Raw genomic sequence first — 69,278 nt, 5'->3', positions numbered from 1 at the left:
TCTGGGAATGGGGGTGATTCAAACAGAATCTAGCATTTTCATTCATCAAAAGAAGTATGCTTCTGCTTTGTTGGATAAGTTTGGATTGAAAGAATGCAAATCTGTTTCTATTCCTCTTGTGGCTACTGAAAAGTTAAGTAAAGAAGATGGAAGTGGGGCTGCAGATGAAGAGCAGTACAGAAAACTTGTAGGCAGTTTACTGTATCTTACTGCTACAAGGCCAGATGTGATGTATGCAGCTAGTCTATTAGCTAGATATATGCATGGACCTTCAAACAAGCACTATGGGGTAGCTAAGAGAGTGCTCAGGTACGTCAAAGGAACATTGGACTATGGTTTGCATTATATGAAAGGCAAGAAGGCTGTTTTAGTTGGTTTTTGTGATAGTGACTGGGGGGATCAGTAGATGACAGCAAGAGTACCTCAGGCTATGCGTTTTCCTTTGGTAGTGGAGTGTTCTCATGGGCTTCTGTGAAACAGAATTGTGTTGCACTTTCCACTGCAGAGGCTGAGTATATAAGTGCTGCTGAAGCAACAACTCAAGCAATATGGCTCAGGTTTGTTCTTGAAGATTTTGGAGAGTTACAAGCTGAAGCAACTCCTTTGCAGTGTGACAATACATCTGCAATCTCAATATCTAAAAATCCAGTGTTTCACCAGAGGACTAAACACATTGACAGAAGATATCACTTCATAAAGGATGCCTTGCAGCAAGGAATTGTTGATTTGGTATACTGCCCAACCAAAGAACAAGTAGCAAACATTTTTACAAAGGCCTTACCAAAAGATAGATTCAACTATCTTAGAGATAAGCTTGGAGTTGTGTCAGCTCAAAGCTTAAAGGGAGCTGTGAGCTAAGTAAATAAGCCTTGTTCTAAATTGTGTATTCACTTAGTCTAGATTATGACAGGTGTTAAGCGTTAGACATGCTAAGTGGTAGTTGCCACATGTAAAAATCCTAGAGAGCAATTTTGGATGTAAGGCTGTGATTCTCTGTGATGTCAGAGAATCCAGCTATTCTTTCATACAGTTATAGCTCACACTGAGCTTGCTTAATTGTAGCACAGAATATGCAATAGCAATACACTGTTCCATTGAGCCTTGCTCTCTACTCTTACTCTCTGCTATCTCTTCCTCACTCAATATACACAAAACTCTAACAAAGCCAACCTTGTTCATTACCTAGAGTCTGCGGCAAAGCACCAGTAATCAGTATTCAGTACCATTCCATTCAGATTAATTGAAGGTGGAAGGAACATATCTTCTCATATTTTGTTTTCCTCTGCAAGTGTGACTCCAAGGCAAACAAACAAATGTTTACATAATCACACTCGTTAGAACAGAAAATTCTACAGTGCAGATATTTGTATGGCATGCAGCCAGATCCTTTATAGGTTTAGATTTGTGAACCACTTCATTATTAGATCTGTATGAAGACATACAATTACGAATCCACACTAAAGACGAACTCGAGAACACAACTTGCCCAGTGCTTCTGTCATCCTTTACGAAAATTGTCCACAAGCTCAAGGTAATGGACATGCGCATCTACGGTTGTCTTGAGTTCAACTCTATGCATATTCCAGCTCCTGCTGACGGACGAACCATGATTTCAAAATGGGGTTGACTTAATTTACCTTACATGAAGGGGTTACACGTGAAGGGGTGCTATATGAGTAGGCTCGGGTGAGCTCTATTAGAGATTTTGGGCTGAAAAAAAAAAGGCCCCACATGGGCTATAATTCAGGTCATAATACTGAGGGACCGTCCCTCCAGCAGCGAAGTCTTAGCAATCATCTAGTTGATATCTGTGGAAAACTTTTTGTAAAGGACGAAAAAGAACCACCAGCAAGCTAGGTGGTTCCTCTCCTAGTAATTACTGTAAGCTTGACTCATCAACCCCCAAGCCTTTAACTCTCTCTAAACTCTCAAATTCGCCATACTCACTTCTTGTACAAAGAAATTTAAGTTGACGACGTACGACCAACTCAATACCCAAATTAACTCATCACATGTTAGTTATGTTTGATTTTAGCTATATATGCATAAACAAGGAAATTGTTCAAGAACAGCAATATGCATGCATAATTGGAAAATTTTGGAATCTATCTAGTGTTGTTGCAACTTTGCAAGTAAATTCCATGCATATTCACAGAGAAAGAAGAAAGAGGGTTTCAAAATATCTTCCGCAACTCATTTGCAAGTCTATAATTAATAGACTAACCCCGTAGCCATACTGTCATCTGTAGGTACCACCAAAGATTAATCGAACACAAATATTATTCTTAATTACAACAACTATGATTGCCATGTCCTCCAAGTTTTGTTCTCAAGCTCTCATTGTCTTCCTGCTGATTCTCCCTTTGTTGGTCCACGATCATGTGCCGGGCGCATTGTGGTTTATTGGGAATCAACCTTCAGAACATCCTACGCCTGAATAGTTAGTCCCACTATCAAAAAAACGTCATTAATTAATGATTTCAAAAAAGAAAGAAAGATCAACATGTACCCTAGGCGAGAACTCAAGAAACCATGTCCACAAAATTCATGCTCAAAGTCAATTTTGTACTTTTCTTATTTAACAATAGGATAACTTTTTTAGTTTGGCATATTGGGGATCAACCTCCAAAACCCTTTTATGTCTAACTAGTGTTATCACAACTAAGGAGAAATACAAAATTCACGATGAGCATCAATTTTGTTAAGAGCATCCGCAATAGTTGTTCAATAGTTCAATGCGATAGTTCAATGTATTGAACTATTTTGGTCTCTATTGAATTGAACTGCAGTTTACTTGCAATGGTACAGTTCAATAGCTTCATATCAATAGTTATCTTCTTACATATTTTTTTACATTGTCCAATAAAATAAAATGGATAAATTTAATAACACTAAAAATTATATCATTGAAATATTCTCAAAGAGATCTTTAAAAAGAGACCAATTTTGAATATATTTGAATAAATAAATAAATAAATTTCATGCCAAACTTGTATATTTGGATTTTTTTTTCAAAAATATAGGCAAAGAAAGGTTCAATTATGCATGCTACACATGCATTAATTGTTGTATTATGCATTAACGACATAATGCATTAATTGCTGTATTTTTTCTATTTTTTTATTTGCATGTCAGTCTCATATTTAGTCTATTGCAATTCAGTAGAGGGTTCATCACATAGCACATTCTATTGCAATTGCATTTATTGTAATGAACTAAATCACACCATTGTAAATGAAATTTTACTATTTTAGTTTAATTCATACAATAAAATTGCATTGTCCTTAACCATTGCAGAGGCTTTAAAAGAAGAATTGTCGACATAAAACTTTTCTCCGTAGTGATTATTACATGTTTGGCAACAACCCACTAAACCCGTATCGACAAAATTGACTAAGAAACAAAGCTCCAAATATCTTCCTAAACTCAGATCCTGCAAAGTCTATAAATAGAATAATCCCACAGGAACATTTGGCATCAAACTCATAAGACAACAACTATGGCTGCCTTGTTCACTAAGTTTTTTTCTCAAGCTTTCACTATCTTCCTAATGATTCTCCCAGCCCTGTTTTCCAAAACCAATGCCGGAGTCATTGTGGTTTATTGGGGTCAAAATGCTGGTGAGGGCTCACTCACAAACACATGTAACACCGGAAAATATCGAGTCGTAAACATAGGATTTCTCTCAAAATTTGGCAATGGCCGAAGACCTCAAATCAACTTATCTGGCCACTGTAACCCAGCATCAAATGGCTGCCAAGGAGTGAGGGCTGGCATCAAAAACTGCCAAAGAAAAGGCATTAAGGTCCTGCTTTCGATCGGCGGTGGCGCAGGGAACTATGGACTGTCATCTGATGCTGATGCTAACAGTGTAGCAGTCTACCTATGGAACAACTTCTTAGGGGGCCAATCAAACTCAAGGCCTCTAGGCAGCGCCGTTTTGGACGGCATAGATTTCAACATCGAGAAAGGTGGACCTCACTATGCTGCACTTGCTAGGAGGTTGTCTGACTACAGCAAAAGAGGCAAAAAAGTCTACTTAAGTGCAGCACCACAATGCCCATTTCCTGACCAGTATCTCAATGGTGCTCTGTCCACTGGCCTATTCGACTATGTTTGGGTCCAATTCTACAACCACCCTCAGTGTCAATTTACCACCAGCAACCCCAATGCCTTCAGGGACTCATGGAACAAATGGACCTCCATAAAAGCCGGCCAGTTCTTCGTTGGGCTTCCGGCTTCCCGTCAAGCTGCTGACAGTGGCTTTGTGAATCCAAATGATCTGAAAAACCAAGTGTTTCCTTTTGTTAAGGGATCTCCCAAGTATGGAGGTGTCATGCTTTATGATAAGTTCAACGATGACAAGAGTGGCTATAGTTCTCAAATTCGAGGCAGTGTGTAACTTCAGCCCTGACTATCAGAAGGCTTAAAATACGTAAAATAAAGCAGTCATGCTCTTTCATCGTTTTCTTATAATAGAAGTTGATGGTGTGAAAATCTTAGATTTAGTACCTGAATTCTTATCCTTAAGTCACGTTTGCCTCTGCACTCTTAATTTTAACGATTACATACTTTAAAATTTTCAATTTTTTGCAATCTGGTTATGGCGTTAACTTCGACATCAAAATTTTGGTTAATTGCTTGCATGGCAGGCATGAGTCTCACCTGTTCGTTTATTTCGATGTCAATTGAAGTGTATTTTCAAGTAATTGGTGTCTTTCAGCCTATGAAAAACACATTACATGCATTAATACCAATTGATTTTTTAACCAAATAACCTTCAACTGACATTAAAAGAAGTGAATAAGTGGGACTCAGGCTTGTCACATAAGCAATTAACAGAAATTTTGATGATGAAGTTAACGTCGTAACCAAATTGCACAAAATTGAAAAGCTTAGAGCATCTCCAACCGATGTGTCAAATTGCCACATGGACATGAAATGGCAAAAATTGAAGGTTAAAGTTGCTCCAATCGAGTAGTCAAATCCTACATGGATTTGAAGGCTAGAAGAGATATGTCAAAAATAACATATGAAAAATCTTGATGTCAAATATTATTTTAATATTATTTAGTCATAGACCCCATTATCATTTAAAACTTTATGCATCATATAAGCCCCATTTACTTTTTAAAATATAATAAAATAATATGATATTTGGCATTTCGAGTGGAATTAAAATTTTTCCAAAGTGTTAAATTACCACATAAGTCATTAAATTCAAATTTAACATTTTGCATTTGATATCTCCCTTGGAGATATTCTTAGGGTATGTATTAAAATTGAGAGAATAGGGACAAATGTACTTTAAAGGTAAGAGTTCAGAGTACTAATCTGAAATTGAACCTAAAGTATTACTGGTACAATGTTACACTGTATGATTTTATTTTATTCTTATTTTAGAGTTTTAATAGGAGTGGACTGTGAAGCACAAGTCTTGTTGGCTCAAAATGACTATTGGAATTCCCATACTTATATTATCGCTCAACCGCAAAAAAAATTCCAACCATGTGAATTCCCATACTTATATTATCGGTAAATTAAAAAAAAATATCGCTCAACTGCAAAAAATTCGGCCATTATATTATATTTTTATTTAAATGCTTTAATTTTTGTTTGATAATATAAGAATAAAATGTGTGCTTATATTATTTGGCAAATTTTATTTTATATAAATAAAAAATACAGCCAAAATTTCAGCCATTATATTATTATTATTATTTAATTGCTTTAATTTTTACTATTTTATTCTATAATATATGAAATATACGTTAATTTTACATGTATTATTAAAATATATGTTTTAAACGTGAGTATATTTGATTTCAAGAAACATGTATTTTTACTTTATTCTTGAGATGTATACATGAGACAAAAGTATTCTTGAACGCGTATAATATGAGTATTGTTTGCAAATATACTAACAATGCTACCAAAATATAACTTATCCTTTGCACTCGTTCGCGTTGTTCAGTCTCACACTCAGTTGCAAATCTATTATGAATGGTGGTGTGTGTCGGCTTCATCATGTGTGTCGTCTATAGTGGCTTTGTACGCTCGAATGATCTGATAAACAAAGTATTACCTTTTGTTAAGAAGTCACCCAAAATATGGTGGTGTCATGCTCTATGACAATTAAGTTCAATGATGACAAGAGTGGCTATGGTTTTAAGATAAAAAGGCAAAAGTGTAATTTAAGCCTGGATTGTGATCAAAATGGCTTATATTAAGTAAATAAAAAGCAGTTGATGCAAGTGTTGGCCTCCAACTCAAAACTAATTAACACTACATGAAAAGGCTCACAATCGAGTGCAACGCTTTGTATTATCGATGTGAGTTATACTCTCAACATGAACTATATATAGGAGTACAGATTAAGAAGCAAATCTAGATTGCTCCATAAGAATTCTTGGTGTTAAGATCATTACAATGAAACTTCAAATTGGTGTCCAAATCATCTTCACACCCATTGAGAGGCTTCTTTAGAATTGTCACCGAAGTCTAAAACTCCCCATACTCACATGCTCACACCTTTGTACATACAAATTTATAGCAATCACCCTGCTAAACACAAATTTAATTCATAACATATAAATTATGTTTTGATTTTTGTTCTATAAATAAGGAAATTGTTCTTGAGAGGCATTAATAATCATTCAATTTCTGTTATCTAGTTTGGTTTTAGTTAGGCGTTGTGAGTATGGGGGGGTTTTATAGCAATCACATGCTCGCACACGCTCCTTGAAATGGGCTAACAAGAAAGTACAACCCAAAAAACCAGATTCACTAAGCCTGCCAGTTAAGACCAAAATAACCCCAAAGCCCAAAGTTTTCCAATTTCCATGTAGGGCCCTCTAGGGATCTATGAGCTCTTTTTTTTTTTTTTTTTGGTAACAAAAGGGGCTAAGAGCCCAGAGCAAACAGACTAGGCACAAACAACACGGGACCTGGTCACCCCAATAGCATCCTCAGCCAAACAAGACGCAAGAAAGGTAGGCACCTCAGTAAAATATTGCACCCCAGTGCCAAACTCAGAACTCATAGAAGCCAAGACATCAGCTGCCACATTCTGCTCTCTGAAGATATGCTTAACAGAACAACTCCAACCATCTTGCACCTTTAACTTGCAACACCTAATAAGGCTAAACAGGGGGTGTGTGGAAATAGTAGAGCTAGAAAGAAGAGCCACAGCCACACTAGAGTCACTTTCCACCTCCACATCACGAAAGCCAGACTCCCAAGCCAAATGAAGACCCCAAAAAATGCCCCACAACTCAGCTTCAAGAACAGAACCAACACCCAGGTTCACAGAGAAGCCCTTAATCCAAGCACCATAATTATCTCTTAAAAGACCACCAGCACTAATAAGCCCAGAAACACAATTACGACTTCCATCTGTGTTAATCTTACAAACTCCATAAGTAGGGGCTATCCAATGAAGTTGAACAATAGACGGCACATAAGAAAGGGAAGGTAGATTGGTGGCATTAAACCATTCCAACGCATACTGAAGAATTAATTGATGTGGTTCACCAGGCATAACAAACCTTTGATCAAAAATTCCTTTACATCTCCATTTCCAGATAAACCACAAATAAAGAGCAAAAACCAAAGGCCAAGGCAACCCATTATAAACCTTTCTTTTAGATTGTAGATTCCTTAACAGCCACTCTTTAAAATCCACCATTTCAGGGCTAGGATTATTACCAATTTGAAGACAATTCCAAATGGTCAAAGATAAAGGGCAATCCTTAAACAAGTGAGCAATAGTTCACCACATCGATTTGGCGTTTCGCCTTCTTCTCGTCTTCTCTGTTGAACGTCCCGTGGCTCTGATTCTGCCCTAGGGCTGTGACTACAGCGGCCGTCGACGACGGTCTCTGTGATGCCGGAATTTGTTTTCTCTGCTGGGGTGGGTGGTTCCCTTAAAGATGGCCCTATTGCTGGTGAGAAAAGAGCTCGTACCCAGGAGATGTTGGATGTTGGCGGACTGGAATCGGATGAGCCGTCTCCCCCTCTTCCTCCAATCCCGATGAGTTTTAAGGATAAAGTTTCTGGGGATTTTGGTATGGCGGAGGATCAGTTGGTATTTAGCGATGATGATGTTGTGATTAAGCAAGGGGCAATTCCCTCAATACAATTCTCAGACAAAGTAAAGAGCTCTTTGTATCGGCCTTGGCGTTCTGCTGTAATTATTAAGCTCATGGGTCGTCCTTTGGCCTACACCTTTCTCAGATCTCGTCTTCTCCAGAGATGGGCTCTTAAGGGTCCTATGAGCTTAATAGATCTAGAGAATAACTACTTCATTGTGAAGTTCCTTTATGAGGAAGATATGAGATATGTGCTCACTGGTGGTCCTTGGCAAATTGCTGGCCAATACATTGTGGCACAAAAATGGAAGCCTGGATTTAATGCGAAGGAGGAGAAGATCACCCATATGACTGCTTGGGTTCGAATTAATGGGCTGAACGTTGAATATTTTCGTGCTGATGTTATGGAAAAAATTGAAAATCTTGTTGGTGCTACGGTCAAGGTGGATGATCATACTCTCAGTCAAGCTCGTGGTAAGTTTGCTCGAATTTGTGTCGAACTTGATTTGGCTAAGCCTCTTACCCCATTCATTGAGATTGAAGGCCGTACTTATGGGGTTGTGTATGAGGGAATTAATTTGGTTTGCTTTGAATGTGGTTGTTTTGGGCATGGGAGAGATTCTTGCCCTATTATTTTGCAAGCCAAACAGCAGGTTCCAGAGTCAGATAATGCTGATTGTATGGAGGATATTTCTACTGTCCAGGTTAATATGAATTTAGGTACTGCTACAAAGGAGGCTGAGGTTCCAGCAAAGATGCACGGGGAGTGGATGTTGTTGAAGCCAAGGAATTTTAGGAAGAATAGCATGAATGATGTAGGGAAGGGTGTTGAGCTTAGCAAGAGGAATACAAAGAATACTGGTACGAAAGCTATTAGTCCTGTCTTTGGTTCTCGTTTCAATGTGTTGACTGAGGAGGTTGGCAGAGAAGAGGATATGGAGGGATCTCCTCCTGTTATGACTAGTGATTCTAGGTCTAAAAAACAGGGTTCTTCTGCTAATACTTATTCTACTAAGGCAAAATGTGCTGGGGTGAAATCTGCTTCCTCTCGTGACTCTGGCACATGGGTGTTTAAAAAACCTCTCAAGGACATTTCCAATTCCGTGGTCGCTAATTCTAGTGGTGGTGGTGTTAAAAGTGGTTCTGTTTTAAGGAGGCCTTGGAAGAACAGAGCTGGGGCTAAATCTTTCTCTTGTCATGATATTGAACCTGTGGGGCTGCAAGTCAAGGGCTCTGATGTTCAAGATGATGTTCGGGGGAAGTTTTCTTTTAATTTGGGTGGCTCTATTTTTCCTAGGTTGCCTTTGGGTAAGGGAGGTTTATTTTTTGGTCATGAACCTCCTGATATCAGTGAAATGGGAATTAATGAGGTTGAGTCTTCCAATGCGTGCGATATGGATCATCAGGGTAATTTCTCTGAACATTGTGAGTCTGATTCTGGACTGGAAGCTGATAGCTCTTTTGAGCATGATGGTCTTGAAGCCGTTGAGGCTGAGCATGTGCAGATTTAGGTTTGTACCTAATATTATCCCTCATTATTATCATTTTATGATGAATATTATTGCTTGGAATGTTAGAGGTGCTGGTAAAGATAGGTGTGCTAGTAGTATTAAGGACCTAAAAAAGGCTTATGCCATTGATGTGTTTGCTATTCTCGAGCCTCGTATTAGTGGCCCTAGGGCTCTCACGGTTGCCCAGAGTTTGGGTTTTTCTCATTACCATATTGTTGATGCTTCTGGTTTTTCTGGGGGTGTTTGGTTGTTATGGAATGGGAATTCAGTTTCTCTTCAAGTTGTTGCGCACTCTAGCCAATCTATCACTGCGTTAGTAACTTTAAGGAATCATAGGTGGCTCCTCACTATTGTTTATGCAAACCCTTGCCCTGGAATTCGTGAAGCTTTGTGGAAGTACTTTGATGGTCTTATTGAAGCTTCCAATCTGCCTTGGCTTGTTCTAGGTGATTTTAATGATATTGTGAGTGTGGATGAGAAATGTGGGGGTAATTTAGACCAAGGTGGTAAAAAGTTTGTTGAGTGGATTGATCGTAACCATTTGGTTGACCTGGGTTTCTCCGGGGCAAAGTTTACTTGGTGTAATAAACGGAATGCTGAAGGAATTATTTGGAAGAGGCTTGATAGGGGCCTTTGTAGTATTGATTGGCGTCTTCTGTTTCCTGAGGCCCACCTCCTGCATCTTCCTAGGGTGAACTCGGATCACTGTCCTATTTTGGTGCGCCTTGACTCCAAACATTATCCTAATAGAGCAAATGTGCCTTTTCGTTTCCAAGCCATGTGGATGTCTCATCCTGATTTTAAGGAATTTGTTACGAACATTTGGAGTTCTGGTGATGGTCATGCTGTGCACAGATCAGCTAGGCTCGTGGCTCCGCTTGGCATTTGGAATCAGCGGATTTTTGGGTGTATATTTACAAAGAAAAGACATCTATTAGCTAGACTTGCAGGAATTCAAAAGAAGCTTTGTCATGAGCATAATCCTTTCCTTAGTAAGCTTGAGGTTGAGCTTACTAAAGATTACAATTTACTACTGGATCAAGAAGAGACTTTTTGGCTGCAAAAGTCCAGGAATACCTGGCTTAAAGAAGGGGACAGGAATACTCGGTTCTTCCATCTGTCTACAGTTGTTAGGAGAAGAAGGAATAAGTTGGAAGGGTTACATGATGATTTTGGGGATTGGGTTATTGAGAAACAGAGCATGAAACATATTATTATTAATTATTTTCAAGGGTTGTTTTGTGCTTCTGATTTGGTTGGTGACTATGCTTTGCTTCCTCAGTTGTATCCTAGCCTTGAAGAGGCTGATCTTGAAGGTCTTACTTGTCCGGTTTCTATTGAAGAGATTAAGAATAGTGTGTTTGCTATTGGTAGATTGAAGACCCCTGGACCTGATGGTTTCCCTGCTCTTTTCTACCAAGATTATTGGGGGGTTTGCTATGATGATATCATTTCCTTTGTACAGGATTGCTTTAATACTGCCACCCTTCCTGATCATTTAAATGAGACTCTGATTGCTTTGGTGCCTAAAGTGGAGAGGCCTATGTTTATGAATCAGCTTAGGCCTATTAGCCTTTGCAACACTCTTTATAAAGTGGTCTCTAAAATCCTTGTAGCTAGGCTTAGGCCGTGTATGACTAAGCTTGTCAGCCCTAACCAAGTTAGTTTTGTTCCAGGGAGACAAATTACGGATAACATTATTGTTGCTCAAGAAGTTCTCCACAAATTTAAAAATGCCAAAGGGAAGAAGGGTTTTATAGCTTGGAAAATTGATTTATCCAAAGCTTATGATCGTATGCAATGGCCTTTTATTAGGGAGGTGCTCTGGGAAGTGGGTATTAAAGGAAGCATCCTGGAGTTGCTTATGCAGTGTATCACTTCTGTGCAGTACAAGGCCATTCTTAATGGGGAGCTAACTGACTCTTTCTCTCCTCAATGTGGTATTAGGCAGGGGGACCCTCTCTCCCCTTATATCTTTGTTTTGTGTATGGAAAAACTTTCTCATCTCATTCAACAAAAGATTCATGATAGAGCTTGGAAGTCTGTTCAGATTTGTCAAGGAGGTCCTCATATTTCCCATTTATTTTTTGCTGATGATTTAATCCTTTTTGGGGAAGCTACTATTGATCAAGCTTGGTTAATGAAACAATGTTTGGATGATTTCTGTCAGTTGTCTGGTCAGCGTGTTAGCTTTGAAAAGTCTATGATATGTGTTTCCCCAAATACATGCTCTGATTTGGCTAATTCAATCGCTACGATAAGTGGTTCTCCTCTCACTGCTAGCCTTGGTAAGTACCTTGGTGTCCCTCTTATCCATACTAGAGTCAGTAAACAAACTTATCAAGAGGTTATTGCTAAAGCCCAAAAGAGATTAGCTTCTTGGAAGAGCCATACGTTGTCTATGGCTGGTAGAATTACTTTGCTTCAATCTGTTACTGCTGCTATTCCTATCTATACTATGCAAACTGCCAAGTTGCCTATGTCTGTCTGTGATAAATTGGATCAGCTCAATAGGAATTTTCTTTGGGGGCATACCAGTAATACTTCTAAAATCCATCTTGTCAATTGGGAGCAAGTGTGTAAACCTAAGATAGTTGGTGGGTTAGGCATTAAAAGGTCTGCTTGGATGAACCAAGCTCTTTTGGCTAAGACTGGATGGAGACTTCTTCAACATGAGCAAGGCTTGTGGTCTCAGGTCTTCTATGCTAAGTACTTAAAACACCGAAACATTTTAACTGTGAAGGACTCTTATTTCCCTTGTAGCTCTAGTGTTTGGAGGGGTGTTCTTTATGGTAATTCTGTCCTTTCCAAAGGTGTTAAGTGGAGAGTTGGGTCTGGGGATAATGTGTTATTTTGGACTGATAAGTGGTTGAGTTGTGGTCCTTTGTATCAATATTCGCTCATTGATCTTTCTGAGGAAATGCTTCAGCTGAATGTTGGTGATTTTTTAGACGAGGGGGTCTGGGACTTTAACTGCTTAAGGGAATGTCTTCCTTCTCATATTATTCAGTTAATTTTAAGTGTTCATGCTGGTTTTAATGGCAGTGGGGCTGATAGATATATTTGGCAGTTCACGCCTAATGGTTCCTTCTCGGTTAAATCAGCCTATTGTTCCTTTTTACCTGATGAGGCTTCAGTTAAATGGGATTGGCAGTTTCTTTGGAGGTTGCGGCTCCCTCCTAAGATTAAAACTTTTCTGTGGATTGTTTGTCATCGAAAGTTGCTTACTAATGTGCAAAGGCAGAAGAGAGGCCTCACTCAAGCTCCTGCTTGTCCTAGATGTGATGATCTATGAGCTCTTTAATGACAAAGAAAGAATTAACACGAAAAAAATAATATATATATATATATATATATATATAGATTTTCCATTGAGGGATATATAGAGAGAGCTTCCATTTAGGGATCCCTCAAATAAGCTTATTTGAAGGACACCCTTTGTAGGCCACACTCCGAATTGTATTTCACTAATCCAAACTGTCTATTTTGTAGATACTTATTCAAAGATCATCTCTATAAAAAATCACTTGAATCCGATATCATTTGACCACTCAATTGAGTTATTGAAATTTTAGTACTTTCTTGAAGCACCGTGTTCATTGATTTTGTAAGACACAATTGGATGTCGAAACGGTTTCTGATTTGTATAATTTTTTGTAAGGATGATCTATGAATGAAGACCTAAAAAATAGATGGTTTGGATCATTGGGGAAAAAAATTGTAGGTTACCCTAAAGGGCGTCCCTCAATAGAAGGGGACTGATATATATATACAGAGAGCTTCCATTGAGGGATCCCTCAAATACTTATTTGAGGGACACCCATTGTAGGCCCCATTTCGGATTGTATTTCACTAATCCAAACCATCTATTTTGTAGATACTCATTCAAAGATCATCTCTACAAAAAAATCATTTGAATCCGATATCATTTAACCACTCAATTAAGTTATTGAAATTTTAGCATTTTCTTGAAGCACCGTGTTCATTGATTTTGTAAGACACAATTGGATGTCGAAAAGGTTTCCGATTTGTCTAATTTTTTGTAAGGATGATCTATGAATGAAGACCTAAAAAATAGATGGTTTGGATCATTGGGAAAAAAATTGTAGGGTACCTTAAAGAGCGTCCATCAAATAAATTTATTTGAGGGATCCCTCAATAGAAGGGGACTTATATATGTATATATATATATATATATTTAATATAAACGATAGTTTGCAGACATGAACTTAGTCAAGTTGGCTCTAGTGTATGTGTTCCCCACCCCACCCTCTTTGAGTTCGAATCCCTCTCCCAGTAGTTTAGATTAAATTAAAGTAGAATATCATTTGTATTAAAAAAAAAAAACTAATAATAATAAACAAGAGATGTTCTAAACTAAAAGAGGAGGGGGATGTTTTTCACACACACATTGTTATGGAGGTTCGAACTTGAGACCACTAGTCTACAAGTTAAAACCCTTTTTCACCGGGCTAGACTTTGTTGCCAAAAAAAAAAAAAAACAAACATTTCAAGAAAGACACACATGCGCAATCATAAGATCATTGGAATTAGTATTTATTTATAGAAATTTGTTAGTTATTTTTTTTTATCATTGGAATTAGTTCGTATACACATTTTAATCTAAGCAATTCACTGCTAGCTCTACTATAACAATATTCTTTTGTTAATTGTTTCTGAAATCACAAAAGCAAAAGTATATAATGCAAAGAAAGATTTGGACTTCATCATAACTCAAAAGCCTGTTGTTATTAGGAAAATATATATATTATTGAAATCAAATTGTCTTAGAGAGACATTTGGTGCATATATACATAGCTTAAGTTATTGGATTTAGGAACTTGGATCACGGCAGGCTTCTTAATCCTCTCCATGAGAGTTGTTTAATTTGTGAGGCTGATGAGAGACATAGATATGTTGTTAAATGGTTTATTATTTTCTTTCCATCCATATATGAAGTTTTTTCAGAAAACCGTCTTCGATCCTTTTCATTAATATTGTCTGTTATGTTTCCTAGTAGCCTAGTAGATACTGCTTAGCACGATGACTTGAGTCTCTGGCAAAGTTAAGTAAACGATCGAGGACAAAAGCTCACATGTTGCAGCTGCACGTAAAAAATAGAAAAAATATAGGTATTAGATTGCCAAGTAAAGCTCATTATGTCCTTTTGATTATGATATATTTTTGTAATTAATGTTATTAATTCTTAATAGGTTTGGGCGTAATGTAAATTTAGCATATCCTAATTTGAAATCCTGGGTCTGTCCCTGTGTGGTGTGCTCTTGACTTCAAGTCTAAGCATATCTTATCCTCAGGCCCAAACAAAAGCATATCTTATCCAGTTCCTGCTGATAGATATGCTATCCCCTAGTAGCCGAGCAGGTACGTCTTAGCACTCTTGACCAGTAAAGCCAAAAGTGTGTCCATTTACGTCAATCTGTGGAAAAGGTTGGTAAAGGACGAAAGAACCACCAACCACCAGCTAGCTAGGTGGTTCCTAGCAGTTACTGTATGCTTGCTTGACTTCAAGTCAAGCACATGATCTGTTCACATTGTTTTGTTTAGATGGAAAATTAAATCTTGCAATGGCAATTGCCAAATATGTTTGACAAAGTTGAAAAATCCATCTCAATATGTTTAGTAATTCAACCTTGCTTTTGTTACCACTAACTAGGATAATTTTTTAGTTTGGCATAATGGGGATCAAACTCCAAAAAAATCCTTCTATGGCTAAATACTGTTATCTAACTTGTATACTTTTCTCCTTAGTAATTATTACATATGTTTGGCAAGAACGCACAAAATTGACTAAGAAACAAAGCTCCAAATGTCTTCCCAAACTCAGACCCTGCAAAGTCTATAAATAGATTAATCCCGCATGAGCCTTTGGCATCAAACTCATAACACAACAACTATGGCAGCCTTGTTCACCAAGTTTTGTTCTCAAGCTCTCATTATCTTCCTACTACTTCTCCCAGCCTTGTTTTCCCAATCCTATGCCGGAGTCGTTGTGGTTTATTGGGGTCAAAATGGTGGTGAAGGCTCACTCACAGACACATGTAACACTGGAAAATATCGAATTGTAAACATAGGATTTCTCTCAAAATTTGGCAATGGCCAAAAACCTGAAATCAACTTAGCTGGCCACTGTAACCCAGCATCAAACGGCTGCCAAGGAGTGGGGGCTGGCATCAAAAACTGCCAAAGCAAAGGCATCAAGGTCTTGCTTTCGATCGGTGGCAGCGCAGGGAACTATGGACTGTCATCTGATGCTGATGCTAACAGTGTAGCAGACTACCTATGGAACAACTTCTTAGGGGGCCAATCAAACTCAAGGCCTCTAGGCAACGCCGTTTTGGACGGCATTGATTTCGACATCGAGGAAGGTGGACCTTTCTATGCTGCACTTGCTAGGAGGTTGTCTGACTACAGCAAAAGAGGCAAAAAGGTCTACTTAAGTGCAGCACCACAATGCCCATTTCCTGACCAGTATCTCAATGGCGCTTTGTCCACCGGCCTCTTTGACTATGTTTGGGTTCAATTCTACAACAACCCTCAATGTGAATTTACCACCAGCAACCCCAATGCCTTCAAGAACTCATGGAACAAATGGACCTCCTCCATAAAAGCCGGCCAGTTCTTCGTCGGGGTTCCGGCTTCCCGTCAAGCTGCTCGCAATGGCTTTGTGAATCCAAATGATCTGAAAAACCAAGTGTTGCCTTTTGTTAAGGGATCTCCCAAGTATGGAGGTGTCATGCTCTATGATAAGTTCAACGATGACAAGAGTGGCTATAGTTCTCAAATTCGAGGCAGTGTGTAACTTCAGCCCTGACTCTGACTATCAGAAGGCTTAAAATAAGTAGAATAAAGCAGTAATGCTCTATCGTCGTTTTTAATTATAATAAAAGTTGATGATGTCAAAATCTTAAGCTTATCATCGTATATAAAGTTATTACTATAGCACAATCTTTAGAGTGTATGATTTTCAATAATAATAATAATAATAATAATAATAATTTTCCATTTGCTTTGAATCTCGATCACACTAATCTTTTAATCACTTAAACTACAAGTTTCCTTGTAAAACGACTAAAATTTTAGTCATGTGACATAAGATCAAATTAAGAAAATTAGTGTCAGAAAACAAAAAGAAGGACTGTCCACTGACTAAACTAATATCACCATCGGAAGATGAAGGCGATCCTTTGCTTCAAGTCAATCATTGAATTTGTAAATTCTCACAGTAAAATATATTGACCAAACGATGTAATCCAAAGCCTGTAAAAAAATGTTTAGCTCTAAAACCCAAGCCGAGGTAGTGTTGGGCCTGGACTCAACCAGGCCTGTTACAGATTCAAAGCCCAAATTGCGGCTAAAGCCATTATTGTCGTCGTCTTGTCCTTCTTCCTGTCTGCCCAGCCTGACTAACCGACCCAAGTGCGAAGTTGAGCTCTCTCTCTACTTGTTGGTTTCCGTAGGGTTTATTAGGGACAAAGTAAAAGGTTTTAGGGTTCTGCGCAATCCCAAATTTGCAAGCTTGTTTTGCTCTGTGATCAACAAAGAGATGGGGAGGGCACGCAAAGGCCCTAAGTTCGCAGTCATGAAGAAGGTGGTTACCTCCAAAGCAATTAAAAGGTGAGCCTTTTGATAAAATATTTCTTATTTGTGTTTATTTCTTCGATTTTCTTCATAGGAAACTTTATCAGTTCAATCTTTTTTGTTATACGTTTTAAATTCAGCTACAAAGAGGAGGTTCTGAACCCAAACAAGAAAGATCTCACCAAAGAAAAGCTACCAAGAAATGTGTAAGTTTTTTTATCAAGTCTTTTTCAATTTGTTGCTTTTGTTTATTGGTTTGGGCATAATTATATTGTCTTTGTAATTTAGGCCAAATGTTTCGTCGGCGCTTTTCTTCAAATACAACACTGCTTTGGGGCCGCCTTACCGGGTTTTGGTCGATACTAACTTCATCAATTTCTCTATTCAGAATAAGGTGAGTGTTCAATACCATGCATATAGCCGTCTTACCTGGATTTTATTTATTTATTAGTGAATGAAACATCTTAAGCATCTCTATAGTTATGGTTGCAAAATCTTGATGCATGGTCTTTGATAAGTTTAAGCTCGTTTTGTTCTTTTTGATGAGCCAAAGCTCTAGCTAGAAGCTGTATGTATTGGGCATAGTTTAACTTCTGTTTTTCACTTTCACTTTATGCAGTTGGATTTGGAGAAGGCAATGATGGATTGCCTATACGCAAAGTGTGAGTCTTCAATCACTCGTTTATTCACTTTTATGTATTAAATGTTTATGGGGAACTGGTTTTGAATCTTGAATTTCAATACAAGAAATCTGTACCTCGTCTTGATTGCAGACACTCCTCTGTTGGTGGTTTATAATGGTCGCCAAAGTATCATTTTGGTTTTCTGTACAATGAATGCTGGGGAGTGTGCCATCATTCAGTTTCTCTTCTGTTTTATAACAACTTGCGTATCTTTTGAATTTATAGGCACTCCTTGTATCACGGATTGTGTAATGGCAGAGCTTGAGAAGTTAGGTCAGAAATATCGTGTGGCTCTGAGGTATTTTCCCATGTTCTCTACTAATATATTTCATGGCAAAATGGTTTGCAATTGGTGGATGCACAGATGCATGTCTTGTACTACCATCCCTCTTCATTGTTCTGTCTAGCAGTTTTTTACTGTTTGTTTTTACATATTCTATTTGTTTGATTGTGTTTTTTTTCTTCTTTTTTTCTTTTTTTCCCCTCCTCTGTTGGTCGGGTTCTAACCAATGAGTTGACTCCAGCTTCACTCATTAGCCTTGGTAATTTGTTTGCTTGAAGTGACAAAAATAGTGTTTTTAACAAAGAAATTATTGTATCCTGACAGGATTGCCAAGGATCCTCGTTTTGAGAGACTACCCTGCACTCATAAAGGAACCTACGCTGATGACTGTCTCGTTGAAAGGGTTACTCAGGTATGATTTACACCAAGTAACTGCACTTTCCTGGTTTGTTTTTTGGAGTCTTTACCCCTTCTCTTTTCATTTGGGGTAGGAGGAGTTGGGAGGGTGAAGTATAGAGGCTTTATAGCCTATCTTCTACTGTACAATTAAGTTTCCAATTTGTGGTATAATTAGTAAGTTGCTGCCTAGACTTGCTGAAGTGTGCTGGATTTTTCCTTGCCAAGTAGTCGTAGCTCAACCTTTGGCATTTGAGAGGCACAAGATTCTGCCCATGTGAACAGATACCCTGTTCTCTTTTTGCAAACAACAGTCTCCCAGTTTGTTCTAATTAAGTATAAAAGGAAAATTTCAGGTTGGAAAAAAGCCACAAATTGCATCCAACCCTTCTGAGAAGGCATTGAACTATGGATGTTGCTTTATAACTAAAATGGTGGATCTTTGCTACTGCGTGAATGTTGAAATTTGTGTTATAGTTATTTGCTACAGTGTGTCTGGACTGTCGCACGTTTCATTCACATTCTTCTATGTTTATGTTGTACTTAAGCAAACGACCAGAGTCTGCATGTAATGTTAGAAGTGGGATAGTCAATCTCATTAACAAGAAATCAGGTGGCTTTTGAGGAAAAAAGAAAATGCATATTTTCTTTCCTGAGACAGTTCACTTCAGACTATAATTTCAAAGTTTTTCCATTGCAGAGAGTGGTTGTGCATTATCTGTTTTGTATATTCTTTCTGTTAACAGATTGGCAAAGTTACTGGCCAGATTGTGGTGTTTTGGTGATTTCTGTTGCAGCTTATGAGAATTTTCTGATATTGACTGAGCACCTTGTTTTGTTGGGTACAGCACAAATGCTACATTGTTGCTACATGCGATCGAGATTTAAAGCGAAGGATCCGAAAGGTGGAATAGCAATTTCGAACAATGTTATGCGACATTACGACGTTAATGTGTAACAACTGTGTAACTTTGCTTGTTTAAGTGCAGATCCCTGGTGTGCCAATCATGTACATCACTCAACACAAGTATTCAATTGAGCGGTTGCCAGAAGCAACAATTGGTGGAGGTAGGCTTTAGATACCAGTCACAAAAGTATTGTTAATGGTCAATGCTGTTTTATAGTGTTCATAAAGTTTATGGGCTCATGTCATAGATCTTGTCACTGAGGTGTTCCTAAAAAGAACGCAAGATGCTTATGGCCGGTTCTTTTTAATGAATAGGAAGATGAGAGCCAAACTTTTGGGATTTTCTTCGAATGGGATATGCTATACAGTGTTTTAAAAAACTAGTTTACTTCAGGTAAGATACTTATTGATACTTGTATATTTTGTTTTGGTGCAGCTCCAAGATTTTGATGATGGGGATGTGACCTTTACAAAGCAAAAAGACTAGTTCCACCATGTGATGCGAATCACATGCTGTGAGACCACCAACAAAACATCTCTGGCTTTTTTTTTAGTCTTTGATAATTCACTTCATCAAGGCTAAGTTATCTGTTCGAGTTAGATGAGTTTTCTTTCGGCTAGAACTTGTGAACTTTTTTAATTCATACTATCATTAAAGAAGAAATGGATGTCCACATGTAGCAGTAATGGTATTTTGTATTTACTCATGCAACTCCGATAACTTCTGTAGTTAACTGGGTAATTATATCCATTACACAGCAATTCTTTTGGGATCATCAAATGCTAGCGTGCCAAGCTGCATGATCGATTCTGAATTCTCTTCAGAGAATGATGGTTCTTTATTACAAATCAACTCAAATTCCAAACGAAAAGAAATAAAAATAACACAACCCAGAAACAGAGCGCACAAACAACGCACAAAACACAACATGCCACACATACCGATAACTATTTCATTTAAACAAGATATATTACGTTCTTTTTTCTGTAATTACTTCAATAAAGTTGGATGAGTTTGACTCGAAGAAACACTCCAAAGCGCGACGGGTATAGGCTGATTAGGATTCTCCAAGGCTCAAGGTCTTTTTTGAGTAGCGCACTCTTGACTTCCGCTATTGTACGGCAGCTGATAATAATATTACCATTATCCTCATGTTTCTATAAAGACCATAATTATAAATGCCTCGAATCAAAGCCAGCAACCCCTTTATTTGTAAAGCTCCTAAACCCAGAAGCCTGTAATTGTAAACCAAATTAAATAACGAACAGTGAGCAAGTATGAACAGTTAAAAAAAATATAACAGAAAATTTTCTGTAAATGTGGCTTGACAAAACAAAGGACAAAAGAATAACCTTTTTCAAGCTGCAAGCTTCAAATGCACAAAGAATGCTTGGTGTAACCGCACATCACCATCCCAACAGGGGTAGTCTTCTGGGATTATAGCTAGTGCCCTACACATCGGGCAAAGGTTGTTCTTCAGAAGCCACTCCTTTATGCAGTCGGAATGATATTCATGAGAGCAGTAATATAAACTCGCAATCTTGTCTTGGTCCTTATATTCAATCTGCAGAGATTCAACAAAAGATGAGCAAATGCTGCAAGAAAACAAAATAAGGACGGAGTTGGGACAGTTTATCAGAGAACATTATAGCATACCATGCAAATGCTGCAACTATCTGGTTCGTGCACTGTTTCCGATACATGGAGTCTTGTTCTTAAACGGTTCGTAATGGTCGTCTCTGACAACCCAGCTTTCTCCTTGGAAAGCTGTTCCTCCAAGAAACAACGTAGATCCTGCAAGGATACGCGGCCTGTTATGTACTTGATTTTCATGACAGTACGTTTACCTTCATCCCTGCTTATTACGTAACATAAAACTGAAGATCACCCCCCTCACCTCATCATTCAAGTTATCGGCCAAATTCAAAACACGGTAATAATTCATCACTTTCTCCATGCTCGACAAACTCAACATGTGAGACACTGTCCACTTTGGCCATTGCATCTTAGATGCTTGTGTTACTTTTGTACTCGTGTAACTTCCCTAAGGAGAGATTCCAAAGGAAGCAAGCAGAAAAATTAGTTATATAACGAAGACCAAAATACTGAACTAAATTGAAGTGGATTGTTTTGAAGAATGACTATAAGCATGAGAACATACCTTATTTGTCCCATCTGATGATAGGCTGTTGCTTACTCTCTCTACACAACCACCTTCCCTGAGATAACTCCCTGAAAAGAAAAATAAGAAATTCACCACTTGTTTTCTAAATTGCAATAGTCCTCACTAAGAATCATGCACTTCAACAAATAAATGATGAGAAGAGGATTTCAACACAATAGGCACGCGTTAATTTTCTAGGATAGATGAGACAGAATGGAGCACGTACACAGAAGTTTGCGCATACAACCCAAAACCAAATGGCAACGAGTGAAGACGTACAATATATTGCAAAATATGTCTTAAACTCACAATGTGCAATTTTACACACACAAGCATGCCCCAACATAAGGCCACGTCATCAATTATGTTAACTGACAGGAAGCATATGCGGCCATATAACCTTACTTGTGGATAGGCCCCTATGATACCAGAGGCTTAACATTTTAAGTATTGTTATGTAACGCTTAGAATTCTGACGTGAAATTCTATACTCATGAACACGACCCTCGCTTATTGTGGGACAGAGGCGAACACGTCGTCAACTTTATTGATTGACGTGAAGCCAATGCAAGCATACGGTGTTACATATGATACCATGTTAAAATTAGACAATCCGACCCAAAATCACGACAATAGGTGGAGAGACTGAAGATGTTATATCTCACTATGGGACGCTTTATTTTCCCGCCGTGGAATTCTATACTAGCCAACACAATCCTAACTTGCAACGGCACTAAGCGAAACATGCCGTTAATTATATTGCGTGACATGAAGCATATGTGGCCACAGGGCCTTACATGTGGATTCATCTGCGCTGACACCATTTTAAAGTAATAGCATCCAACCCAAAACCAATTGACAATGCTTGGACGGGCTGAAAACATTTATATATTGTGGCGCAAAGCTTGAGATACCTGCGATAGTACTTATATTCTGAACATCATGAAGATCATCTCTGCTCTCTAGTCTTCCTTGGGTAGACAGAGGGGCATCCTCATGAGCACCTAAAGAAATATCTACTAAACTTGAACTTGAACTTGAGCCTGTTGAAACCTCAACTTCCACACACTTGCTGGCTGTAATTTGTGCCTTACTTTGGCTACCTATAAAGGAGACCTATGTTAAACATATTTCAGCTCCCAAAATGAAAACTCACCATACCATACCATATACCATGAAACACAGACATAGACATCAAATTGACAAATTGATTAGTAACCTGCATAACAAGCATCTTGCGAACAATTGGTCCCATCATCCTCGTCATCCAATTTTCTCCTCAAATTCCTTTCACTACAACCTGATACACATTCTAAATTCTTCCCTTTGCATGAACCATTAGCATCATCCATGAAGCGATCCTTCCTGAAATGATCAGGTTGGTCATGATGATTGCCAATCGATAGTATTACTCGGGATTTAGAAGAGCTTGGCATGCTAGAAATTTCAGGACAATTAACGAACAGCTGAATTCGAAATTGAACATAAAGTTTCTCCGAGAAAACCCTCAACTGATGTACTTAAAAATCCAAATCTACTCTAAATAAATATGCGAAAATTGAGTCAACCGTTTGGGAAGCATGACTTACTCAGAAGTTTCCGCTGGGTCTGAATGCAATTTCCACAGAGTCGGCAGCCAACCTAGACCGGTTCGCTTTGTGAAGGAGACAATTAAGTGGCGGTGGATCTAATGCTTTCTGTCCTTGTCAATCTCCAACACCCCATCGTTTTCTTCAACCAGCGGCTACCTACCGCACACGTAATTGATGGCAGATTGACGGCTGAGATTGTGCCGCGAAACGTGGTACAGGTTAGATCTTATTTGCTATTGGCCACTCAAATATAAAAGGAGTTTTTGGAGATTTTATTTTCCTTTGATAAAAGTTAGAGGAGGGCCTGCTTGTCTTGTCACGCAATTGAAAAGTAGCCTTCCTCTATTATTTTTGATGGGGTCCATTTTATTTAGAGAACGACTTTTGTTGACTTTTCTGTTTTGTTTTTTGACATTTTGTTACATGTCGACAAAAGTCACAAAATTATTGGGGGACCAGCGATAATTAATTTGAAAGCTCATGGAAAATATACAACCAGTGATAATAATATAAGTTTTTTGGTGGTTGAGAAATCCCTTGTATAAATACTCCAAAGCTCAAAGCTCAAAACTCAAAACTCACTTCGCCGGAGCATCCTCCTTCCTTCCTTTCAGAACATGCATGAATGTTCTTCATTGGCTTGTTTGTTTCCGTTCAGCAGGTTGAGAGATGGTTGTCCTTTTATCAGATAATAAAATTTGAATCTCTAACAAAGAAAAACATCCTGCTTCCTGCAAGAAGAATGGTTTATTCATATTTTTTTCTTCTTCTTTTTTCTTTCACGTTCCTTCATCTTCATTACTTCCATTCTTTCGAGTGTGCTGCAAAGGTAGCTCGTCCTTTGCAAAAGGATATTTTGTGCTTCATATATATATTTGTGTGTGTGGAAGAAGATTACAAAAGGATTATAACGGTATACAGGCCTAATATTTTAAGAGACTCCGTTTCCTTAAGAGGCTAAGGAAATTATCATATTTCTCTAATAATTCAATCCTTCTCGATCGCTCTTTAAAAAGAAAAATAATGATATTCTTGCATCTACAAAAATATTCTTATACAAAGTAAAAGAGATTCTGATGCACAAGGAAATTGGAATCTAGGATGTCTAATTCACTTCATGCTATTTGAGTTAAGAGGATTCTCATGCAAACAATCCAAACACTATTTCCAATGGGTAAATAGGGCAAGGTTTATTAGATAAGACTAAGCCTTAATTCGCATGCTATATTAATTTCAACTTTATTTTAACCATCTAATTGTACTTCCTTTCTTAATATTGGAAAAAATTGGCATAACATGACAATACTAGTTCTTTTTCAAAGATTTTCAGCTTTCTTGTAGAGGAAGAAATGATAGAATACTACAGTATTATGGCTATGTAGTATATATTGTACACGTATTATAATATAGGTAGACGATATGATTTATTTTTCCCCCTTTTAGAGAATAGTATCAGTAAATACTCACTTATATTATAACATGTGTACAAGATGTACCACATAACTGTACTACCGCAATATTTTATGAGTAAGTCTCTAATGTGCCGTGTGTGCATACAATAACAAAGATGAAGAGCATGAGACCTAATTAATTTATTGAATATATATGGACTTGTCCAATATAGGTCCATACAATTTCAATTTTCTAAACATATACCTATCATTCTATAAATCTATGTGTAAACCTCAATTTCAAACTTAAATGACCAGTAGGATATAAGGCCCCTTTTGGTTCATGGGAAATGAGACTTGGGAATGGAAAATCAATTGATTTTCCATGTTTGGTAAGTCTACGTATGAGAAATCGTTGTTTGGCTCATGGGAAAGTAGGGAGGAAAGTGAAACCATCCTCCCAACTTGGGTTTTGTTTTCCCCCCTCATGGGAAAGTTTGAGAAAATGAGTTAACATTAAATACATATTTTTTATGACCATTTTATCCCCATTAACAATTTAGAATTACAATATATGATTAAATGCATTCTTTTTTTATTTAATTTAATATGGGTATAATTGAAAATTTATACAAACTTTATTTTCCATTCCTACTCAAAACAAACATGGGAAAGGAAATAAAGTGATATTTCCCAGTTACTTTCCCAGTATTACCAAACGTAGGAAAGAAATCTTCTATTCCCATTCCTTGGGGAATGAAAAGGGAAATGATTTCCCCTCAAATTCATTCCATGAACCAAACGAGGCCTAAGAGGTCATAGTAGTCCTATGTTTTCACATCATTGCCATCAGACTTCATATTTTATCTATAATTTATTCCGAACATTTCATTAACTGCCATAACTATAATTAAAACTCCCAATAGCATATCAATCACCCCATTTCTTTTGGTTGCCATTCCCTCTAACATATCACCCCTTAAAATTGCAAACCAAAAAAAAAAAAAAAAAAAAAAATTACATATCCAATAAGGTACATATGAAAAATATAAATATAAATCTATAGGTGATTAACATTTTGGTTTATTTAATAAAAAAATTATGCTGTTTTCCTTTTATGAATTATATGACTAGTAATCTATTTTATTATAATTTTATGAATAATAGTGTACATTCTAATTATTTTGAAAAATAATTAGATAATCTATTTATTATTTTTTTTAAAAATATATTTTTTAAATGAATCTTTTTTTACTCTTTAAATAAAGCACCTATTACTTGTTTTATGAAAAATAATTTGATCATCTTTTTATTGTTTGTTTTATGAAAACAATTTTTTTTAAACGAACCTATTTTTTCTCTCCAAATAATATACCTATTTTTTTCTCTATTAATGTACCTGATAAAACAATTTACTAGTATAATGAACCTATTTTTCGCTAAATTTTGTACCTATTTTTTTCTCTAAATAATGTACCTATTACTTGTTTTATGAAAAATAATTTGATAATCTATTTATTTTTTGTTTTATGAACCTTTTTAAATGAACCTTTTTTTTTCCCTCTAAATAATATGCCTATTATTTTTGAGGTTTTCTATTTAAACCCCACACTTCTCTTATTTCAACCCATGTTCTTAGTTCCCCCCAACTTTTAATTTAAATTTTCACAATTTGTAAGAAAACCCCACTATCTTCCCAAACTACCCTTAAATACACCCCAAACTAAAAAAATAAGAACAAAAAAAAACAAAAACAAAAACAACAAATGAAACCCCAAATCCGAAATTTAATATTTTTCTAGAGAAAGTGAAAAGTTTTACTTCTCTTCAAGAACTGTAACTGGAATTCTAACACTTGGGTATTATTGAGAGAGAGAGAGTTTGTAAACAGGAAGTTGAAAGGAGGTTTCTAAAACTTAATATGAAGAGTGGTGGGGTGTGTGTATAGATGTACTAGGTTAATTATTAAGTTGGATGACCTTTTTTGTCTTTTTATACAATAATAAAACATACAACTTAATGATTTAAGAATTGGGGTGAAAAAAGAGAAGTGCGGGGTTTAAATATAAAATATCTTTTTTTTTCTCTAATAATGTACACCTTGTATAATGAACTTTTTTTTTTCCTTCTAAATAATGTACCTATTTTTAATTTATAAAAAATGTGCATAAATTTCAAGCATACAACATACCTATTTTTTATTATAAATTATTGTGTACCTATTTTTAATTTATGAAAAATGTACGGAAATTTCAATTACAAAGTAACTGACCTCATTTTTATTTTAAATTTTTTTTTGATAAATAATATACCTATATTTTTATATGCATATATTTATAATTTCAAATAAGTTTCTAAATTAATTTTTACATCCTTTACAGCCATTTGGAAATCTTCCAAATTGAACATGTGTCGTTAGTTACACACCCCAATAACACATTAACTTATAAATACGGGTAGTTTGGGAATCCGAAAAATACAATACATCATATTTTAAGTTATATTAAGTAACTTGTTTAGTTGGATCCAGTCATTGGGTATTATTTGAAAAAATTGGATATTTTAAATAGAAAAATAAAAAGAAGGGTTGTAAGTGATTTAAAATGAATTTTATGGTCTAAGCTCAATTTACTAATTATTTTATATGCATCCCTCATTATGTTATATTCAAACGTGATTTTCCTCACATTATTACTCAAAAAGTTAGTTTCATCGTCAACCTCATAATAAAACCAGTCAATATGCAAGTAACATGTACAGTGACAGTGGCACACCGAAAATCTGCTCAGCTTCTTAATAAAATATCCAAACATATAACACTGAAAATCTGCTCAGCTTCTTGATAAAATATCCAAACATATAACACTAGCTACTAGCTACTTTTTTCTTTTTCTTTTATTTTCTAGCTACTAGCACACCATACAAATATTACTCAACTGAGCAAGTGCGAAATTAAACCATCAAACTCATCAAGGTGGTTCATCAGTCAGCTGTTTTGGGCACCTCATCGGCCTGTGCTTCCTCTCCAGCAGCCTCCTCCGCATTCATTTTCTTGGCATTCCTTCCCTCCACCTCACCAACACTACTTTTATCAGTCTCCTCCTCCTCTTCCTGAAATTATCATGTCATAAGGATTCATATGCAAAAATGTATAATGTTTAAAAAAAAAAAAAAAATAGAGAATATATATATACCAGTAGGTCCACTGCAACTTGGTTGAGGTCTGGAATGCAAGGCCTGGGCTTCAACCCTTTAGCGGAAGAGCAACCCACCTTCCACCCCAATGCCCGCGGAGTTGGGTGGGTCATGGAGGCCGTGGATGGCATTGGCATGTCAATGGTTATGGGCATTTTCATAAACAGCCCGACCCGGAAGCTTTCCATCACTGCCTCCATAACTCGGTCTTGCAGAGTCAACATGTGCCATATCTCCACCGAGTCCAAACTTCCGAGTCCACTGGAAGTCAACATCTTCAGGTACTCGCTTTTCTTCTCCTCGCCGAATTTGGTGGCCACGTACTCACCCACACGACCCACAAATTCGGCGAGGTTGATCTCCTTCGCGGACGACACCAGTGCCTTCGTCGCCGCCGAACTCGCCAGGCTGTGCATGATGTTCGGGTCGGGCATTTCGGAGTTACTGACCCGATCCAGATCAATCACCGTGCGGCCTTCATCGCTGCCGAACTCGTCATCATTCGATATCACGCAAAGTTTCATGAAGTCGAACTTGTCCGCCGCCGAGAAATTGAAGTTGAAGGCGACACCGGAGCAAAAGGTGCGAGCTTTGACCATACAGCCCTTCGGAATCGGGTCGGTGACGTCCATCACTCGGATGCTTTCTGGGCTAAGAGCTTTGTCTCCGGCGGTCAGGAGGACCATGTAGTATCGGGTTGTTTTGGCACTACGGTCAACCGGGTCACCGGTTTTTGACTTGGGTCCGAAGGCTGGGGCCAAAGGTTCGGGTTCACGGTCAATCGGGTCACTGACTTTTGACTTGGGTCCGACGGCTGCGGCCAAAGGTTCGGGTGCACGGGCAACCGGGTTACCCGCTACGAGGTCATGGTTCATTTCGGGGTAGAGGGCAAACGGATGAGATCCGAGTTGTTTGAGTAGCGTATCGGCCAAGTTGTGGCAAATAGAGGGAGCAATAGGAGAAGACGACGACATGGTTATTAATAACTTGAAGGGATGAATAATTTCGGGATGAAGAGAAGGAGAGATATGAGAGGTTTGTTTTGGAAACTTGGAAGGATATTTATAGTGCTAGCCAGTCCGTCACTTTGTATCACACCACATGTTCGAGGGAAAAAACAAAATTTGCTGCCAGGTATTACTCCAAGTTGTTTTTTGCTCCATGACCCGACCCCAACTTTTCTTTTTGCTGCAATGTGAGATATGACTCGAAGCAAGTTTTTGTTTGCTGCAAGATATGACCCCAAGTTTTTTTTTTTTTTTTTTTATAATTTTCTTTTTGCTGTGATGCTGGACCCCAAGTTTTCCCAAATTTTCTTTTTGCTGTGATGCTGGACCCCAAGTTTGCTGCGATGGCTGGGTGCAATGCGAGATGGGACCCCAAGTTCTCCCGAGTTTTCTTTTTGTTGCAATGCGAGTTGGGGAATGAGAACTTGTTGCAATGCGAGTTGGGGAGCGAGAACTTGTGAATGAGAGTTCGTGAGCGAGAACTTGTTGCAATGCGAATGAGAACTTGTTGCAATGCGAGTTGTGAATGAGAGTTCGTGAGCGAGAACTTGTTGCAATGCGAATGAGAACTTGTTGCAATGCGAGTTGGGGAGCGAGAACTTGTGAATGAGAGTTCGTGAGCGAGAACTTGTTGCAATGCGAATGAGAGGATGGGACCCCAAGTTTTCTTTTTGCTGCGATGCGAATGACTTAAAGCAAGTGTTTGTTTGCTTTGCTGCGAGATACGCCTCCAAGTTTGTTGATATCACACAAAGTTTCATGTTGAAGTCGTAGCTTTCCGCCCCCGAGAAATTGAAATTGAAGTTGAAGGCGACACCGGAGCAAAAGGCGCGAGCTTTGACACGTCATTCAAAAATAAAATCAGTGACAACATCCTTTTTCTTGCTGAACTGGAATTGCTCCTATGTGAAACGCTCAGTTGAAGGTGGGAATGAGGGTTGAGCTAGCAACGAGGGAAAGTCAAAGATAGCGGCTCATAAAAATTATAAAATTAGAAAGTGCCATACTCTCTAGCCTGCCTTAAAAATTATTGTTTTTTCTTCTGCTCCTGAGATGTCTTTATGGTAACAAGCAAATTAACCTCGGGTTTGCATTTCCACCTCATTTATGTTTGAAGTCGGGTATGTCATTTCCACTTCATCATAGTTTAAGTATTTTTCTCTCATTATTACCTCTATATTCTTAATATTCAAATTAGAAAGATTTTTAATCCCCCCCTTCATTTCCGCCCTATAACCCCCAAAAAAAAATTATAATAAAAAAAATTGATCGAGCATAACATATGTCATTTTCATTAGATTTAATTACAATTTCACTACTGGAAAGGACGCCGGTCTCTTTACCTTTTAAAACTAAAATTTGCTCACTTAATTTCCAAAATCTCTAAAAATTGATAAAATTTTCTTACTTGATCATTTTCGTCCATTCTAGTCCGCATTGTTAATATGCTTATGTGGCATGGGCTTCTTTTAACCTCTCATCACTTCGTCAAAATTCTCATCTGGAATCCCTGTCAGGAAACATACATATATAGCATTTAATAATTTAATTAATTAGCTGAAATATTAATTTACTTGCTTGAATTTTGTTTGTTATTAACAGTTGAAATATTTATATTACCACAAAACCTAAACTAATTAATCAAAAAAACAAAAATCTTTATTACTTAATTCAAAATTGAGGAAGCAATCCAAATTTCAAAATAAATTGGATTTCGGGTGGGTTCTTCTCCGACCACCTGCGCGGGAGGGTGGTTGGGGTGTCGGATTGGGTGATGGTTGGATAAGGTTGAGGGTTTTTTTTTGGTCGAAGTGTTTAAAGTGGGTTGGGTTGGGGATTTAGGGTTGAAGTGTTTAAAATGGTATTAAATTGAAACTGGGGATGGGGTTATAACTCTCAAGTCACTGCTGGCCTTTTTATTTTTCCCTTTCAATTTAGCAAAAACGAGGTCGTCTACCACGTTTTAAAAACAAACAAAATATATAATTGAAACAAAGTCGTTTTATCTTATTGCTTAAAAAAGAGAGGAAAGAATAAGAATGCACTACGTACTGCACGCAAGACTCAAGTATCACCCTTTGGGGCATTTTATCGAACAGATGGTGGGCATTTGCAGGGGTCAAAATTCTTCTCTCAAATGGAGGATTTTGGGGTTGCAGAGTTCACTTGACCACCCTTGTTTCTTTGTGAATCCACCACTGAGTGCAAAGAAAAGAAAAATAAAAGACATAAGTGGAAAATTTCAATGAAATTACTGAACGAAAAATATGTCTAGGGTGAGGGTTGGGTCGAGTCGGGTCAGAGAGAGAGAGAGAGAGAGAGAGAGAGGTGGGGTGCGATAGCGGTGGCAAAGAGAAAAGATAAGGGAGCTAAAATTACTAAAATGCCCATACCAAGTCAGCATACTTAACGGTTTTATCGACGAAAATGGTTAAGTAAGAAAATTTTCAGCAATTTCTAGAAATTTTTGTGGTTAAATGAAAAAAATTTAGTTCCAAAAGTGAAGTGAGATCAAACATCTATTCCAAACGGAAGAAACAGTAATTAAGCCTTGCGACTATTACTCTGTCAGTCGGTATTTTGCCTTCCGGCTAAAAAGTAAAACTAAAAAATAATGACTTTTCAAAAAAGTTGAAAATGAAGCTCAAAGATTTTGAAATTTCAATTTGGCCCATTGTATTTTGGAAAACCACTGAAATGCCCCCTCTATATATCCCTCCCTAAAAAAATTTTGTTTTTTGAAAGTCATTCAAACGCCGCACCCTCCACATATGTTGCTCCGTATGGAACTATGAATATGGCTGGCGTGCTGTTGGTTTTCGACACCAGCTTCACGTTCTGGGACTTATAGACAGCCAGCCCAAAGCAAGATCTTTAGCGCTCCTATGGTTGATGATAATTACCGGGTACATTGAACACAACAACCACAGCATCATGGTGGTTCAGCTGCCACAATGAGGTGAGGAATTTGATATGGAATTAAATTCATGGCAATTTGAATCTGACAATCCTGTTGAATTTTATTTGATTCTGTGTTTAGCAATGGCGTAGAACTTTTGGGCTTTTAATGGTTTGCTGATATCATCTGAGAGAATCGGGGGTTCTTCATAACTGTTCACAATAATACAGATTCAATATTGATGTGTAAGTTCTGCAATCACTCAATCTTGATGGAAAAAGTTGTATGAAGTTTCAAATGATTAATCTTATGATGGATATTCTTACATTTATGGATATAGTAAGCAATGAAATTATTATAGATGTAGGGTCTAGATTTCTTATTTTGGGCATGAATTTTGCTTTATTCAATGACAAGCTATATGTTATCAGAGAGGCAAAGAACCTTTTTTTTCATAACAGAATATGTGCTTTGTCCCCCTTTACAAATAGGCTATATATTTTCCCTAGTATTTGCTAACATTGGCTTCTGTCACGGCCTTGTGAGCAGACAGGAAAAGGGTTTTCCCAAATTGTCTTGAGAGCTTTTCTTTCTTTTTTGGGTAATAGAATACGAGGCCACACAAGCAAGTATTTGTGTTCGTGAGTGTTTGGTTTGTGACGTAAACAAAAGTGTCTGCACTCTGTACTAAACTCAAGAGGATTAGGGTGTCGGGCATGCATTTGTCTTTTGGAATGGTAGATATTCTACTTTCCAAAAGTAACGAGGCAAATGATAAAATATGGCGATTTGGAACATTTGTGTGGCATATTGATAAGCAGTTGTATTTAGTATGTACAGATTAAGCTGCAAGATTCATACGACTAGGTATCTTTAATCTGGTTTTATATCAGATAAACCAATACTAGTGTAAAATCATGGCATTTTTCCAGATTCTGCAAAAATAGACTTGATATGCTCAACTTCAGGATAGGCTCAATATAGTGAGCTAGAGGCACCTTTCAACTTCATCCCATCTCTGAAATAGGCTCAATATAGTGAGCTAGAGGCACCTTTCAACTTCATCCCATCTCTGAAATAGGCTCAATATAGTGAGCTAGAGGCACCTTTCAACTTCATCCCATCTCTGACATAGACTCAATATGCTATAGGAATGGGGATTTCTGGGTTTTAAAAACAAACAGGGGAATGTGCTGAAGAAGTCAAATATGGGAAATCTTGCAAGTTGTTCTAAGAGGATGAATCTGGTTGCTACCTTTCTAACCTAGGAAATATGCTTGGTGTTGTAAGAAATTCCATCAGGGAAGGAAATTGTTACCTTGCAGCTTAATCTGTTTTCACAAATAGATACATATTAGTGATTTGCATGCCATCCATACATGCAAGTATAGCATGGAATAAAAAGATGATGCAAAGATTCAAGAGTACCAGCACTAGATTCCTATGGAATTGGATCCAATGTTATAGTCATAGTAACACATGACGGTAACATTTCAGGAGATAATGGAAACAATCTTACAGGGCAACATATAGATATAGAGGATTGATTAACATGCTGAGAAAACAGAACTAAACTTGTATCGTGTTATCATTATAATACAGATGTGTGAATTATACATCCATATTCGAATGCAGAATTCAATAACACCCAAGGACTTCATGAATCAAGCAGCCAATGACTATATATAAGGTACATGCACTAGTTTGGGACTTGTCATGCTTCCTAGAATTTATAGTAAATCTTGGTTCTCACTGAAATTTATAATGCTTTCTCAGGTACCAAACGGAGTGCAATTGTGCAAGTGGCGGGTTATCAGTTTATATCAAGGCAGCATTCTTATCAGGATCAGCCAATCCTAAAAAGACGTCCAAACATAAACAAGGATGCATATCCCTTGCAGCAAGTACAGATGCAAAAGGAATGCATGAAGTCATGGCTCAAAACTAAGCTCCTAACATATACCGCAATTGTATATCGAATCGTTCTAATGCCACAAATACGGTAAGAAATCTAAAATTAACAAACCAGATTAAAACCAGGACAATTGTAGTCTTCAAAGAAAAAGGAAAGAAAACAGGATAAATGTGTAATGCTCAGTCTGTGCCAGAGGAGATTCCACTTCCATCACCCCCTTCTTCTTCTTGTCTTCAGCTGCAGCATCCATCATAGACCGGTCTGTAACCTCACCAACGTGAAGAACTAGTCCAACAGAGTTAGGCTCCACGGCTGTTGAAGGTCTGTCCTTGGTCTCAGGCACAATGCCAGCCTCATCCTGAAGCAAGATTGAAGCATAGGTATTCATCTTTCAACAACAATAGATCACATACATAAGAATTTCATACAATTAATCTTAACTACGTTTATTTTACGAAGGAAACAGTCTCTTTACTATACATAGAGAATTACAAAGACCGTGTACAACACACCAACTAGTACTCCAAAGATAGAAATCATGCTTTTGGCCACAGTTTACTCAATGCTATGTTACATCCTGTCATGCTCTGTTACTCGATGCTAAAACATATATATAAACGTAATTATTGACTAAGCATCTACGTTTATCCAGACAAAATTTTCTTATCACCCAAGTAAACTAAAATTAAAAAAGTTGTTACAGAATAAATATTTTACCAAACAAAAACAAAAACAAAAACAAAAAAAGGCTTGCTGTAAAAGTAAAACTCGAAATTATTTACGAAGCTGTCAATTAGGCCTCTAATACGAGGTACCGGACTGTTACCGTGGGCAGTATCCTGGCCGGGCCTCCAGCCCGGTGCCGGAGTGGGAAAAACCTCAGGTGGTGCTGGAGGCGTGGAGAAACTCAAAGGGCTTGTGCCTAATCCCATATCCTCCATTACCTTGAGCACCTGGAATGGCAGAGTAAGGTAATTCCACATCTTGACGGACTCCAAGTGATCGACCCGGGATGCAGGGCTCACCTTTTCGAGGTACTCTTGAGCTTTTTTCTCCTTTCCTGCTTTGAGCAGGTAGCAATGCACAATTTTGATGAAGCGTTTGTTGCTGGCCAACCGAACCTGCGCCACGCAGTCCTTGAGAAGAGCAGAGTCAACTGGACCGGGGTTAAGCTGATTGGCTGAATCGCTTTCATCGACAGCAATTTTTTCTGCAATAGCCTTCTCCAGGCAAGAGTGTGAGAAGCACTTGTCTAGTATGAGAAGCATTTCTTCTTTGTTCGGGAGAAACAGTTCCGGGATCAGATCGATTTCTTTGAAGTGAGATTCCATTAGGCTTGCAAGAACATAAGCGTCTGGCTTGAGAGGGGTCGACATCACTGTTGAATTCTTGGCTTTTGGATTTCGGGTTTTTGGAGAAGAAAGGCTATGCTGGTGGGGTTTGAAGAAGGCACACGCTGAGGCTTTGTCTTTGTAGAAAGAGTCATGTTACTATAAATTTTTAACAAAATTTCGTAGCTTTTTGAGAATCAACTTTGATCCCTGTCCTCATCAGAGAGAGAAACACTGCTGGGCCTACCACTGCTCCTTCCCCTACCTCTCCTCGAATCAAATAAATAACTTTATTGTTTTGATTTTTTTCATTTAAAATAATTTTGGCATTTGATATAGTATAATTCACTAGCCAGAAATGGTTAAATCAAATTGTTAAATGTTAGCTTTGTCGGAGAAGAAAGAAAACTCAAACAACAAGAATACAGATGGTCATGTTCTTGAACAAATAAAAATAGAAGGGTAATTTTCATTTTACTACTCTGAAGTTTACCAAGTTTCAATCTTTCATATACGAAATTATTTTCATCTAAGTTTCGTACCTTATGTTCATTTTCGTCTCAGTCTCATACCTAATGTTCATTTTCGTAACACTTTCATGTATCCATTAGTGCTTCTGTTAATCCCTCTGTTAAAACGCTTATGTGGCAATCAATGAATCCACATGGACCGTACATATTGCGCCATGCGGACTGGAAACAGAAAAAGGAAGTAAATAATATAATTAAAATATAAAAAAAATAAAAGACAAAGATTTATTTCAAAAATAAAAAATGGACAACTACAAAAGACCTCCCAAGTTATAGGGTCATTTTCAAGTTCATACCCATCTTTTGGGGCATTTATAAATACATACTCTAACTCACGGAAGGCCTAAAATTTCAAGGTAGGTTTTTTTTTTTTTTCCAAAGCAAAATTAAATGTTTTGAAGAGACCATGTCAACTTACCAGTCTTGAAGAGAAACAAAGAGGTTGCAGATTTGATGATTGATTTTGACAAGGGTATTGGAGAGAATTTTGATGATATAGCTGACCTATTTTAGCATTCCAAAGTTTTTAAATACACTATTGGGATAATGATGAATTGTATTATTCAACACAAGTCCGTAAAGGAAAATGTTAAGCGTACCACATTTTTATATCACATTGTGTACCACCTCTCTAATAGAGGTGGACTCCATTATTTTGATGGGCTCCACCTCTATTAGATAGGTGATACACAATGTAATATAAAAATATAATAAGTCTAGCATTAATTTACCCGTCCGTAAATTACAGAAATTAAAATAATAATAAAATTTCTCCAATAGACAATGTAACTTGTGCTATAAATGAGGAGACAAAATCATATGTTGCTGATGATTTCCAGATTGTGCAGAAATATGGCATCTAGCATGCTTCATGGGTTTCGGGAGACTTTTATTGTACGAAGAAATCAAAAAAGGAATTCCAATTACTGCCACGTGACGAGGGCAGATGGTGTGCTGTAATAAGGCTCGTGCGTCTAAAGGACCAAGCTGAACCGTCCCGATACCGCCACGTCGCCCAGGTAGAGTGGGTGACTATACTCATTCTTGCAAATGCGAGCTCCAGACCGCCAGCCATTGTCTGCATCACAACTTGCACGATGCACGTGCCCTCCATCCAACGTTTGATGGATGATTTCTCAAGCGCGCGCAACCGTTAAAATGCGAGCGGGTCCCGCTGGCACCAAAAGCCAGAAAAAGATTCGATAAGGCAAGCAGTAACAAAATTATCATAGATGATATGATTCACTTGTATTTTTGACATTTTAAAATAATAATAAAAAAAGTGTTTTTACTTATATATTTATATCTAAACTAAACATGATATGGGAGAAATTTAGAGAAATAGGTGAATGGTTCTTGGTTTCTCTATCAAGCATGAAACAATCCGCACGTGCATTGGGGTAGAAAGTTAGAAACAACTGTGATGGATTTTTGACCAATTTATAATTGAAAGCGGAGACAACCGTCTTATTCTTCCTAACAGACAACAGCTTTAAAAGTATTAGGAACAGAAGCCAAGCAAATGATACATACATAATGTATCTGCGTCGGATAATAAAATATACCCAACAAAATTCAGGTCAGCCTCAAAGACAAATGACTATCTGTGAAAGTGATGATAAGATTTATAATCCAGTACACTTTTAGAGTGGCAGAAATAATTAATGCAAATTCAATCAAAAAGTACATAAACAAATTCAACAACAAGGGGACATGATCTTCTATGGATTCAGGCTGCTGTATTTATCAAACTATCAACCACCTATCCAAATTTCAGTTTCAAAGAAAAATTTGTGAAACATGCTTCTCTCAAATAATTATTTTCTCTATGATCAAGAGCATACGTATTGTTGTGCAGAGCTTTTCCCAACCAATTTTTGCTCGGAGCCCATTTGACACTGATATTGCTGGTTATACTTGTTTTGTCTAAATTTGAATTCTGTTGAGCAGTTATTTCTGTTTCAATTGTGTAGGCTCATGTGTTTTTGTTGTTCAATTCTATGTAATTGCCCTTGTTCACACACACAAAAAAAAAAAAAAAAAAGCGGCAACAATATCCAAGCCCAATTGGAAATTACAAATTACAATACATATGGAAAGTGGAGGAGACAAGACAACTCCATCACTCTCTTCTTCTACCCAAACCTCTACAATACAAACAACCTTCCAGGAATTAGCAAAGCAAGCAGCAAATCAAGGCTAATTTATCATATCCCATAAACACACACGGGGATTTTCAAGCCTTGAAGGGTTCGGAGGATTGATTCAGTGTGACGAGTCAGAATCACAGGACATGTCCTCCTCCTCTGCTTCGTCAATAGGCGCCTTGTCCCGAGCCCGCGTTTTATCCTCATCCATACTAAGAACCCCGCCGACGCCGTCGCTGGGATTCTTCATCGGAAGAACATAGGGACAGGGGTCGTCCTCGTCCACACCACCAAAAGCCACTGCCTTGCGCTTCGCCACGTTGCTCTGCTTCTCATAACCAACAGCATAGTTGCGACCATCGGACTGAAAATTTTGAGCATAAAAAGAAAGAAAACAAGATGGCCAATGCAATCAAGTTGAAGTTTACCAACTAGTAATTAGAGAGTGTACCACAGTTTCGTTGTTGCCGTTATAATTGGCGCCGGCACCGTATGCAGCAGCAGCAGTGACATGACAACCAATATGAGCATGGTTATGGGCGGCCGTCCACCCTTGTTGTGGAATGGGAAGCAGCTGCTGCGGAGGCGGGAATTGAACATCATCGGATTCGGAGCCAATTGGGGTCTCAATGAGGCCTTTCGCAACGACCGCCTTCAGAATTTCGGCTCTCAGGGTGAGAATATTCCAGATACGAATCGAATCAAGGTTTCCGATTTCGGCTTCACTTTTGCTGCTCAGAATCTTCCTGTACTCCGCCACCTCATCATCACTCCCGTACTCGCCCAGGTACCACACCACGTAATCAGTGAACCGGGAGATGTTTTGGCTCTTGATTTCTCCGATGAACTCCGTCGCCGACGCGGTCTCATCCGGCGGCGAGACATTGAGATCCGGGATATAATTGGGTCCCCTGTTTAGTGCTGGGTCCACAAAATTCTGGTCACCATTCTCAGCCGGCACCAGAAAACAGAAATCCACCACTTGACGGCGGCTGCTGCTGCTTTGGCGTAAGGCCGTTTTCAACCTGAACGCCGTGATTGCAGACATAGCGTCTTGTCGGGTGGGTCCATTGACTGGGAGAGCAGTCAGAAGGACCTCCTCCGGCCACAAACTACTACCTCCGCCGCCGCAGTATACAGCCGCGTACACCGTCGTCTGTGGTCCCCAGAAGCTGAAAGCAGCATTTGGCGCCCCGATAGCAGGTGAGGCTCGACTGGTTGGGGTTTCGGTTCCAGCCCCTCTAATGCTACTACTGCTTTCTTCAACCTCTGCAGCTCGGATCGTTGGCAGACGGACTTCTCTTAGGTGGTGGAGGAGTAAATTGGCCGAAGAAAGTCTGAGAAGAGAAGCCTTGGCCATTGCTGCTATAGCTAGCTAACGCAGAGAGGGAGGCGAGATGTGGTTGGGGTGAAGAAGATGGAGCTTGTTTGTTTATATAGAGCTTGTGGGTCGCGCGGGTCTCATTCGTAGGAAAAGTCAAGGATTTGATGTTGCCGACCAATTGCTTTCCTTAGTATCGTTAACTCACTGATTGGGAACCACGTGAGGATTGGAGAAATTGGTTTTGGAACCCACTAATCTGCAACCATTGGTATTAGATGATGTAAAATAAATAACAATTCCATCATTAAGTTAACGTAATTACCTAATTTTTATTAGTGTGTGTTACGATTGCAGCATTTGTACATGACTGCAGCTGATGGGGGTTAAGTGAAAAAGAGTAGTGACTTGCAAACTGAAGTTTTAGATCAGAATACTTATGAACTACGACATTATAATTGTATATACCAATAAACTACGACATTATAATTGTATATGTGTGAGAATTCATCCTCTTTTATATTTTAAATTATTATTTATATTAAAATAAAATAAAAAAAACTTGGATGACTGCTGGACAAACAAATTATGTTCCGCCACCCTTGTCTCAAAAGTTGACCACAAACTTATTAATCATTTTTCTAGAACATGATGAGGAGTCCCAATAACAAACCGCAAGTAGCATTTGACGTGGCCATTTGGTTCTAGCACTTTTAGAACAAGATGAAGCCGAAGCCGAAACAAAAAGTCCGTCACCCACAATCAAGTCAAAAATCGTTCAAAAAGCTTAATTTTAAATGGGGAGAAAAAAAGAGAGAGAAATAGTTTGATACGATGGTAAGTTGTAAGAGCATTCATAGTGCAGAGGTATAAATTCGAGGGTGTGAAGTCATTTTTATATTTCCTTTACACTTTTAGGGATGTAAATGTGATTTTTATTCTAATATAAAATATGTAAAGATAAATATGTATATTTGATTTTTTATTTATTTATGTTAATTCGATTTTGGGTTTTTTTTTTGTATGTGTGTTAACGTTTTAAAATTAATTCTGTGTGTGTTAAATTTATTTTATTTTTCTAAATAAATAAACTTAAAAATATTTAAATTCGGATAAGTTATGAAGAGTGGTGATTTTTGTGAACAAAGGTTTTGCTTGTATATAGAAAATTAGAAGAAAAAACATTAGGCATTTTTTCCCATCAATTTCAGACAATTAGATGATTTTGGGGTTTGTTTAAAAATTGTTTGGGCCTTTAGATTAATGATTTTGGAGTTTGTAAAAAATTAGAGCTGTAGGATGTTTTATCTAATGGAGCACCAATTCAAATGCCATTAAATCAAGCGCATTAAGCTACTAGTGGGGCTCGAACTAAGTTATGTTGGGCGACTGAAGTTGAATTTGTGAGTGTGGGCGCATAATTCCAGAAACTTTGTTGTTCTTCTCTCTTCACTCTCCTCCTTTGTCAATTTATAACATCTCACATTGACCAACGGAGAAGGGGTGATGTGCCTTATATGTACATGCCCACCTTCATCTAGAACGAGATCTTTTGGGAGCTCACTGGCTTCGGAGTCATGGGAACTTCTAAGTTAAGCGAGTTGGGGCTAGAGCAATCCCAGGATGAGTGACCCACTGGGAAGTTGCTCGTGAGTTCCTAGAAACAAAACCGTGAAGGCATGAGCCCAAAGTGGACAATATCGTGCTAAAAGACATAAATAATATGTATAAGGCTAAAAATCACTTTTGGTCCCTGTAGTTTGGCACTTTAACTACTTTTAACCTTATAGTTTCAATTCCGTCAATGTTGACCATGTAGTTTCATATTTATAGCAATTCAAGGATAAGTTAGTATTCCTATTAATTTCTTTGACGATGCAATGGGCAATTTCGTCAACCAAAAATCCTTGAGCATAAAAACTAGTCAAAAACTCCGCCTATGCATTAACCTGAATATGCGCTTGATTTCTCTATCATTTCGCCTGGCTTTATAATAGTAGACGACAAATATTCTTTATAATAAATAAATAAATAGATTAAAACAAACAAAAGGGTTATCATCTTTGTATTTTTTTCTTTAATATTTCCAAAATTGGACCCACACTAATACTATTCAGGAAAAACACATAAAATATAGGATTAGCTACTTGTAGGGTTGGCGACAAATCAAATTGCATAAACTCCATTTATAAAATTAGCAACCAAATGCAAAGATTCTTCTCGTAGGACTTCAGTTATCACACGGTCCTACCATCACCGCCATTGTAAGAGTTGGAACTGGATCTTTGATCTCTTTTTTCTTTCGTCTTTGGGTCAAATTAAAGACAAGCCCTCTAAATAATTAAGCACTTTTAATTTATAGCTTTGCCCCCTTTATCATTTTTTATGCGTTTTATTATTGTTATTATATCAGGATAAATTAAATTATTAATTTAAGTCGCTGCCCCCATACGGCCCCAAATATTTTCTTTTCTATAAATAAGCTAGTTTTCGTTTATGTTTACAACTCTCACAAGTCAAATTACTTCTAGAAGTTCCACTAATTGTTTGACTGCATGATTACATCATCATCACATCTCCGTCACTACCGTCCACGTGTATACACCGCACATACCCTTCTTTTTTCCTAGTTTGGGAAGAGCCCCACTTTCCATTATTACCCTTTCTCTAAATTTCACCTTCGGATTTTAATATTACACATTCAAACAAGAAATTAAATCATAAAAATAATCATAATCATAATATGTCGGCTGACCCACGGCTGACCAAGAGTGTTAAAATGGCTCGTCAAATCCAAAGACCCACGGACGTCAGCAATTCGATCTAAAGTTCAGCCGAAGAATTGTTTTAAGAAGCTTAAATGAAATTCAATATATAATCAAATAAGAAGAATTTAGTTGATACTATTTGTGACATCATTAAATTAATACAATAACGTAGATGGAGATCTGACGCTGAGATGCATCTATTTGTCATGAGTTGAGAAAAATCATAGCAAAACGAAGAAAAATATAATAAATCTTTTGTCTATGAAAATGGGAGAAGATAGAAGCGAGGAAGGGAGAAGGAGAGAGGGAAGGAAGAGAGGAGGGGAGAAGGGAAGAAGAATGGCTTCCTCCCCATTCAAAGTAAAAACGGCTCTAGAGTGTTTTATGGTCTCCTTGTGTGCTAGGGTTTTGGAAGGATAATCCTTATTTGGTTAGGATTATTCTTTCCCAAAAAGATTATATGAATTATTTCAAAAGATTTAGTGAAAATTAGTTCCTTGATTTAAGGAGATATTCTTATCTTAAATCAAAGATATTCCAAAAGATCGCGCACCTGGCGGTCGCATGACGTCCTTTTCTATCATAAAGATAGTAAGATATCCAACTCCAACATGCCAAATTTTGCTGCAAATTTGTGTTAATTAACTTCAGTTAATTATTCGCGGGACGTCCTTCATCCTTTATTCTTTCTTTTTATTTCTTGTTGAATTGTGTTCCTATGTGAAATGATCATGAGGGCATCCATCAAATTGAGATGGAGGGGAGAGAATGAGGGAAGGTCAAGGATAGCGGCTCATAAAAATTAAAAATTAACAATATAAAGTGCAATCCCAATCATCAAATGCATCTAAAGAAATTCTTCCAGCAACCATTACCATCCTCACATATTTATTTTCTTCTGATATTTTGCTACAAATTGGTGTTATATTGGCTAATCATTTTGTCGTGGACCTTCACTTTGGTTGAAGAGAGGGCGATCCGCTAGAAAATGAAATATTTTGTTTTGTGGATCAAATTATATATGCATTGCATCCATGTCAAACGGAATCATCTTCTTTTTTTCACCTATTACACAAACCGACTTGACTCGGCACGAATGGGCTTGATTCAGCATTCACATGAGATATCTAGAGGAGAGAGACTTCGTTAGGTTGGAAAGTCAAGGATATCGGCTCGTCCAAACTAAAAAAATAAACTCCCAAACCTTCCTGCTTCTAAGCGCATTTTGACACATCACCAAGGCTAAAGAAGCAAACACCAAAGCTCAACATCAATAACACAGCACAAACGTTGGTCTCTCACACTCTGCGATGCATGCATTCTCTATGGAAAACCAGTCTAGCTAGCTCTCCAAAATTTGAAAATGCGCCCTAATAATTTGGGATGGGACTTTGTTGAAAATTTTACAAAATAAGTCAAATTATTATTGACAGGATTCATCCCGAATTTTTCTTCGGAATCCGCGATGAATTTTGTGTCTGTCCGATAATTTGCAGGTGTTGGTCTAAATTACTAAACCCAAAATCCACTTGCACAGAAAACACAATTTACTCACCAATCGTTCAACAAGCATGATATATAAGTCAACTACACCCTAGCAACAATTCTAATGGCCTTCAGGCCCTTTTTTCACAACCATAAGCAATAATTGATCCCAAGTGGGTCTCAGACCCTCAATCCAAAATACCACATAATCAAATTACAGCAACTATTCCCGATGTAAAAGAACATAACGTAAAGTGTTTAACTTTACAACTGCACCTAAGTTGCCTACATACTATTCTCGAAGAATCAAGCCACACATAGGAGCACTTCCACCAGTTGACTCTTGCCATGGCAAGATTAGTCCTATGGCAGGCACTATTCACGTGAATAGTGCCTGCCCTAGTCCCCTCCAGCAAAATGTGTTTCCAGCAGTTGGGGCTTGCCATGGCAATTACTATTCATTTTTTTGTTTTTTTCACAATTTTGTTTACTTAAACAATTAATTTGGATAATATTTTTGGATAAGATTTTTGGGTTCCTACGTGTCAATACTATTCATATCGGATAAGATTTTCGGTTTCAAATTTCAGATACATTTCAAAATTCAAAATTCAGATAAATTCAAAATGTCAAATTTCAGATACATTTCGGAATTCAAATTTCAGATAAATTTGAAATTTGAAATTTCATTTGAATTTCAAATTTCAGATAAGATTTTCACCCTCTAAGATTGCGCCACGTGTCATATCTATCTGTGTACATTTTTCTATAAAATCAGAGGTTCAGCTCATACCTCCCACACCAGTTCTTCTCTACATTTCCATTTCTCAAATTTTAGATTTCATTCTCCATTCTCAATGGCAGACATGGAAGAGGTTTTGGAGAGGCAAGAGCGAGAAACTAGAGAAAGAATGCGTAGACGAGCTGCAAGCAAAAGGGCGCAGAGAGAACTAGATGAGCAACTTGGCATAGCAGTTGCTTTGCTGGAGGAAGAAAAGCAGGCTCGCCGTGGTTCACGAGAAGGCCGTCGCCCAAATGTGGACAGACATAGACATTCCCGGGGTAAGAATCTTATGGAAGATTATTTTATCCCACAATCTCTGTACTCTGATGTTCATTTTCGAGGGAAATATAGAATGCAACCTCATTTGTTCAAAAAAATCATGCATGATATTTGCAATTATGATGAATATTTTGTTCAAAAGAGAAATTGTTGAGAAAAGATGTTGAGAGGTGCTTTGGTATCCTTCAAGCTAGGTGGGCTATTATCAGGCGCGCGGTCATCTATTGATCAGTGGAGATGAGATTGCATACGATGCTGATGGTGTATGATGACGAATTTATGCTCGAAGATGCAATCGTCCTATATTCATGAACACCGTCAAGTTGACTTGATGGAGCATTTATGGGCGGTGAAAGGCATGAAGGAAATGAAGGTGAATAAAGTGAAGTGAAGAAGTTGTTTTTAAGTATTATGCTTTGGTTGTGGTTGTTTATTTTTTATGCTTTGGTTGTGGTTTGTTTTATTTTTTATGCTTTGGTTGTGGTTTGTTTAATTTTTTATGCTTTGGTTGTGGTTTGTTTTTTATGTATGGAATGTTTTGAATAAAAAGGAATTTTGTTGAATATTTTCTTTATTGAATAAAAGAAAAGCAATACAACTAATAATAAAATAAAATACATGAATTAAACAAAACAAAAAATACAATGAAATCAAAGGTACATGAATTAAACAAAAAAAAAATACAATGAAATCAAAGGCAAGTAAACTAAGACATTAAAGGCAAACAAACTATTTTAATGGTTTCCATCATTTAACCAATCCGTGTTGCTAGGTCCATCGTCACGAAAAAGTCTTCGTCTCATAACATCCCTTCGTTCTAGCTTCCAAAATTGTTTTGTTTCAGGAGACATATGGCTTGTATCCATGGCCATGGTTTCCCGATCTTTTTTTTTCAATGTTTTGTTCGCGTACATACTCCCTTTCTTTGCGTACATACTCCCTTTCTTTTGCATATTCTACTTGAACTGCCATATCGTGCTCTTGTTGTTTCAAGTCCATTTCAATTCTCATGGCTTGGTGCTTTGAAAGTTCCTCCAAAAATTGAGATGCATTCTTGCTAGAATTACTCCCTCTCTTCGCCTTCGCCGCCTTCCTCCCAATAGGCCTTGGATTATTTTCAATGGGTGAGTCTTGACTCATCGGGGAATCCATAGGTGAATCCGATGCCGGCGTCTCATGAAGTGGAGTCTCGTTCAAGACTACCGTCGGACCGGTTGGAATAATTTGGAATCTCTTACAAGTCTTCACCACCTCCCAACAATGGGTATGGTTGAAACTTTTTTTCCCTTGGCCGGTAGCACCAAACCACATTTGTGCTTGTATAATCTATAAAAAAAAAAATGAAATGGAAATGCAAGAGAATTTTTAAAATATTGGCAATGCAACATGTAAAAAAAAAACTAATGGAAATTAAAGAAATAATAAAAAAAATGCAACATGTATTAAAAAAAAAAATAGAGACATATTAACAAAATATATAAATTGCAAGAAACATTTAAATAAAAATTAATATGACATAGAAATTAATAGAAGAAAAATGACAAATAAATTACCTCATTGCTAAGATTTTCTCCGCTTCGTTGGTTGTCAATCGCTTTTGCTAAAGCATTTCTCCATTTCCCCAACTCTTTATTAAGAACTTTCCACCTACTGGATAATGCCATTTCTGTACGTGTAGAACCAATTGCCCTTTCACAAAATGCTTGATGAATTTTTTTCCACATATGAGAAAATTTAATCTCATTGCCCGTTACTGGACAATGACTAACTTGGACCCAAGCCTCACACAAGCTAACATCTTCCATCATGCTCCATGCCCCTCCATTTTCATTAGAAGAACCCATAATATGCTAGAAAAAAATTACAACTTCAAAGTGAAAAAATATTGAATAGAAAGTGAATAAATTTTGAGGAGAAAGTGAACAATAGTAGAAGGAGAAGAAAATATATGAGGATTTGGTGTTAAAAGTGAAGAGTATTGGTTGGTATTTATACACAAAAAATTCTGTAATTTTTGTGTATTTTTTTTTAAAAAATTCAATTTTTTTTCAATTTTTTTGGGCAGAAAAATTGGTTGCCGTTGGATTGAAGAAAAAATTCCAATCGGAGCGACCAGAGGCGGCCACGTGTCAAAGAGCCGTTGGCGGCACTGTAGCGCTGATTCGAAATTTTTTTAAACTTTGGCGCGTGCAATGCACGCGCCAACGGTAAAAAAAAAATTCAAACTTCAGGGCTGATGCCATGCGAGCGTCAACTATTTTATCCCAGACTTCGGGCCCGAGCTAGGGGCCGATTTCGCCTTCGAGCCTGCCCGTTTTGGTGGCCTCCACGCTCGCCCGGGCTGAACTTTTGCTGCTGGACGCCGTTTTTTGACCCAAACCCCCCCTAGCCCGACCCGTCCAGCACTGCTGGACTTGCTCTAGTGGTTGAAAAGTTCCAAATTTACATATCCAACAAGAACAACACCAAGAATTACTTATAATTCCAAGGTAACCAAATGCAAATAAAGACCCAGTGAACCAATAATAACTCAATGATCATGGTGGTGGTTCTCGAAAATAATGACTTTTCTAAAAAGTCGAAAATGAAGCTCAAAGATTCTGAAATTTCAATTTTGCCCATTGTACTTTGGAAAACCACGGAAATGCCCCCTTTAGATATAAATTTTGTTTTCTGAAAGTCATTCATACTCGGGGGTTCTTCATAACTGTTCACAGTAATGCAGATTCAATATTAATGTGTAAGTTCTGCAATCACTCAATCTTGATGGAAAAATTTGTATTAAGTTTCAAATGATGGATATTCTTACATTCATGAATATAGTAAGCAATGAAATTATGGATGTAGGGTCTAGATTTCTTATTTTGGGCATGAATTTTGCTTTATTCAATTCAATGAAAAGCTATTTTTCATTATAGAAAATGTGTGTTTGCTAACATTGGCTTCTGTCACGGCCTTGTGAGCTGACAGGAAAAGGGTTTTCCCAAATTGTCTTGAGAGCTTTTCTTTCTTTTTTGGGTAATGAATATGGGGCCACACAAGCAAGTACTTGTGTTCGTGGGTGTTTGGGTTTGAGACGTAAACAAAAGTGTCTGTACTCTCTACTAAACTAAAAGAGGATTTGGGTGTCGGGCATGCATTTGTCTTTTGGAATGGTAGATATTCTACTTTCCAAAAGTAACGAGGCAAATGATAAAATATGGCGATTTGGAACATTTGTGTGGCATATTGATAAGCAATTGTATTTAGTATGTACAGATTAAGCTGCAAGATTCATACGAATCAGTATCTTTAATCTGGTTTTATATCAGATAAACCAATACTAGTGTAAAATCATGGCATTTTTCCAGATTCTGCAAAAATAGACTTGATACGCTAGAGGAAGGTTCAATACAGTGAGCTAGAGGCACCTTTCAACTTCATCCCATCTCTGAAATAGACTCAATATGCTATAGGAATGGGGATTTCTGGGTTTTAAAAACAAGCAGGGGAATATGCTAAAGGAAGGTTTCAGTAAATGACAATGTATGGTTGATATATGAACAGTCAAATATAGGAAATCTTGCAAGTTGTTCTAAGAGGATGAATCTGGTTGCTACCTTTCTAACCTAGGAAATATGCTTGGTGTTGTAAGAAATTCCATCAGGGAAGGAAATTGTTACCTCGTAGCTTAATCTGTTTTCACAAATAGATACATATTAGTGATTTGCATATACATCATGCCATATATAGAGGATTGATTATCATGCTGAGAAAACAGAACTAAACATGTATCATGTTATCATTATAATACAGATGTGTGAATTATACATCCATATTCGAATGCAGAATTCAATAACACCCAAGGACTTCATGAATCAAGCAGCCGATGACTATATATAAGGTACATGCAGTAGTTTGGGGCTTATCATGCTTCCTAGAATTTATAGTGAATCTTGGTTCTCACTGAAATTTATAATGCATTCTTTGGTACCAGACAGAGTGCAATTGTGCAAGTGGCGGGTAGTCAGTTTATATCAAAGCAGCATTCATAACAGGATCAACCAATGTTAAAAAGATGTCCAAACATAAACAAGGATGCATATTGCAGCAAGTACATATGCAAATGGATTGCAGGAAGTCATGGCTCATAACCAAGCTCCTAATACATACCGCAAGTATATATGGAATCATTGCAAGAGCAAAACCAGGATGATTGTAGTCTTCAAAGTAAAAAGAAAGAAAACAGGATAACTGGGTGATGCTTAGTCTCTCAGAAGAGACTTCACTTCCATCACCCCCTTCTTCTTCTTGTCTTCAGCTGCAGCATCCATCATAGACCGGTCTGTAACCTCACCAACGTGAAGAACTAGTCCAACAGGGTTAGGCTCCACGGCTGTTGAAGTGCTGTCCTCGGTCTCAGGAACAATGCCAGCCTCATCCTGAAGCAAGATTGAAACATAGGTATTCATTTTTCAACAACAAAATAATAGACCGCAAATATAAGAATTTCATTCAGCACAATTAATCTACCTCTATTTTACAAAATAGACAGTCTCTTTACTATATATATAGAGAATTACAAAGACGGGCACTCCACATCATAACTCTCCAAAGATAGAAATCATGCTTTGGCCACAGTTTACTCAATGCTCTATTACATCTCTGTCATTCTGTGTTACTCGATGCTAAAACATATATATAAACGTAATTATTGACTAAGCATGTATACACACATACAACATTCTTATCCTTACCCAGGTAAACCCAAATCAACAAATTTCTTACAGGAAAAATATTTACCACCAAAAAAACAAAAACAAAAACAAAAATAAAAACAAAAAAAAGCAGAAAAAGGCTTGATGTAAAAATAGAACTCCAAATTTATTTACCAAGCTGTCAATTAGGCCTCTAAAGCAAGGTCATGGAACGTTACCGTCGGCCATAGCCTGGCCAGGCCTCCAGCCCAGTGCCGGAGTGGGAAAAACCTCAGGTGGTGCTGGAGGCATGAAGAAACTGGCAGGATTTGTGCCTAATCCCATATCCTCCATTACCTTGAACACCTGGAATGGCAGAGTAAGGTAATTCCACATCTTGATGGAGTCCAAGTGTTGGACACGAGATGCAGGGCTCACCTTTTGCAGGTACTCTTCAGCTTGTTTCTCCTTGCCAGCTTCAAGCAGGTAGCAATGCACAATTTTGATGAAGCGTTTGTTGCTGGCCGCCAGAACCTGCGCCACGAAGTCCTTGAGAAGAGCAGAGTCCAAGGGACCGGGGTTAATCCGATGGGCTGAATCGCTTTTATGGACAGCAATTTGTTCTGCAAGACCCTCTTTCAGGAAAGTGAGTGAGAAGCACTTTTGCAGTATGGGAAGCATTTGTTCTTTGTTGAAGAGAAGCTGTTCCAGGATCAGATCGAGTTCTTTGAAGTGAAGTTCCATTATGCTTGCAAAAACAGAGGCGTCTGGATTGGGAGAGGTCGACATCATTGTTGAATTTTTGTGGGGTTTGGAGTTTGGGGTTTTGGAGAAGGAAGGGCGTTGGTGATGGTGGGATTTGAGGTTTTGTATTTGTAGAAAGGGTCATATTATTATAATATTTTCTGAAAAATTTAGAGCTTTTGAAGCTTTTGAAGGATCAACCTTGGTCTCTGTCCTGATCAAAGAGAAAAGAAACATTTCTGGGCCCACCTCTGCTCTCCCTCCCTCCATTTCTTGTATATTTAAGTAGAATGGCATTTGATTGAAAAAAGAAAATTAAAATTAGAAAGTAGATGGATATTAATTTGATTGAAAAAAAACACAAGTCCTCCGATACGGTATCTAAGCACCACCAAAAGGAATCCAGACAGAAAACAAAAAAGGAATTCCAGACAGAAAACCAAAAAGGAATTCCAGGATTTTCGTTGAAGCACTTACATGTCATAACTTTTAGGAAATCATGTCCTTTTATCCAATACAATCAATACACAGAGACAGAGATGTTGGGCATCGGATCAAAAATTCTACAATTTGAATGGTCAGAAACTGCCCCAAACAAATTAGGAAAATATTTATAAAATTAGAGAAAGATAGAAAAAAAAGGAAGAATGATTATACATTTGTACTCTTCTTCTGTGGCAGTTTTATGCGAGTGGTTTGAAAATGGAAAAGGGGACACTTCCCAAGTATAAATAGAATTTCAGAAGAAGAATAAATATTTTTTATTGAATGTGTGCCTAAATTAAATATTAATATTTAATTCTTTAATGTTAAATATTTAAATTGGTCACGCTGGCTGCATCCAAACGTGCACGTGTGCTCCATCCAACTTCGATGGATGATTTATCAAACGCGCGCAACCGCGAAAATGGTGCGGGTCCCGCGCAGGCCCCCGTTCACACCAAAATCAACCATGAAACAATGACATAAGCATTAATTTGATTGAATAAAGTGCGGGAGGCCACCCATTATGCTAAAAAATTTGCCCATTCAAACTGGACACAACCGTCTTATTCTTCCCAACACACGACAGCTTTAATGTATCTGCATATTCAGGTCAGCATCCATGCTAACAAGTATTCGTCAAAGTCATCATGATATGGTGATGATGATGATAAGATTCATAAATCTAGTACAACTTTAGAGTGGCAAAATGTACATAAGCAAATTGTTTGAGCTAAACATTGTTTTAAAAAACAAAAATAAAAAGTTTAGGGGCATTTGGTCTTGTAATCAACCACCTATCCAAGTTTCAGTTTAAAAGAAAAATTTTGTGGCCTATGATTCTCAATTAATTTGTGACCAAGAGCATAATAATTATACATTTTTATTAAATTACTTGATTCAATAAAGTGGCCACACACAATATCCAAGCGCAATTACAAATTACAATACATACGGAAACAAACCCTCACTCGCTTCTACACAAAACAAACCTCTCTACAAACAAACCCAGCAAAAGCAAAGCAACAAAACAAACACACAAAAAGCCTTCCAGTATAAAAAAACAAATATATAAATAAACAAAACAATCAAAAGGGACTTTTCGGAGGATTGATTCAGTACGATTAGTCAATCAGACTCAGAGGACACGCCCTCCTCCCCTGCTTCATCAATAGGCGCCTTGTCCCGAGCCAGGGCTTTAGCCTCATCGATCCAAAGAACCCCGCCGACGCCGTGGCTGGGCTTCTTCATCGGCTGATCATAGGGACAACATGGGTCGTCCTCGTCCACACCACCAACAGCCACCGCCTTCCGCTTTGCCACGTTGCTCTGCTTCTCATAACCAACACCATAATTGCGACCATCCGACTGAAAACAAAGAAAACAGATATTCAATGCAATCAAGTTGAAGTTACCCATCTACTAATTACTAAATAGTACCATAGTTTCGTCGTTGCCGTTAAAATTGGCACCGGTGCCGGCGGCAGCAGCAATGACATGACAACGAATATGAGCATGTTTAAGGGCGGCCGTCCAGCCTTGTTGTGGAATGGGAAGCAGCTGCTGCAGCGCCGGGAATTGAACATCATCGGAGCAGATTGGAGCCTCAACGAGACCTTTCGCAACGAGCGCCTTCTGAATTTCGGTTCTCAGGGTGAGAATATTCCAGACACGAATCGAATTAAGGTTTCCGATTTCTGCTTCACTTTTGCTGCTCAGAATCTTCTTGTACTCCGCCAACTCACCATCACTCCCGTACTCGCCCAGGTACCACACCACGTAATCAATGAACCGGGAGATGTTCTGGCTCTTTATTTCTCCCACGAACTCAGTCGCCGGCGCCGTCTCATCCGGCGGCGAGACATTGAGATCCGGGATATAATTGTGTCCCCTGTTTGGTGCGGGGTCTACAAAATTCTGGTCACCACCACCCTCAGCCGGCACCAGAAAACAGAAATCCACCACTTGCCGGCAGCTGCTGCTATGGCGTAAGGTCATGTTCAACCGGAACGCCATGATTGCAGCCATAGCGTCTTGTCGGGTGGGTCCATTGACCGGGAGAGCAGTCAGAAGGACCTCATCCGGGAACAAACTAGTACCTCCGCCGCTGCAGTAGGCCGCAGCGTACACCGTCGTTTGTGGGCCCCTGAAGCTGAAAGCAGCGTTTGGCGCCACGATAGCAGCTGAGGCTGGTCTGTGTCTAGCCTCTCCAATGTTACTGCTTTCTTCGACCTCTGCAGGTCGGATCGTTGGCAGATGGACTTCTCTTAGGTGGTGGAGAAGTAAATTGGAAGAAGAAGGGCTGAGAAGAGCCATGGCCATTGCTGCTATTGCTAGCTAGCTCTGAATCAGATGTTGAGAGAGAGAGAGAGAGAGAGAGAGAGATGTGGTTCGGGTGAAGAAGATGGAACTTGTTTGTTTGCTTTATATAGAGGAAGATGGGTCCTACTGGGTGAAGAAGATGGAACTTGTTTGTTTGCTTTATTTGATTTGGAACATCTTTGGCAACAATATTTCTAGTGGAACATCTTTCATAATTCTTAGAAAGATGGTTTACTAATTGACTGAGTTGTTTGCTTTATTTGATTTGGAACATCTTTGGCAACAATATTTCTAGTGGAACATCTTTCACAATTCTTAGAAAGATGGTTCACTAATTGACTGAGGGATGACTGCCGGAGATATGAGTCGAAGTAATGATAAAAATATTTATAGTGGAACATCTTTCACAATCCCTGGAATGATAGTTACCAAGAAATAGCTGCCTGAGAAGTAACCACGTGAGGATTGGAGAAATTGGTTTTGGAACCCTCTAATCATCAGCAATTAGTTGATGTAAAATAAATAACAATTCCATACCCTAAGTTTTATTAGTGTGTGTTACGACTGCAGCACTTGTACAAGTTTCCTCAACTTGGTTGCCTGCACAAACAAATTATGTTCCGCCCACCCTCTCTCAAAACCTCAAGTAGCATTTGACGTGGCAATTTTGTTCGATCAGTTTTCGAACACGCCGAACCCGAAGCGGAAACATGAAAGTCACCCACCTGCAATCAATCGTTTTCACAAATACTTGATCGTTTTCACAAATACTTGATCGTTTTGTACATGGACAGATATGGTCATCCCCAATTCACATCATGGACCTACCGATTAATAAAATTCAACAATTTTTTTTTACGGGAAAATTCAACAATTTAAATGGTATGAGCTGTACAGGCAAAAGAATGGATGGAACTTGTAATAATATATCCAATGAAATCCAAGTACATGAAAAAGGATGAACGACTAAGACATGATTGTCAGCGAACCAACGAATCCAAAGAGTGCTATGTCGCGGGTTGGCTGTTGATCTGGTTCAGCATAAGGCCATGGATGGATCCCTATGGAATCCGTACCTGAACCAATGAGATGAGACTCTGAGAGAGAGCCGAACGAAAACGACCAAAACGAAGTTGAAAGTTGAAACCAACGAACTAGGAAAAAGATAAACAGAAAAAGAAAAAGTTAATAGTTGATATATAAATGGTAGACAAAATAGGGTTTTGTGGGACATGATTCCCACTTCGGCCACTCCCTCCTCCACAAACAATTGGGCTTTCTATTTCTATAATTAATTATGCCGAGAGTAGTTAATTATTTTTTATATGTACTCTTCATAAACAAGGATTTCTGTGATTATTATTCTTGGCAAGAAAAACGGAAGAAACAAACAAACAAAGCAAAGCAAAGCAAAACAAGCAAGCATACTACCAACTACCATATGCAATCTCTAGATTCTCTACAAATGTTGTCGTCTTCTTTAAGCTTTCGTCCAAGGAAAATCTCACATTTTTTCTAAGTTGGCACATTATTATACTCAGTGACGGACTGATTAAGCGGTAAAGAGATGCAGCTGTATTTTCATTCGTCAGAAAAATTATTGTAGGTGTTTTAAATTGCCAATATCTTTGTTATTTTACTTTTATTTATTTTTATATTACTCTACTTATTTAAGTTTATAATGTAAATAAAGAAGTACTCCTCATTTGGATTCAAATAAAAATACTAGAAAATTAAATTCCCACCAAATCAAAATATGAAAAATCAATTTTAGTGCAAAATACGATTTAGGCTAAAAATGATGGTTCATTAAGTCAATATATACTTCGTACTAAAATCTCATAAATCAAGTTTTCTTATTCGATGTGTAAGAAATAAAAGCCACCAAATATTATCTTGAGAAAATGATTATTCCGAAAAATCAATTTTCATACTTAGTCAATATTTTTACATAAAATAATTTTTCATGTATGATATGAATGCATGAAGGAACCTAAGGTTAGTTTTGGTAAAAAAAACCTTAAATGTTTAATCCACAAAGAGTTTTTAGCCTTTCAAAATTACACATTTGCTAAAAAATCTTAAGTATACTATTGCTTTTTTCTTTTTCTTTTTTTTCTTTTTTGTGAACAAAAGTAAGTGATGATGCTCTTATATTCATGCTCGTTTTCTCCACCACGTTCTGTATAATAAATAAATAAATAGAATAAAACAAAACACTCACTATCAGGAAAAAAAACATAAAATATAGGATTAGCTATTTATTTTGTATGGTTGGCGACAAATCAAATTGCATAAACGTCATTTTTAATGATGAGATGAGTGTCCTTTTCTTCACAAAGGAAAGTTTTCATTTCATTTTATAAGTAATATAATGCCGATTGATTAGTTGTCAATAAAATATAGCAACCAAAAATGCATGGTGGTGTTGAAAAAGGCAATGATTCTTCAGTTATCAAACGGTCCTACCATCACTGCCACTGTAATTTGTGAGTGTTAAAACCCCTTCAAAAGAAAAGGAAGAAAAAGCTACCGAAAAGTCTTCGACAACTGGCAAAGGGTTGGATTTGTTGGCATGTGCGAGGGAGGGCCTTCTTTGCATCGAATCTCTACACGTGTCGCCCCCAAATCCCTTTTTGGCCATTTGTCAAACGCAGGCCACCACTGCTGATAATTAGTTCGCACTCATAATGGACTAGAAAAAAAGCCCGCATGATTACTTAGAAAAAATAAGATTGTTTATATATACAATGAGATTTAATTTGTAGCATTATATTTAACTAAGGAAGTATAAGTTGCTAAAAAAGAAAGTAATAATATATTTTACAGGCTGCTTTTTATGTTAAAATAGTAGGCATATTTATATATACATTAAGATGTTAATAGTGGGAAGCAGTTATCAAAATAGCAAAATTTGGATAGTTTTGAGTACCATGCTGTTTAATTGGGCAGGTTTTGTTTTGCAATTTCTTCATGACTTTTCTTCTCTTTGATGGAGATCTTGACCTGTTATAAAAAAGTGGGAAAATAGTAAGTGTTAGTGTTGATGAATGGGGAAAATCGAGTTAGGACAATAATCATAAACATCTAATTATGTATAAACATGAATAATATAATTTAACAATTTAATAAGAAAGTTATAAATGGTTTTTAAATCGAGGAAACACAAAGTAACGAAATTAAGAGAACTAATGAGCAAGTTCTAAATGATTTTCCAATTGATGTAACACAAAGTAAACATATTTTAAATTTTGTGTTTATCTAAAGGAAAAGTTGAAGAGAGGTAAAAGAATCATAGTTGGATGTATTGAAGAAAAATTGAATTTTATGAAAAAGGAATAATGCGTAACCACTATTTCTTAATTTGAGCTCCCCTATATACATATATTTCACAAAATTTCAGCAAGAGAAAGTACTGTAAATCTGTTTAAAATTGAGAAGAAGGAAAAAAAAAAAGAAAAGAAACAAATCATCCCTGCATATAAGAATAAGAAAAGAAACAGTGCAATAAAAATATGGCAAAAAGTTTAACCCCATAAGCTCAAACTCAATTAAGTTTACCAGAATAGATGTCTTTTTGAAGAATAGAAGGAAGCACTTGATTCAAAACACCCGTTAAAAAATTTAAATATGCTACTATGTTATTTACACATCATCGATAAACAGATTATTAAGTTATAAAAAAAAGTCTATCACAAAATTTAATCAACAAATCATAAACCCTAAATTCCAACAAATCAAATAATCATATATAGTCATCTATAATCCAACAAATCATTATCCACACACAAAATCATCAATATTCATTCAATCTAATAAATCATTATCCACAAAGAAAATCATCAATATTCATCTAATAACTCATTATAAAAATTTCAACTAACTAAAAATATTAGGCATTATCATCAATTAGGGATTTAGAGTTTAAAAATCACTTGAATATGAGCTTTTCCAAACCAATAGATTAAAATCGGAGATGGAGATGGAAGAGAATGAAAACCTGGAGAAGTAAATCAAGCTCGCAGGCCAAATAAATGAGGCTCCAAAAGCAGCTCCCAACCTTTTCTGTCATACACATGAATTAATCAAACCAAACTGTCATATCAATTAATCAACAGACCATTTTTTTTTTTTTTAAGAAACAAATTTAATTAAGACAAATGCACAAACAGAGAGAGGAAAAGAGGTCCATCACAAAATTTAATCAACAAATCATAAACCCTAAATTCCAACAAATCAACAGCTTTACCATTTGACACGCCCTAAGAGAAAAATATCACACAAAAACAAATACCAAATGCACAAACCGATCTATGTTATTATTCTGATGTGAATCGAAACTCGAACTCGGTTCCTAGTGAAAATTGTGAAGACAGTAAGCTGTTATCGAACTATTAGTCATGTGCCCCTTCATGCTACTGAATGGGATTGGACAGATAAGGTTTAGAGACACGTGCTGAGGCTGAAGAATTTTTCAAGAAAAAGAAAATAATGAAATTGGGTGAAAGGAAAGCATGCACAAAGCTACTGGATGTGTGCACAGACAGCCTTCCATCTAAAGTGAAAGGAGATAGAAGCAAGTCAGTTCTATTTGATGCATGCAGGCTTGCTAAAGCCTTGCAGTCCCTGGAGTCAGATAGAGGGTGGACTAATGGGAGAAAGTGGCAGTTTGTAAGTCATGTGGGGGTGGAGATGCTCCCTTATGCCGCCAATCAATGTCGATGGAGTGGTCAGGCTCAGGAGCTCAGGCGAGGAGGAGAGTTGCTCACCCATGTCTGGCTTCTTATGGCACATCTGGGTTTAACTGAACAGTTCCAAATTTCAGAGGGCCATGCAAGGGCAAAACTGATTGTGGAGTTTTTCTTTTTTTAAAAAAAACGCGAACAGGACACAATTCACTCTGAACTTTTGAAATTATGTGTTTCTTTAGTTTGTTTTCTTGTTTTGAAGAACAATTAATAACTTATTGTGGCTCCTCTGGTGTTTGCCTCAACTCATTGTTCAGACACATTTCACTTGTAGTAAGTTCAGTTGGTTACTAACTTTAATTTGACTCACTTTGGTCTGATTAGGTATCAGAGACACTGAAATTTTTGGTGATATAAAAATAGTTTAGTTTCTTTTTGTTTATCTTAAATTACACTATATGTTTGTTCTTGAAGAAAAACCCTTTTAAACGATCGACTTCTTCACTATAAACCTAAAGAAAATTAAACCCATTTTCATATGGTGCCGTAAGCTAATTTCTAAGCTCTATTAACCGAAAGATCAAATTCATGCGAGCTGAACACTTTGCTAAAGCAAAACAGGAATTAAGAAGCATTAAGAAAAGAAAACAAAAACAAATCCCAACTGACAAAGAGCCAGCCAAAAAAATCTCCCATTCTTATCTCCCAACAATCCCAACTGAATTTAAAATCTGGTTCTGGTTGTATCAACAACTCCAACCAGATAATGAAGGTAGTTTTCAAACTTAGAAAGAGAGAAGAATTAAAATTCGTAAATCAAACACCCAAATTGAGAAACCCTAACAAACAATTTAAACCTTTAAAACTTGGAAGGGCAAAGATTTGAAATAATAACTTGGGAAATAGCTTGAACACTACCCCTTCTTTACGAATTTAAATGTTCTCTCTTTATGAGTTTGACCTAAAGTTCATCACGGGAAGCTTTCGGATACAATTATGCATTCCCAATGACAGACCTCTCAAACTTTGGTCTGCAAAATATCCATTCCAGACCATAATTTTCAAAGATCCTTCTATGTCTCATCCTTTAAATAGATTTATATAAAAAAAAGTATTGCTCTCATGAGCTATAATTCCTGCAAGAATTCATGCCTTTGCAGGTACTTTAGCCTTTCAAGTGATAGAAGAAGGACTGAAAAAAGAAAGAAATGGCTCTTCAGTGAATCTTCTAACAGAAGACTTTGCACAAAAATAAACCTAAGAACTCAAAATTCCAACTATGCGGTCTATATGAATTCACTTTCTAACATACCATTCATATTTCCACAAAGATCAAAATTCCATACATACAGAACAGTCCTCTACAGAAGCATTTTGACCTAATTTATACCTAATTTATACCTACTTTATACCGTTATGGCCTTCCAGAAAAATGGGTTCAGTGTGAATAACAGGAAGAACACACACTTACACACCAACATCCACCAAAAACTAAGGGAGCTCAATAGAAACTGATATTAAACAAAGGGCTTTATATGAAGAAATCTTATAAGTAATTGAAAGAAAAAAACTCTATTCAGATACTATTTTCCTCTGTTTTTCTCTCTCCATCAGTCTCAAAACACTCAAAACATTCAACAACATGCTCAGATGTTTCAATCCATTGCTGTACCCTAAAATTAACCTCAACAAAACACCCAATAGATTCAACAACATACTCAGATATTAGAGGGTTTAGGGTTAGAAAGCTCATTTTTATTATTATCAATAGATGGTTTACTTGCAGCTTTACCATTTGACACACCCTAAGAGAAATATATCACACCAAAATAAATACCAAATGAAATGGAACCTAAGAAACTGTGAAGCAAAAAAAGATCCATTGGAACATGTAGCTGGCGAGGTATCAAAGTTACTGCAGGAGTTTTTGGCAACTTAAATGAAACTACAACTCAAAGGAGAGGAGGTCCTTGGAGTGGTTTCAAAGATACTTAACCTCAGTAGATTGCAAGTCCCCTGCTCTGCAGATTATCTTCTCAGATAGTTTTCTGGGTGCAGCTGAAATTCAAGCAAAATATACAAACATAAGGTTAGCAATGTAAAATGACACCAACCCAAATGACCCAACAGAGGACAAAAGCATTAAAACAATAACATGCGGGGCAATGCCCTCGAATGCAAGCAATCTATGAGAAAAGTTAAGCCCAAAAAGAATAAAGCACCCAATTTCTATTTTGTCGAAACATGATTAATCTTCACTTCTTTTTTCCTTGTGTTTTATCATTAATTTTTTTCTCTCCATATTTAGGATACAGCAACCAAAAGCAGATAAAAAAAGGAATTTTTTTTTTCTTCAAGCACCCTTGGTCTTTGCTGTCCACTGTTTTATCGGCAACCAAAACAGAAATTGGGAATGATTTCCATTTCTAAGATTTCTCCAAGAGAGCAAAGTCATTGAATCGACAATTGATTAAAAAAATTAATAATAAGAACAATGGAAATACCTGAGCTAATCTGTGAGATTCAATCCCCTTCCTGATAGAACCCAAGTGAGTCGGGAAGTGAGTACCTTGGAAGATAAGAGGAAGATCATAGCGATGAAAAAGACGAAGGCAAGGAAGTCGGTAAACAATGAAAACACAAACTGATGGAAGAAATACCTCATTTCAAAATCTGTAGCTTCCAATCAAATCAATCATTAGTATTATTATCTTAAAAAAATCACAGAAACTTAGGGTACTCATAAAATACATGTTGGCAATAGAGGCGAGCTAACAATTGTACTTGGAGCAGTCAACATTGGCATCTTAATGATAAAATCACCTGAAAACACGACCCTTTGCACATTAAAACACACAGATATATACCTAAATAAAAACACATGCTTATTAATTAAGATTCAATTAAACGCCATTGAAGAAAACTATGAGCAAAATTTATCCAGTGAAAACTCAATAAAGTGGGAGATATTGGTTTTAAGGGGCCTTATCACATCAGCAAAACTCAATAACTAAAAGGATGTTTTGGGTTAACTAACAATCACATCGTGCAAAGAGATCAGAAGTCGGAACCTAAGAAATCTGTTGCATATCTCAAACTATGATATTAATCAGATAGAGAAATTTAAATTGGTTTATCGTTAAACCAAATTGAATTTCAGATACTTCACTACAGTTTCATGAACCATTAAGAGGCTAACCTGATCAGAGGCCAAGGCCAGGAGAGCAACAGACGGAGATGAGTTTAGATGGAAATTGATCTTCGAATCGAAAGAGAAGAAGGCAAGGAAGTCGGTGAAGAATGGAAGCCAAAACTGAAGTCGGTGAACTATGGCTGTGTAAAACAGTAAAAGCCTCCAGATGTAGACATTGAAGAACCAACAGCTCTCCCATTTTACCCCTCAAGCTCTCCAACCAGCTAGTTGAAATCCAACCAGACGCCTCTCAACCTTAAACCGCTGCTAGTGACATCCCAAGGAAAGAGAGGGCAAAACGGGAAAAACACAAAACAATCAGCCAAGGGCAAAATCGAAATTTTACTGTGCAAAGGGAGAGAAAAAGCTGGCTGAACAGTTTAAAATAAAGGCATTTTCGTAAATTTACTGTGCTTAGCTACAGTGATTAGTTGCATTAGGTCTTAGTATATATAGAATTTCTGCAATCCAATCCAACCACAGATTTCCTTAGTCCATTTTCTTGTTTACACCGTTTTGAAATACCAGAATTAGTATTACTAATTAAACTATATTATATAAAATTATCATAGATGATCATATCCCTAATTCACAAGGTGGGTTGCATTTATAAATAGGAAATCACAAGGCGGATTTGACTTTAGTTTCTCCTTCGGAAAGGATTTCTCCATAATGTTCATGAACAGTGCTTATGAAGTGGCTGAATAGGACTTCCCTAATTTTATTACTACATATATTCAATTTGAATAATTATAACGTGACCCAATTTTAGGTGTGATTTTTTTTTAGTCTTATTACCTTGTACCGAATATATACCTAAAATTGTCTGCTGAAGAAATTAATTTGTTGGGGGCTTGAATCTTAAAGAATTAAGCCCCATGGTTGGTTAATTTAGGAGATCTTGAGATGAGGAGAGAGACTAAGCATAACTCAATGCAGATTGCGTATAAGACGACATTGATAGATATTTTTGGACATGTGTTTGATAAAATCCCAAGGGTATTTTAGTCTTTTTCTGTAATCTAGCCAATTTTAGGAGGTTAATCAGTATGAGTCAAACGTTGAATTGTATTGTATTTGTTGAGTACTAAAAATAGTTCTATTTGTGTACATTTGAGTTAAGGTTGAACGGATTCTATCCGTGTTTTACTATTATATTATAAACTTATAATTAAGGAGGCTTAAACTTGGTTTGCGCCAATAATAATAATAATAATAATAATAATATGAAAGTTTCCCATTCTTATTGGACGCAACCGTTCCTCACTCTTTTACTACCAACAGCTCTAATCTAACTGCCAGCCAAGCAAGGGATTGGGTTAAAACTTCATCCAAATCAACCCGAAGCAACTCTAACAACCAAACAAGTTATAATCAGGAGAACGATTGTATACATAATCATCCATCTCACCTAAGATTTTCTCCTGCATCCATTCAGATTCAGGCCAGTAACAAATTTATGAAATTCCTAAAATCATAAATACGGAAATTCCACATGGAATTCCAAACTGGCAGCAAAAGCAGCGCAAGTTATTCACACAAAAACATTCTAGTTTAAAATAAATAAAACATAAAGTAGAAAACGGGGATCTCGGTATTGGCGAAGAGTCTCAACAGTCAGAGTCCCCTGCTTCAGGAATTTGGTGATTTGGCCTCATCCATACCAAAAACTCCACAGTACCGGGCCTTCTTGGCGCCTTTCCTGCCTTTTTCAGGAATTGGAAGCATCTCCTGCGGCGGCGGGAACTCAAGGTCGTCGAAGCGCATTGGGGTCTCCACGAGGCCTTTCGCTATGAGCGCGTTCTGAATTTCGGCTTCCAGGGTGAGAATATTCCAGATCCGAATCGAATCCAGGTTTCCGATTTCGGCTTCACTTTTGGTACTCAGAATCTTCCGGTACTCCGCCACCTCCTCCTCACTCCCGTGCTCGCCCAGGTACCGAACCACATAATCAGTCAGCCGGGAGATGTTCTGGCTCTTGATTACTCCGACGAACTCCTTCGCAGGCGCCGTCTCATCAGGCGGCGAGACATTGAGATCCGGGATGTAATTGGGTGCTCCACCGTCGCCGGCAGCGGCTCCGTTTTCGAGAAAACAGAATTGGTGGTGGCTGGTGCTGCTGTTTAAGGCCAAATTCAGGCGGAATTGGATAATTGCAGCGGCGGCGTCTTCAGGAGTGCGCCCAGTGAGGAGAGGGATGCGAGTCAGGAAGACTCTTTCTGGGCACAAATTACTACTTGTCCAGGTTCCGTTGACAGTGGCCGAGTAGAGTCTCGGTGGCCTGAGACCGCCTATGTTCTGTACGGCTTGGATCAAACGGATTTCTTCAAGATGGAAATGGACAAAATTGGCACGAGAGTTGGGGCTCATTTTTAAGGGTTTTTTTTTTGGGTTGAAAAAAGTGGAGAGTAAAGCTTAAGATTGTGAAGTGAGAGAGAGAATTGGAGTTGAAATTGAAGTTGATTTTTCAGTTGCTCTTGTTTTATAGGCAACACAGCAGGTGGGGTGTGGTGCCTGGCTCCATAGCTTAGCTACGGCTCCAAGCCTCCTCCATGCCTAGCTGGGATTAAGCAACGGTGGTCGGAAAAGTCAATAGTGACGATTGTCTTTTCTTCGGCTTGTTTACTTCATTTTTTGCCCTTTTTCTCTTTTTCTTTTATAATTTTATGATATAAGGCGTCGACAGCGACACTGATTAAATTTTTGACATTCCAGAACATAATATAAGGCCTCTGTTTTTGGGGTAGAGTAGAGGCCTTCATTTATGTCTTCACAGTTGCAGTATTGCATTTTTGCACTTTTTACTTTATTACTGACTTTGCTCGACCACTTTCAAATCATTAAATTCCAACCTTAAGTTCATTTTCTGTTTCAAATTTGGACACAATTATTTTCACTTGTTCCAAATGCGGAAAAACAGATTGTCTAAATAAAAAAACAAGTCCATTGTATGTATGTTGTGTTCAAATTAGGGCTCCTTTTCTTTCGTTTTTTCCTTTTACAAATTTAGTTTCGTTTTTTGGTAACTAATGATACTTACCAAATGGAAAGAAGAAGATACACTCAAAACTCAAAGTAAAAGAAAAATAAAAGATATTTACCTCATATTCCACTATATAGATTCGCATGTTAGAAAAATTTAAAACTTCCAATTTGACAGACAAAAGTATTTGTACTCAGACCTACAATATAGATTCGCCCCGCAACGGTAATAACAGTAAATCTGCATCGAAAAGTCAAACACAAAATACAAATATCAGCAAACTCCTATTAAGTTTCTGAGAATTATTAGACTAAAATAAACACAGAAACAAGGACACCGCACCACATCCTTTCCAGCAAAATCCATGTGAGTTGACCAAAAGCTGCAACAAAATCATGGCGTCTACAGTGGATTGCAGTACTTGCTTCAAAAACACAAAGAAAATTAAAGAAAAAAGTTGGGTCAACAACACCACACCTCACCCATTCCAGTAATAGCCAGGGTCAAACGACCCTATGGACTCCATGAAAGCAAGCTAGAAGGTCCCCTTTAATGGCTATGTGACCTCATGAATGGGCGAAGGAGAATGTTACAGATCTGAGGAAGAAGAAGCTGCACAACGCTTCTGTTTTTATTTATTTAAAAACATGCTAGCCAAAACAGCGTCGTTTTGGCCCATCGTTTAAATTGTTTTTTTTTTAACACGCTGGCCAAAACGAGGCCGTTTTAGTCCAGGTCTTTAAAAAAAAAAAAAGGAACAGATTTATCACACCCTTTCCGACTTCAGAACTCCAAAACCCCCATTCCAAAACCCCTCCCGACTTCAGAACTCCAATGTTATTTTAATATTTTAAAGAAATTTGAACTTTTATACTACGACCCTATGAGATAAGATTCTTGGGTCTGTCCCTGATGATAGCAAAACTTATTCAAGAACAACAAAAGTCACCAAGGACCTACAATAAAAAATACACAAACAAACAAAAGATAAGATCTATATAGATCTGGGCAAGAGGGCCCAAAATCAAAATAAATCTGGGGAGAAAAGAGGAGAAAGAAAGAAAACTAGGAAAGGAGAAAAAGTACTGTTACAACTCTCAAGTCAAATTACATCTAGAAGTTCATGCATCATGTCATTCCCGACTGCATGATTGGATCATCATCCCATCTCCATCACTGCCGTCCACGTGTGGAGCACATGCCCTTCTCTTTTTTTTTTTTTTTCCCTTCTTTTTCCCTAGTTTGGGAAGATCCCCACTTTCCATTATTACTCGTTCTCTAAACAATATTTAGTATTATTTTAGGATTGGGACAAATGGTTTTTATGGGCGTAATCTTAGGGAGATGGTGAGCGCTTTAACGGAGGCAAGGTTCTTTCTCTCACTTGTGGTTGAGAAGGTAAAGTTACTTAAATAGACTAACAATCAAATGTCCATTAAGTGTAGAGTAACTCGCCTAATTCTCTAAATTAAAACCCAATTTTTGTACTTGTTTCAACTTATATATCAATAAAAAGCTATTGCCGTTGACTTTAAAAAAAAAAAGAGAGTTACTTATTCAAACAATAAATTAAATCATAAAAATAAAAATAATGTAGTATATATGTCGGCTGACCCACGGCTGACCAAGCGCTAAAATGGCTCATCAAATCCAAGACCCACCGCTGACCAAACTTAATTTAACTAGAACCTCGCCAGCAATTGGCTCTAAAGTTTAGTCAAATAACAAGAATTGTTTTATGTAGCTCAAATGAAATTCAATATATAATCAAATAACAAGAATTTAGTTGATACTATTTGTAAGATCATTAAATTAATTTAGTCACCAAAAATCATTTACTTTTATTTACTCTCCAGAGACAAGATTTACATAGATAAACTACGTACAACCAATAAATAGAAGTTTAATTCATTAATCTATTTGCTATAATTTCATAAATCGTTGTGTACCCAGTGATGGGTTATATTGTGCTGCTGATAAAGACATTTTGAGGCTAACTGAACAATAAAATATCTGTTCCTATTTAAAATGAAACAGTGGAATGTCATTAAAAGTAGGGGGGACATGGATTGGGTTGCGTTGTTTTAGTTGAGTTAACTTTTTGTGATCGGGTTGAGCAGTTTGGTCGGGTTAACTTAAAATTAAGCATACTTTTAAGTTTTGGTTCTAACCTATACATATCGGTTTATGATTTTTTGAACCCAAAACCCGCTCATTTTTAAGCCAACTCGACCTACTATAATCGGATTTAACAGTTCGCTCGAGTTGACCAAAAATTTTGCCCATCCCTAATTAGAAGTAACATAAATATTATTTTTTGTTGTTGTTGAGAAATTATGGAATTGCAATTATAAATAAGCCAAAAAAGCCAAAGAGTCTTTGCTACAAATGAGAGGTAGAAAGCTCTCACAAAAGAGAGGTAAAAAACTCTCACAAAAGGAGATGTGAAAACAACATAGAAAACTCGAAGAGTCTCTGCGACTTATTCCAAATATGAAGAAATCACAAAAATGATGGTGATAGAGATCCAACACAAAAACGCATATGGATAACTCATACCAACTATAGCACGGAATGGGAAGATGATGCAAAGATTCAAAGAGTACCAGCACTAGATTCCTAAAGAATTGATCTAATGTTATACTCATAGTAATACAGTGAATCTTGATTTTCTGAAATTTATAATGCATTCTCAGGTACCAAACAGTGTGCAATTGTGCAAAGTGGCAGGTCGTCAGTTTATATCAAAGCAGCATTCATAAGAGGATCAACCAATGTTAAAAAGATGTCCAAACATGTTCATAAAAAATAAAAATAAAAAAAGTCCAAACATAAACAAGGATGCATATCCCGAGCAGCAAGTACAAAGGATTACAAATAAAATTTGTATTATGATGTGAGTCAAAGAACCTTTTAATATCGTTTACTTTTTTATAATCATCTACATAATATTTATTGGGTGTTTTGGGGTTTCAAATTTCTGCCCACATAGATGGAGAAAGAAGAGCACAACCAACCGAGCCATATCCCATGGCAATTTTAAGTTTCTTAACATAGAAACAAGAAAAAACCTTAAACACTCTCCGAGATAACCCTAAAGAAAAATCTCAGCCGCCTCCCCTTTTTGGGGTCGGTCGAAGTCCAAACTATTTGATAGAGGTTTGGAAACTCTTCATCCAAACTCTTGGATATTAGCGATTTATGTCAACTAGTTTGGTTCAGGTGAACCAATGATTAGGCATTTCATCAATCAAATCGGACATTTTTGGGATATTTAGCAATCTATGTCAATTGGTTTCATTCAAGTGAACCGGCATTTCGTGAATCAAAACTCAATTTGAATGCAAATTTATTTTATGGTTAGAACATAAACTTCCATTAAAATTCAAATTGATGATAGAGGGGGATTGGACAAACTAGTTCATCAGCTGCCATTAGGCCACCTCCACCGCAGCCTAATTTGGCAGGGCAAGAGGCCCCCCTAGCGGGGTTTGGACCTCCAGTGCAGAAGAAGTAGCCCAGGAAAGTCATGGGTCCCACCAGCTTGGGCAAGCCCAAAGGCAAATCTTGCATGGGCTTCAGCCTGAATGCACTGACATCAACGAGCATAAATCCAAATTTTTTTTATTGTTGGCTCGTGAGTTTCTCGTGCCAAAGGTAAAAAAATTTGACTTCCGCTCGATGACGTCACCGCGACATCATCCCTGACAGAATCCAACAGGAAGACGCCACATGGTGCTTCCCGGACGCTCTGATTGTTTTTTTTCAAGAAATCCGACGGTCCTCCTTTTGTTTGGCTAAAAAAATTGCAAAAAAATTCTAAATTTTTTATAAAAAAATACCAAAAAATTCTGGATTTTTTCCCTATAAATACCTAACAATTTTATTAACTTTCCACACCAAATCTTCATACAAACTCTTCTCCTTCCAATATTTTTTACTTTCCACTCACATTTTTTTACTACTTTCTGTTTGCATCAAAAAACAACTGGCATCTTCTGTCGAAGTCGGAGGCGCGTGGATAACTCAGGAAGATATTACGTTGTGTCAGTCTTGGGTGAACGTTGGTCATTGCCCTGTCACGGGCAATGAGATGAAGTTCTCTCATATGTGGAGCAAAATTCATGGAGAATTTTGTCAAAGATCGGGTTCCATTTTGACCGAAATGGCCTTGTCTATTAGATGAAAAATTCTGAATAGAGAGTTAGGGAAATAGAGAAATGCCTTGGCAAAAGCAAGGGAGAACATTCGAAGCGGTCAATATCTATCCGATGAGGTAAAATATTTATAATTGCCATTTTAATCAATTTAATGTAACTTTTTTTTGTTAATTGCATATTCTTTTTCTTTTTCTTGCATAATCTTTCTTTTTTTGTTTTTTGTTTTTGTTTTTTTGTTTGTTTTTGCATTTCCAATTTGTTTATATTTTCTTGCATTTCAAAATTGTTTACATTTTCTTGCATAATCTTTTTTTTTCTTGCACTTCTAATTATTTATTTTTAATAGATCATACAAGCACAAGTTTGCTTCGGTGCCATAGGGCAAGGCAAAAAAAGTTTCTTGTATCACGAATGTTGGGAAGTTGTGAATGATTGTTCGAGATTCAAAATTATTCCCATGGGTCTGCAGGTTGTGTTGAATGAGACGCCGCTCCACGATTCGCCATTGGACTCCCCAATGGAAACGGAGTCACCACTCTCACGTACTCCGAGACCTATTGGGAGAAAGGCGGCAAAGGCGAAGAGAGGGAGCACTTCGAACAATGAATGTACACAATTTTTGGAGCAAATAACTAAGAACACCGCACTAAGAATTGAGAGAGACTTTAAAAGAGAAGAAGCGGACATGGCACGACATGAAGCATTTGCAATTCAACAGCAGTAGGCACAAGAAAAAGACATGGAGGACAAAGAGATGAAAATCATGGCCATGGATACAAGCCATATGTCTCCTAAAACAAAGTCCTATTGGGAGCTAAAACGAAGGGATGTGATGAGAAGAAAACTTTTTCATGACGACGGACCTAGCACTACGAATTGGTTAAATGATCAAAACCATTAGGTTGTATTTAAAGATTTGCTATATATATTAATTTGTTGTATTGTTTCCTTTTTATTCAATAAAGAAAGCATTAAATAATATGACTATTTATAAAAAATATTTGCGCATCAAGATAAAGATTAATTAAAAACAAACCTTAATTTATTGCAAACAACACACAAAACAAACCATACTTAAAAGCAGAATAAATAAAAAAACATAATTCCAAAAAACAACACACGCAAAATGAAGCATAATTAAAAACAAAGCATAATTCCAAACAAAGCACTAATCTTGACTTCATTCACTGTGATTGCCTTTCATCTTCCACAAGTACTCGATGAAGTCAACTTGACGTCTCTCGTGAACATATGAAGATTGCATTTCTTGATAACGATCAATCATGGGGTTGTTGTATCGACCATCCCGAATTAACAGTTCGTGCTCCATTAGTTGTCCATTTGGTCTCATCGGCCTTTCATACATTCTTATCAATGCCGTATTCATGGGATCGGGTTCAAACACCTTTGGAGCATCATAATCATGCTTATCCTCCATAATCATGTTGTGGAGGATGATGTAGGAGGATGATGCAAGTCATCATAATGCTCCGCAGCACCTCCTCATCAAGCATCCGAGTAATACCCCTAATAATACCTCAACGAGCTTGCAAGATACCGGAACACATTTTCACATATTTCCTGTAACTTTCTTGCAAGGCAACAAAGCTTTTTTCCTTCTCGGATTGGGAATCGGAATTGTTTTCACATCCACCTAGGATAAATTCCTCGGCAAGGTAGTACGCACCAGAGTATACGGTATTGTTGATTTAGTACGTGATCTGGGGGGAATGACCTCGCAATACATCGTT

At 37.4% G+C, this 69,278-nt stretch overlaps 10 protein-coding genes and 1 long non-coding RNA gene across 32 annotated transcripts; 4 read left to right on the top strand and 7 right to left on the bottom strand.

Moving 5' to 3' along the window:
* The first annotated feature begins 3,498 nt into the window (after positions 1-3,498).
* Positions 3,499-4,404, top strand: LOC117619387 (basic endochitinase-like). Its single transcript, XM_034349327.1, has one exon. It carries the CDS (start codon positions 3,500-3,502, stop codon positions 4,400-4,402), a length of 903 nt encoding a protein of 300 aa, XP_034205218.1. The 5' UTR covers position 3,499; the 3' UTR covers positions 4,403-4,404.
* Positions 4,405-15,423: 11,019 nt separating this feature from the next.
* Positions 15,424-16,567, top strand: LOC117618792 (acidic endochitinase-like). The gene has a single exon (XM_034348519.1). The coding sequence runs from the start codon at positions 15,480-15,482 to the stop codon at positions 16,419-16,421; it is 942 nt and encodes a 313-aa protein (XP_034204410.1). The 5' UTR covers positions 15,424-15,479; the 3' UTR covers positions 16,422-16,567.
* A 456-nt stretch (positions 16,568-17,023) lies between these two features.
* On the top strand, positions 17,024-20,147 carry LOC117617581 (rRNA-processing protein FCF1 homolog). The gene is made up of 9 exons (XM_034347013.1): positions 17,024-17,236; positions 17,341-17,406; positions 17,489-17,594; positions 17,820-17,862; positions 18,109-18,181; positions 18,491-18,578; positions 19,411-19,467; positions 19,552-19,630; positions 19,906-20,147. Exons 1-9 carry the CDS (start codon positions 17,166-17,168, stop codon positions 19,917-19,919), a joined length of 597 nt encoding a protein of 198 aa, XP_034202904.1. The 5' UTR covers positions 17,024-17,165; the 3' UTR covers positions 19,920-20,147.
* A 35-nt stretch (positions 20,148-20,182) lies between these two features.
* Positions 20,183-23,355, bottom strand: LOC117617579 (E3 ubiquitin-protein ligase MBR1-like). 2 transcript variants are annotated; one of them, XM_034347012.1, is made up of 8 exons: positions 23,224-23,355; positions 22,854-22,999; positions 22,549-22,737; positions 21,632-21,702; positions 21,368-21,514; positions 21,127-21,264; positions 20,823-21,034; positions 20,183-20,705 (listed from the first exon to the last, which is right to left on the bottom strand). In XM_034347012.1, exons 2-7 carry the CDS (start codon positions 22,984-22,986, stop codon positions 20,828-20,830), a joined length of 885 nt encoding a protein of 294 aa, XP_034202903.1. In that variant the 5' UTR covers positions 22,987-22,999; positions 23,224-23,355; the 3' UTR covers positions 20,183-20,705; positions 20,823-20,827. The 2 variants fall into 2 exon arrangements, with proteins under 2 accessions (XP_034202903.1, XP_034202902.1); XM_034347011.1 differs by lacking the exon at positions 23,224-23,355 and having other exon boundaries at positions 22,854-23,196.
* Positions 23,356-27,438: 4,083 nt separating this feature from the next.
* Positions 27,439-28,824, bottom strand: LOC117619458. Its single transcript, XM_034349421.1, has 2 exons — positions 27,812-28,824; positions 27,439-27,728 (listed from the first exon to the last, which is right to left on the bottom strand). Exons 1-2 carry the CDS (start codon positions 28,784-28,786, stop codon positions 27,600-27,602), a joined length of 1,104 nt encoding a protein of 367 aa, XP_034205312.1. The 5' UTR covers positions 28,787-28,824; the 3' UTR covers positions 27,439-27,599.
* Positions 28,825-33,644: 4,820 nt separating this feature from the next.
* Positions 33,645-34,534, top strand: LOC117619549. Its single transcript, XR_004584584.1, has 3 exons — positions 33,645-33,720; positions 33,871-34,013; positions 34,469-34,534. It is a non-coding gene; the product is annotated as an uncharacterized LOC117619549 (long non-coding RNA).
* On the bottom strand, positions 33,708-35,020 carry LOC117619548. The gene is made up of 2 exons (XM_034349530.1): positions 34,460-35,020; positions 33,708-33,991 (listed from the first exon to the last, which is right to left on the bottom strand). The coding sequence occupies exons 1-2, from the start codon at positions 35,007-35,009 to the stop codon at positions 33,987-33,989; spliced, it is 555 nt and encodes a 184-aa protein (XP_034205421.1). The 5' UTR covers positions 35,010-35,020; the 3' UTR covers positions 33,708-33,986.
* A 2,530-nt stretch (positions 35,021-37,550) lies between these two features.
* On the bottom strand, positions 37,551-39,034 carry LOC117619228. Its single transcript, XM_034349132.1, has 2 exons — positions 38,093-39,034; positions 37,551-38,005 (listed from the first exon to the last, which is right to left on the bottom strand). Exons 1-2 carry the CDS (start codon positions 38,999-39,001, stop codon positions 37,760-37,762), a joined length of 1,155 nt encoding a protein of 384 aa, XP_034205023.1. The 5' UTR covers positions 39,002-39,034; the 3' UTR covers positions 37,551-37,759.
* An 8,839-nt stretch (positions 39,035-47,873) lies between these two features.
* On the bottom strand, positions 47,874-49,818 carry LOC117619592. Of its 2 annotated transcripts, XR_004584589.1 has the most exons (3): positions 49,194-49,818; positions 48,431-48,699; positions 47,874-47,953 (listed from the first exon to the last, which is right to left on the bottom strand). XR_004584589.1 is itself a non-coding variant. In XM_034349583.1 (2 exons), the coding sequence occupies exons 1-2, from the start codon at positions 49,744-49,746 to the stop codon at positions 48,695-48,697; spliced, it is 558 nt and encodes a 185-aa protein (XP_034205474.1). In that variant the 5' UTR covers positions 49,747-49,818; the 3' UTR covers positions 48,347-48,694. The 2 variants fall into 2 exon arrangements, 1 of the variants encoding a protein (XP_034205474.1); XM_034349583.1 differs by lacking the exon at positions 47,874-47,953 and having other exon boundaries at positions 48,347-48,699.
* Positions 49,819-51,048: 1,230 nt separating this feature from the next.
* On the bottom strand, positions 51,049-52,548 carry LOC117619667. The gene is made up of 2 exons (XM_034349668.1): positions 51,622-52,548; positions 51,049-51,549 (listed from the first exon to the last, which is right to left on the bottom strand). The coding sequence occupies exons 1-2, from the start codon at positions 52,501-52,503 to the stop codon at positions 51,310-51,312; spliced, it is 1,122 nt and encodes a 373-aa protein (XP_034205559.1). The 5' UTR covers positions 52,504-52,548; the 3' UTR covers positions 51,049-51,309.
* Positions 52,549-53,380: 832 nt separating this feature from the next.
* On the bottom strand, positions 53,381-60,643 carry LOC117618834. Of its 20 annotated transcripts, none has more exons than XM_034348578.1 (7): positions 60,391-60,643; positions 59,943-60,014; positions 59,852-59,864; positions 59,696-59,726; positions 56,504-56,568; positions 55,436-55,509; positions 53,389-53,657 (listed from the first exon to the last, which is right to left on the bottom strand). In XM_034348578.1, exons 2-7 carry the CDS (start codon positions 59,995-59,997, stop codon positions 53,470-53,472), a joined length of 426 nt encoding a protein of 141 aa, XP_034204469.1. In that variant the 5' UTR covers positions 59,998-60,014; positions 60,391-60,643; the 3' UTR covers positions 53,389-53,469. The 20 variants fall into 20 exon arrangements, 5 of the variants coding, with proteins under 5 accessions (XP_034204470.1, XP_034204469.1, XP_034204468.1 ...); XM_034348577.1 differs by having other exon boundaries at positions 53,390-53,657; positions 59,852-59,870; XM_034348576.1 differs by having other exon boundaries at positions 53,402-53,657; positions 59,852-59,870; positions 59,943-60,058.
* Positions 60,644-69,278: the final 8,635 nt, after the last annotated feature.

Source organism: Prunus dulcis, chromosome 2 (assembly GCF_902201215.1).
Source record: "Prunus dulcis chromosome 2, ALMONDv2, whole genome shotgun sequence".
Taxonomy (NCBI): Eukaryota; Viridiplantae; Streptophyta; class Magnoliopsida; order Rosales; family Rosaceae; genus Prunus; species Prunus dulcis.
This window is presented reverse-complemented; position numbering and strand designations above follow the sequence as displayed.

Bases quoted from the DNA above. Each gene is read 5' to 3' on its own strand.
- LOC117617579 (XM_034347011.1), bottom strand. From the start codon at position 23,070: ATGCCAAGCTCTTCTAAATCCCGAGTAATACTATCGATTGGCAATCAT. The intron at 21,703-22,548 runs GTATCTCAAGCT...TTTTCTTTTCAG, and splicing joins GAATATAAGTACTATCGCAG to GGAGTTATCTCAGGGAAGGT. The intron at 21,265-21,367 runs GTGAGGGGGGTG...GTATCCTTGCAG, and splicing joins CCGATAACTTGAATGATGAG to GATCTACGTTGTTTCTTGGA.
- LOC117619387 (XM_034349327.1), top strand. From the start codon at position 3,500: ATGGCTGCCTTGTTCACTAAGTTTTTTTCTCAAGCTTTCACTATCTTC.
- LOC117618834 (XM_034348575.1), bottom strand. From the start codon at position 59,997: ATGCCAATGTTGACTGCTCCAAGTACAATTGTTAGCTCGCCTCTATTG. The intron at 56,569-59,695 runs GTATTTCCATTG...TGTGTATGACAG, and splicing joins AATCTCACAGATTAGCTCAG to AAAAGGTTGGGAGCTGCTTT. The intron at 53,658-55,435 runs GTACTCAAAACT...TCTTTTTCCTAG, and splicing joins CTGCCCAATTAAACAGCATG to TTCGTTGGTTTCAACTTTCA.
- LOC117619592 (XM_034349583.1), bottom strand. From the start codon at position 49,746: ATGATGTCGACCTCTCCCAATCCAGACGCCTCTGTTTTTGCAAGCATA.
- LOC117619228 (XM_034349132.1), bottom strand. From the start codon at position 39,001: ATGGCCAAGGCTTCTCTTCTCAGACTTTCTTCGGCCAATTTACTCCTC. The intron at 38,006-38,092 runs GTACACTCTCTA...CAAAATTTTCAG, and splicing joins ACGGCAACAACGAAACTGTG to TCCGATGGTCGCAACTATGC.
- LOC117618792 (XM_034348519.1), top strand. From the start codon at position 15,480: ATGAGCCTTTGGCATCAAACTCATAACACAACAACTATGGCAGCCTTG.
- LOC117619667 (XM_034349668.1), bottom strand. From the start codon at position 52,503: ATGGCCATGGCTCTTCTCAGCCCTTCTTCTTCCAATTTACTTCTCCAC. The intron at 51,550-51,621 runs GTACTATTTAGT...CTTTGTTTTCAG, and splicing joins ACGGCAACGACGAAACTATG to TCGGATGGTCGCAATTATGG.
- LOC117619458 (XM_034349421.1), bottom strand. From the start codon at position 28,786: ATGTCGTCGTCTTCTCCTATTGCTCCCTCTATTTGCCACAACTTGGCC. The intron at 27,729-27,811 runs GTATATATATAT...TGATAATTTCAG, and splicing joins AAGTTGCAGTGGACCTACTG to GAAGAGGAGGAGGAGACTGA.
- LOC117617581 (XM_034347013.1), top strand. From the start codon at position 17,166: ATGGGGAGGGCACGCAAAGGCCCTAAGTTCGCAGTCATGAAGAAGGTG. The intron at 17,863-18,108 runs GTGAGTCTTCAA...TTGAATTTATAG, and splicing joins GGATTGCCTATACGCAAAGT to GCACTCCTTGTATCACGGAT. The intron at 18,182-18,490 runs GTATTTTCCCAT...GTATCCTGACAG, and splicing joins AAATATCGTGTGGCTCTGAG to GATTGCCAAGGATCCTCGTT.
- LOC117619548 (XM_034349530.1), bottom strand. From the start codon at position 35,009: ATGTCGACCCCTCTCAAGCCAGACGCTTATGTTCTTGCAAGCCTAATG.